The sequence below is a fragment of the Ambystoma mexicanum genome, chromosome 1q (genome assembly GCF_040938575.1).
Source record: "Ambystoma mexicanum isolate Mex_15411 chromosome 1q, UKY_AmexF1_1, whole genome shotgun sequence".
NCBI lineage: Eukaryota > Metazoa > Chordata > Amphibia > Caudata > Ambystomatidae > Ambystoma > Ambystoma mexicanum.
The window spans coordinates 1,429,894,914-1,429,967,002 of record NC_090922.1 but is presented as its reverse complement, the minus strand read 5'-3'; positions in this window follow the sequence as shown (position 1 = coordinate 1,429,967,002).

The following is a 72,089-nucleotide window of genomic DNA, read 5'->3' as shown; positions in this document are numbered from 1 at the left end:
CAAGTGCTCGATGCCCTCCTGAAGCACGCAGACGACTACATCTCTCTACCACGCTCGGAGCAGGAAATTACGAACACAAAAGTGGGATTCCATGCACTTGCCGGCATACCGGGTTGCATTGGTGCCATCGACTGCACCCATGTGGAATTGGTCGTCCCACATGCCATGGAGGCCCAGTACCGCAACCGGAAACAATTTCATTCTCTGAATGTACAAATGGTGTGTGACTCCAACAGGATCATTACACATTGTTGTGCCCGATTCCCTGGATCAACCCATGATTCTATGATCTTGAGGAACTCTACAATACCACGCTACATGGAGCGACACGCAGGGAACAGATCCTGGCTACTCGGTGAGTCTCATTTCATGCATGATGATGTGGGGTATGTGATGCGGCAATGACCTGGCAGGAAGGGGGGGGGGTGCGTACGTAGCAATGGCATTCCACATGATTCGTTTATCGTCCACATACAGGTGATGCCGGATATCCACTGAAGAGATGGCTCCTCACACCAGTCCGGAACCCACGGGACCAGCATGAGGAGGACTACAACCATGCCCACTCACGTACCCGTGTAGTCATAGAACAGGCATTCGGCCTACTGAAGACTCGTTTCCGGTGCCTCAGCAGGTCTGGCGGGGCACTCCTGTACCGCCATGTGAAGGTTGCGAAGATGGTGATGGCATGTGTCATGCTACACAACATGTGCGTACGTAGAAATGTGCCCATGCCCCCTGACGCAGAACTGCAAGCACCTGAAGATGGTCATGATGAGGGTGGGGATGTGGCAGCACCTCAAGGAGTCTGCGAGGCATAGGAGGGCCGTGACATTCGTCAGCATCTCATAGATGCATGCTTCTAGCACTCACGCCTGGTGGCTGATACATGGACACGGGACTCGTGGCACTGTGTGTGTATGGTACATGCACAATATGGACTGTACGCCTATAATGGCCTCGTACACAGAGATCAATGTCCACACATCTCATTGGTTGATCGTGCATTGTTTATGGCATATGTGATATCATGTTAAACACCCTATCGTCCCGCCACCCAAGTGAGCCCAACACCCCCCCTCCACCCTCCTACCTCCCCCCCGAACACCAGTGTCCAGAGATGCTCATTGTCAGTGGGCAGTCGCTATTGCAAGCCCCCTCTGCAGGTATCAGGGGCACCCCTGCCTGTGGAGCGCAGGTTCCTCCCAGATCTACGTTGGGGGCTGCCCTGGACGGAACTTGCAACGGATGATGTCTCTGCCTGCTCACGTCCATGCATGTCCCTAAGGGTTTGTGAGAGCTCAGTGAGCACACGGCGCACTGCGGCAAGTTCGGCACATACGTCTTTGGACGTCGCATGCAGTTCCCCCCTCAGGCTCTCGGTGCTTCTCTCCATTTGGACTCTCAGGCTCTTGGTGCTACTCTCCATTTGGACTCTCAGGCACTCGGTGCTACTCTCCATTTGTGCCCTTAGTGTCTCTGTACTTCTCTCCATTTCTGCCCTAAGTGTCTCAGTTGATGTTTCTATGTCTGCCTTAGTGCCCCCACATTCATCGGCATGGTCCTTGAGGAGCGTGGCCAGTTGCTGCTGTTGCACGATTAACTGGTCGAGGGACTGTTGCCTCTGCTGGGCCATGGCCATTTGCGGTGGTGTCACAGAGTGGCTGTTCGCCTCATGTTGCCCTGCCACAGGGCTTGTGGGGGATGGCCAGTCGTCGTCTTGTGGGTGCCCCTGCGTGGTATCCTCATGGTGTACGGGATGGAACAGACAGGGGGATTGGGACAGGTCATGGATGGATCTGACTTCGACATCCCCGTTTTCTGTGTCGGAGCATGCTGCCATTAATGCAGTGTCACCTATGGTGCTGCTGCCACCAGAAGCAGTGCCTACTGTGGCATCCATTGGGGGGACCTGTGGTGGTGGTGGTGTGGGCATGCTGGCTGCTGGGGTGCCTGTTGGAGTTCCCTCCTCTGTGCTGCCACTTGATTTGTGCTGCTGCCGTGTCTTGATGCGTGCAGCTGAGGTGGAGGGTCTTTGGCCGTTGGTCTTGGCCCTCTTTGCAGGTGTGCTGGTAGGGGTGTCCTGGAGCTCGTCGTTTGGATCGGACCCTGTGGTGGAGTAAAGGAGGGCGAGCGTTATTGATGGGTCTGTGGGAATTGGAATGGCAATGTATCACATGTATTGGGGTGGTACCTGAGGGTGATTTGGGTCGGGGCCTTGGAGGTGGTTTCATTTGTGTGTGGTGTGAGGGTGCAGTTGTTTGGCAGCCTGCAGTTAGGGTGTGCCTGCTGCACGTGTAGAGGGTGTTTTTAGGATTTTTAATTATTTATGTATTTGATGTGAGTTTTGAAGTGTGCTATCAGGCCTATGTATGTGGACGTTCTCCTGGACATGTGTTACTGTTGCACTATGTGGGCACGTGGTACTTCACATGATTGGACATTGTGGTTTTGGCATTGTTTTATTTGGGCCACCTACCTGATTCTTCGGATGTCTGCACTCCTTTCTCCATCCCTCCGACTCCCTCTATGCTCTCCATTCCTATGGTGGAGGCACAGATTTCTTCCCAGGGGGTCAACTTGATGGGTGATTCCGATCCTCCCCCGGTGGCTGTGGCAATGTTGCGGTTGGCAGACAGTATGCTACGGACGCGTATCCGCAGGTCGTCCCATCGCTTTCTGCATTGCTGTGGGTTGCGGGGTGCGGTCCCCACCGCACTTACCCGCTGTGCCACCAGGGCCCATATGGCCTTCTTGTTCGCAAGTGCCGTCCTGGTCATTTGCGTGGAGAAGACGGCGGCTGCATTCTCCTGGAGGGTCTCTGTGAGTACGGTGAGTTCCTCACGGGAGAAGTGGACCTGCCGCTTGCGGTCGCACGCTTTCTTCGCTACTTTTCCCATTTTTCTTGGTTTCACTAGGGTGGATGACGGTTTGGGATGTGTCTCAGGGTAGTATTTTTAATGGTTGTGTGGATTTAGTGGTTTTATAGGTGTACGGCGTGATGTTTCCCGTTCCGGGACCATGCTTTTACTTCCGTTTCCGTATATTTACGGTCACCGTACTTTCCGGTTGGCGCTCACTGCGGTGTCCGCTGAGATGGGTGGCGGTATTGCACTAGGGCGCCGTACGGCGGCGGTGTGGGCCGTTTTGGGGTCATTTCCGCCATCGCGGACTTTGCACTTCCGCCATGGCGTGGTGCTCGTGCCCGATGGGTCGGAATGAGCCGCACTTTGCTCCATCGTGCAATGGCGGAAACGCTATTTACGCTGTGGCGGTCCGGTCAGTCACTTTCCGCCAGGTTCGTAATGAGGGCCATTATAATTAACGAACAATAATCATTGCTAAAAGACTCACCATCTAAGTGGTTGATTGCAGCCGGCCTGGATCGCTACTTCCACGGGCCAGTGAAGCAACTAGGTCTGCTCCAAGCACCCCTGCTACAAGAAGCAGGACGGAGAGCTCAGCATTACAAATAAACACTTGGGTAAACGCTTGCACATTTCGTTCAGGCACAAAAGGGTCGAGGGGAATCACGACACCACCACACCATTCTCATTGCCTCTCATCTTCTCTCAGGGGCAATTTCAGCATCCAGAGCAGTTGATTCCGCAGCAGCTGGGAGAGAGAGTCGATCCAGGGGAGCCAAGTCGAGGGAGGGCTCCAACCATGCCCCAACATCCCTGCAGCGACCAGGTGAGCATAACAGAACGCAAAGCCCCTCTGAATCTCTGCCCGGTCATTATGGAAACCTCTGAAACTGACCAGTTGGCCCAATTACTGGGGGAGCTGCGGGCTGAAGTGCATGCCTCTAGGCAAGAGACCAATGCCTTGTGAAGAGCCCTTATTGTAGCCCGGGGACGGACGGATGATTTGGCAAGGCAAATGCTCCAGACACACGCAGGACAGGTTCCGTTACCTGGGATTGCTCCAACTCCTTTACCACAACCATCACCACCAGTGCAAGTGGTACTTCCAGGGGCAGTCCCACTTGCTCCACCAGAGCGTTTCACCGGCGACCAGAACAAATATGCTGTATTCATGAACCAGTGCCGTCTCCACTTTTTATGTCGACCTGGGGCCTTTCCTAACGACAGCGCAAGAGTTGCCTTTGTACTTTCATATTTGGGAGGCTGTGCAGCTGACTGGTCCGTACCATTAGTAACCCAGGATGATCCAACACTTTGTAATTTTGGGGAATTCCAACAGGAATTGGAAAAATTGTTGGCCAGACACACACCAAGGACAAGCCTTAGATAACGAATGTCTGTCAGACAAGGAAGCCACGACTTGTTGACTTACATTGCCACCTTCAACCGTCTCGTAGCACAGACTAATTGGCCTGAGGAGAAAAGGACTACACTTTTACCGAGGGCTACGTGGTGAGTTAAAAGATTTACTAGCTCAAGTGGTCAACCCGCCCAAGTGTTGCACGGAATATATTAACCTGACGGTGCAATTACACCATCGGTTACAGGACTGCCAAATGGACTGCACGAGGGCTGGAGGGAGGTCATTTTTCATGCGACCTCGGGACAATCAAACCAGAGCACATGAGCCCACTGAACCCATGCAAATTGGGGGATTACAAGCCCCTATTTCTAAGGATGAAAGGGAAAAAAGGAGACAACAACAACTTTGTTTATATTGCGGTAAAGCTGGACATTTCCTTTGAGATTGCCCTAAAAAAAAAACAAGAAGATGGTAGGTGCCACAGACAACGGCAACGAAGAAAAGGAACAGAAGTCGGAAAACTCGGACGCCTGGCAAGTGTATGGGTCCACTTGTCGAGCGGAATAAAGAAAGTTGTACAGACCTCACACCTGGTCATCCCGGTGTTATTAACCCCATCACCAACAACCATCAAAAGTACATGCTCTAGAAGCCTACATTGATAGTGGAGCGGTGGGAAATTACATCGATCAGAGTTTGGCCACACAGATAGCCCTTCCGCTTAAGCAAAAACCACAATCGGAAACTGTCACTGCCGTGTATAGCTCTCAGTTGCCTTCCGGTCCAGTAACACAACACACCGATAAAGTGACGCTGATATGTTAGGATGGTCATCGGGAAAGCATTTCTTTCGCTCTTATAGGGGCCCCCCAGTTCCAAATGATCCTAGGAATGCCATGACTTAAAACCCATAACCCAAGGATTGTCTGGCGCACAAGGAAGCTGACCTTCTCTCAAGAATGTGCAGAGAGTTGCTACCACAGGGACATGAGGAATCTACAACTCAAGGTGAAACCCATTCTAGGAATGTCTGGTTCATTACCCTCCGAATACCAAGACTTTTTGGATGTGTTCCAAAAGGAACAAGCAAACACCCTGCCTCCACACAGAACATACGACTGCCAAATCGATCTGGTCCTAGGAGCACAAATCTCTTGCAGCAGAATTTACACTCTGACTGAGCAAGAGAATCAGCATCTGAGAACATACCTAGATCAGTACCTAGCCAATGGGTTCATCCGCCCATCCAAGTCCCCAAAGCTCTCTTCTTTGTACCAAAGAAGGAAAGGGACCTCAGAACATGTATAGATTATAGGGCATTGAACCAGATTCCCGTAAAGAACAGATACCCTCTGCCACTCATTCCCGAGTTACTTGATTAAGTGAAGAATGCTTAAATCTATAAAAAAAAATTGGACCTACGAGGAGCTTACCATTTGGTAAGAGTGAAAAGGCCGATGAATGGAAGACAGCATTCCAAACCAAATACAGACTTTTTCGAGTATCAGGTTATGCCCTTTGGATTATGCAACGCACCAGCAGCATTCCAGTTCTTTATGAACAATGTACTTCATAAACTGTTAGACGGCTGTGTCATCGGATACATCGACGACTTTCTCAACTACTCAGCATCCAAGGAAGATCATATGGGCCATGTAAGGGCTGTTTTGGAAAAGCTTTGTAAGCATCGGCTGTTCGCCAAATTGGAAAACGGTTCTTTCCATGTCACAGAAGTCGAGTTCTTGGGCTTCATGCTTACCCCACGAGGGGTTCACATGGACACTCGCAAGGTGGAAGCTATTCTTGAGTGGCCAGCTCCAACATCGACCAAGGGAGTGCAGAGCATACTCGGATTTGCCCATTTCTACCGGCGGTTCATCCCGGGATTTTTTCATTCTATCACTTCTTTATTAAGAAAGAATAAAACATTTTCCTGGTCTCCCGAAGACGAAAAAGCCTTCCAGGAATTAAAATTGGCTTTTACCTCAGCACCCGTTCTTCGGCATCCTCGACCCGAACTGCCCTATGTAGTTGAACCGATGCCTCCAGCATGGCCGTGGGGGCGGTTTTATCACAAAAAGACCCAGACACGGGGCAATTACACCCCATAGCATTTTGGTCCCGTAAGTTTACTGCACCGGAGATGAACTATGCCATAACCGACAAAGAGTTACCAGCAATTAAAGGAGCTCTTAAAACCTGGAGACACTACCTTCTAGGAGCTAGACATACTGTTACAGTTATCACGGTCCACCGTAATCTGCAATATTTAAAAACTGCGAAGGCCCAATCTTCACGTCAGCTTCGCTGGGATCTTTTCTTCACAGAGTACGATTTTGTGATTACATACAAACCAGGAGTGCGTAACGGAAAAGCAGATGCTCTGTCGCGAATGGGAGAGGACAAGGATGCATTTATACCATCAGAACCAGTACCCATCATTCCTGAAGGGCGAATTCAAAACCAGATCGCAGTAACCGCCTGCTGGGAAGACTTGAAGGTCGTCCTCCAGTCTGAAATGGACAAAACAGCCCAACAAGAATGGTTAAATAAGGGGGACCAGTACTTCATCAAGGATAGTCTACCCTATTTTCAGGGGAGACTATACATTAAAGACAAAGGAACACAAAACAACACTATAGCAAATTACCACGATTCTTTACTGAAGGGACATCCCGGAATTACTAAGAAACAGGCCAAAATTAGGAAGAACTATTGGTGGCCAACCTGGAGAAAGGACGCAATCCAATTTATTGCAACCTGCGGTGTTTGCGCGCAACAAAAATCCCAAAAGTCAAGTCTTGCAGGATTATTGCGTCCATTGGCTATACCACCAGCACCATGGCATACGCTATCCATGGACTTCATTACAGATTTACCACCTGTGAGGACTTCAACACAATTTTGGTCGTGGTAGATTTATTCTCCAAGATGGCACACTTTATTCCACTAAAAGGACTTCATACTGCTGAGACTCTGGCCACTGTATTCTTAGAACAAGTAATCAAACTACATGGTTTCCCCTCGGTACTGATTTCAGATCGAGGAACGCAATTTGTCTCAGCCTTCTGGAGGAGTTGTTGTAAGATAGCGCAATCGATCTTTGCCTATCCACCAGTCACCATCCCTAAACCAATGGCCAAACTGAGAGGATCAACCAGACGCTAGAGCAGTACCTGAGATGCATGCTGCAACAGACGGAAGGATCCTGGAAAGACATTCTCTGGTTGACTGAATTTGCCTACAATAACTCTATCCATACTAGTACTGGGCAAACCCCATTCTATATCATGAATGGTCGACATCCTCAGACGTCCTCCTTTGATCCGCTTGATGAACTAGAAATGGCAGCGATCACTTTTCTACATAAAACCATTACTCAAACTCTTAAGGAAGTAACCAAGAATCTAACCAAGGCCAAGGACCAACAGAAGAAGTATGCTGACAGGCATAGAAGGGAAGCTCAGCATTACCAAATTGGCGATAAAGTATGGTTGGCATTCAGATATATACCTTTAAAAGGACCTTGGGTTTTCCGTCCAAGATATCTCAGACCTTACCCCATCAAGGCCATCATCAATCCTGCCGCAGTAAAATTAGATCTACCCACCAATATGCGAATCCACCCTGTGTTTCACGTTTTCCTCCTGAAGCCTGTGAAACCAGAGACTAGAATCAAAAAACCACCGGAGCCTGAAATTATCAAAGGGGAACCTGAGTATGAGGTTAAAGACATTCTCCGAAATAGTACGATCAAAACTGTACTACTTAATCGACTGGGAGGGTTACGGACCTCAAGAACGCACTTGGGAACCTGTTGAACTTGTCCATGCGCCTCGACTAATCAGGCGGTTCCACCGTAATAACCCTGCCAAACCAGGACCAGAGAGAAGAACGCCCATGAGAGGGGCCTTGAGGGGGAGTTCTGTCATGGCCACTGGGCAAGGACACATGTCTTCTTCACCTACAGGATCTAAATGGACCCAGTCCTGGTGCCTCTAGCACCAGGCTCATAGAAAAGTGTGCTTTGCACACTTTGTGACTAAGGCACGTGCATTAGGGCCGGGCGTGGCCATAGAGGATCATGGGGGAGCATGTGCAAGAACCTCTGGGAGTGGCAAGGTAGAGCCACAAGGTGGGTCCAAAGGGAGGGGCCGGGCCCAGCCTATTTAAGGCCAACCCGCCCACATACTGGTACTTCACATTAGTCTGCATTCTGCAGTGTAACGCTTACCACCGTCCTTACCTGTTTTTTCCCCTGTTTTTCTCCTCACCGTGCATCTTACCTGATTCCAGCCGCTCCATCGCTGAAGGTGCATTTTACCTGATTCCGGCTACTCCATCAATGAAGGCGCATCTTACCTGACTCCAGCTGCACCATCGCGGAAGGCGCACCTTACCTGTCTCCGGCTACACCATTGCTGCACGCGCCTCTCACATATCTCCTGCACTCTATAGTCTGCACCGCATCGCATCTTACCTGACTCACATCACCATCGGAGTTGGAACGCTTCTTTACCTGATCCGGACGTCCACCTAAGCGGGAACTTATCTTCCCTTCTTCATCTTCGCAGAGCCTCCATCCGGCAGCCGCGAACCGGCCTCCGAACAGCCAGCCTCCGCTCAACGCCGCCAGACTTCTCCTGCAAGAGAAAAGAGCACACAGGTTAGGAGTCATATAAATAACTAACGCTCGGCCGAGCCATTCCTAAACCTAGCGTTCTACATTAAAAGCCAACTTACCATCTAGTTCAAAGGCTTCATCCTCCTCTGGGGAATCACTGGACTCGCTCCTAACACTGCGACTCCGGGCAGCCATTTTCACACCTCTAGAGAAAAGACATTGGGCCTCATTGCGAGTATGGAGACAGCCATGCCCTTAAAAAGGGCATGGCTGCCTCCATACCGGGACGCAGTACCGGGTTCCTTCAATGAGGAATAACCGGTTCATTCTTATTTTGGAGGACCCGATAATTCCTCCTTGAAGGAACCCATCCCCATTCCCATTTGAGCCCCCATAGGGCTCAGTGGGAACGGGGAGGCAGCTAATAACAGGCTGTTAATAACGGTCCGTTATTAGCTCCCTGTTCCCCTACCTGGTCCCGCAAAGGGAACCTCGTAATAGGGCGCCCCGTAATGAAGGGTGCCGGTCCTGTACCGGCACCCTTCATTACGGGAGCGTCTGCCTTGTAATGAGGCCCATTGCAAGAATTACAAACTATAATCACAGCAAAAGACATTGCACAAATTACGAATTACAATCACGGCAAAAGACATTATAATTAGTGAACAATAATCATTGCTAAAAGACTCACTTTCTAAGTTGTTGATCGCAGCCAGCCTGGATCGCCACTTCCACGGGCCAGTGAAGCAACTAGGTCCACTTCAAGCACCCCTGCTACAAGAAGCAGGACAGAGAGCTCAGCATTACAAATAAACAGGTGAGCTTGCATGGGTAAACGCTTGCACACTTCGTTCTGGCACGAAAGGGTCGAGGGGAATCACGACACCACCACGCCATTCTCATTGCCTCTCATCTTCTCTCAGGGGCAATATCAGCATCCAGAGCAGTTGATTCCGCAGCAGCTGGGGGAGAGAGTCGATCCAGGGGAGCCAAGTCGAGGGAGGGCTTCAACCGTGCCCCAACGTCCCCGCAGAGACCAGGTGAGCGTAACACAGCGACAGTCCCCATTGTCCCAATGTCATAGGCAGCCTGCAGAAAAGGGGAGTATACGCACATGCGTATACCCAAGTACGGCGGCGGCCTGGATGAAGCTGAAACATTACTTCTTCCCTTTGCAGTGTCTTCTTTGCAGCACAGCGACATTGCATACGCGTAAAAAGTTGCACACGCTTCCACCAATCACATTGAAGAGCTCGCCATGTCAATGTATTTGTTGTTTACAACAGCCCTCTGCGTACACACAGCGGCCACAAACGTATTTGCGTAAATCCCTGTGGGTGTACAGTCCCATTTCCATAGCCTCCATCCTCAAAGTCCCCGGATGTGCCTTTCGAGCTGCGTGACGATAGCAGTGCCAACTTGACCAGCCGACCACACCGACAGTGTGCGTGTGCCCTCATTTCGGGTACAGTAGGCGTACTCTCTAACAGCAGCAAAGCATAGGGTTGACGCAATGTACGCAGTATTTTTTTGGAAGGGCAGTCTTACAAACACCTTGCTATGTCCCATTGCACATGCATGCATGTTTGCAAACAATGTACGGCTGCTTTCCGGTGAAAAATGTCCACAGCAATACGCCCAAAGGGCACAATGTAGAAGTGCTGTGCAATGTGTTTGCGCCTTTTCTGAGCAGCGGAGTATGGCACATAGGTTTGGCCTGCAAGTAATGGTGCACCACATCTGCTCACCTACAGTGCGTCTGCAACTAGTACCAGCCATATCACTGTGCCTAGGTATGCACACTAGTGGGGAAAATTATGAACCTTGGTGACACCCACACCCGCAGCAGCGATAGTTCCCATTGTCACAATGTCATTGGTTACTTCCAGAAAAAGGGAGTGGATGCACGTGCATGTACCCAAGGACGGCGACGCCCTTGTCCAAATGAAGCACAAACATTCCTTCTTCCATTTCTGGTTTATTCTTTGCAGCACGCCGTCATTGCATACTGTTGAAAAGTTCCACACGCTTCCATCAATGACATTGAACAGCTCTCCATGTAACAGTATCAGTTCTGTACATCTGTCCTCTGCGTACACAGCCTGCCCAGAAATATTATTGCGCAATCCCTGTGGCACCAGAGTCCCATTTCCATCACTGCCATCCTGCAAATCCCCGGATGTGGCTTTCGTGCTGCGTTCGAGCGTGGGGGCATAACGTGCAACCAAGGTAGGGGAGGTTTGAGCTTTACTCTTCACCGCATCTTGTAGATAGGCAAACAAAACAGCATTACCAATGGGCGACAAAAAAATGCCACCTGGTTGGAAAAATTCCCCATTTCCACAACTAATTAGGTCATTGTTGCAGAAGAACATCCCAGCAGCGACAAAAAAGTATACATACTTCTGTTGATGAGACACCTTCCTGCGTCTGGCTCCGAACACCATCCATGAGCAGTGGGCCACACTCTTCGTGGTATTATCGATGAGGACAGCACCCTGGCAGTTGGAAAAAGCCTCTTCACTATCTTTAGCAACCTCTTTAGTTGACGGAACAAGCCTAAACAAGACATGTAACCAATGTGCAAGCTGCCGTAGTGGATGGCGATAACCTCACCTCTACCGAAACGTGCCAGATTTTTGTAAAGTGCATCCATGTCAGCGAAACTGCGCTCATAGACACCATTCCACAATGCTAGCACTACTTCCAACCCATAATTGCCATCAAAGTTTCTTTCTAGGGCATACTTGTGCAGATCTAGTAGAAAGGCATCACCTATAGGCAACACAATGGATTTCACCATATCAGGCAGCCCCACTACGCTGAGAATAATGTACAGTAGTTTCAACGCCCCTTCCTCTGAACCACACCCACAGTACCTGATTGGATAACCCAAAGGTCCCATGTTCATTGGTCAACCACGTAAAAAGAGCAGATTGTGGAACGCGCGGTTCCCAAAGTACGTAAGCGCCGGCGCGTAGGGGACGAGTAACTCCGGTTTGCACCGGGTGTGCTCCGCTCTGCCATCCCTCTTTCGTCCCATTCAAGGTACTATTTTCATCTCATACTTGTTGTGCGCTAATTGTGACATCATGGTCAATATAGATAATAGTGCAAGCAGCTCACTCGTTGGGGTTACAGAGTTCACTGCCTCTAATCAGATTAATGAGGAGGTGATGCCAAAAACCAACGAGCAGAACATAAACCTTAAAGTGGGCTTGCTCAATACACGCTCACTGGTTAAACATCCACACAACATAAATGAACTAATACTGGAAAAAATCTTGACTTATGCTGTGTGACAGAAACATGGCTGAAGGACCCCATAGGTCCCACCTGCGAAACAGTGGTCCCATCTGGGTACATTATTTATAATGTCAACAGAGAGGGAGCAATGGGAGGTGGTGTTGCTATAATAGCTAAGGAAACACTAAAGTTGTTTAAAGCCTCATTTAGTTGTGACGGCTGTGAAACCATCCGTTTGAAACTGACATTCACCCCCAATAGTTGCCTCAATGTAATGGTTGCATACTGACCTCCGTCACTGAGTTCAGATTTTTCTAATGAACTATGCTCCCAATTAGTCAATCTGAAATCCACTAACACATCCTCCCTGGTGGTAGGTGATTTCAACTATTGGCGGGGGGATACAAAGGATAAGGAGTGATCTCATTGGAGAAAGCACTATATAACCTAGATTTTATGATTGTAAATGAGGTAGCCACCACTCCTCAAGGAAATCAATTGGACTGGGTTATAGTAAATAATTTGAAATACCAAAACTGCAAGACCGAGCCATGTATCTGGAGTGACCATCATTTAGTCACTTTGAATATAGAACTCAATGCGCCCTTGACTACACATAACCCGCATGTCAAGGTCACCAGCAGAAATATCAAAAATCTGACATCAGAACATATCCAGCCATACTTAAATGCAGTACTCACCTCCCTTCAGGAGCAGGACACATGTGATGTTTTGCTTCAGAAATACACTACTCACATACAAAAACTAGTAGACGAAATAGCCCCAATCAAATCTTAAGTTAGCCAGGAAAATCAACAATCAAAAGAAATGGTATAATCAGGACATAGAAACCACTAAAAAAGAAAAAAGAGCTCTTGAAAGGAAGTGGCACTCAGACAGGACCACTGAAAATAAAGAGAGATGGAAAGCAGCAAACAAGAAGTATAAAGATAAAATAAGATTAGCCAAGTCCAACTATTTTAACAAGGAAATTGAATTAGCTGATAACAAGACCAGCAAACTCTTTGAAATACTCAAGATTGTAGAGAAACTGCAAAATCCTACCCGCCTTTGTCACCATCGAAAGAAGACTGCGACACTGTGCAAAATGCGTTTTTTGCCAAAATAGCCAAAGCCAGGCAGAATATTATCAACGCCAGGAATAAACTAAAACAGGCCATTAGGATCATGAAGATGGTTAGAAATCAGGGACAGGAGAATTTCTCTTTCACCCCCATAACCGAAACCGAGCTATTGGAGGTGCTTGGTCACATGAGGCCCACGTCTTGTGCGGAAAATGTTTTACCACCCAACATCATCCTTCAAAATATAGAGCAATTTGCTCCCATTTTACTAAGAATTATTAATGCCTCATTTAAAGAGGGTTTAGTTCCTGATGAAATCAAAAAGGTTACCATTACACCTTTAGTGAAGAAAGTTGGGCTGGATCCCAAGGACCCAGGGAACTTACGGCCTAACACTAATTCTAATTTTATACTTAAAATCCTGGACAAAATAGCTACCCAGCAGCTGCAAGACCATGTAGAAACCCATGCATCCCTACACCACCAACAGTCCGGTTTTAGAGCGGCACACAGCACAGAGACGACCATGCTGGATCTCCAAAACCACATGCTAGGACTCATGGACAGGGTTAAAATTGGGATTTTGATGCTTCTTGATCTTAGTGCGGCATTTGATCTGGTCGATCATGATCTACTGGTCAAAGACTTGCGAGACATTGTGGGCTGCTCGGATATAGCACAGAAGTGGCTAGTTTCATTTCTCACTGGAGATACAATTTTTCTGATCCTACTCTAATTCTCTTTGGAGTGCCCCAGGGTGCTAGCCTTTCACCTATGCTCTTTAATCTGTATATGCGTGCACTGTGTGACATCTTGACAGAATCCGAAGTTTTCTTCACTAATTACGCTGATTACACGCAGCTAATTTTAGAGCTAGATGGATCTCATAGAGCAGACAGTGAAAAGATAAGATTTATCTACAGTAAAATAGATGATTGGATGCAAGCCAACTGGATGTGCCTCAATGATTCTAAGATGGAACTCATGTTGTTTGGATCTAGCCGCCTCCTAGACAAACTGGGGGGGGAGTACAAATCATTTCAGATCAAAGAGGCCATCATAACAGTATCCAGCCAGGTTAAAACCCTGGGTATGATGATGAACTCCTCTGTTAACTCCGAAGCCCAGGCCAACCTCTTGCGAAAGAACACAGCCTACTATTTGCCGCTCATGAGGATTAATAGACCTTTTTTGAGCTAAAACAACTGGGCCACCATTGCCAGGGCGGTGGTGTTATCTAGGTTAGACTATGGCAATGCCCTTCTCATTGGCGCTCGTGCAAAATATCTACACATCTGCCAAGTCATTCAAAATGATGCGGTAACACTAATCAAGCCCCTTATGAGAAGAGACCATATTAACACGGCTAGAAAAGCGATACACTGGTTAGGAGTCGAAGAGAGGATTAAGTTTAAATCCCTCACGCTCGTGCATAAATGCCTTTTTGGGAAAACACCCAACTATCTGAAGAAGAGTATTGTACCCTATACGCAGAAGAGACATTTGCGCTCGGCTGGAAAAAATGTGCTTGCTGTCCCCAAACACAATCTTAAATCAGCGATGGGCAGATCCTTTGCTGTGCAGGCAGTTCAGATGTGGAACTCCCTTCCTGTGATTCTGAGACTACAGGAGAATCACCTACACTTTCAAAAGCCCTTGAAGACTCACCCCTTCAAATAATCCCACTTTCTAGACCTTTTACTCCTCAAGCTGCACCACTAAGATCACTAGATAATTTGTGTTTTGTCTGTGTTAACGCGCCCTAATTGGCCCGTATTTTTACTTATTGTCATTTGTTCTTCTTCCCATATACTCTACCCTCCCCTCCCTTCACCCATGCACTTGGGCGATCTAAGTCACACCTGGCCTAGTACGTTCATTGTCTCTCTCTCCCCTCTGTTTGCCTTCCGTTGCCTCGTTGTGCTTTGCTAGACATGTGTGTATGCGCATTACGAATGCCGCAGCATACAATTGCACATCATATGATATCATACACACAATACATGCACAACAGTAGAATGCCTGCCACTTACCGTATACAGTGCAAAGTTGTTTTTTGATTTCCACACTACCCCACTTATTGCACACTTTTCACAAAATATTGGGCACAGGCAGCACACCTTGCATGTTACTAACTCCAAAGCAATACATACAATTGATGCATACACCCAGGCTGCCTGCTCCTTACATTGCTCACTTCCACCATAGCCTTCTGCACTTCTTTGTGCAAAGAAACCTTATGGTACACTGTTTGAGATCACACCTGACCCACCAACCTTATAAACAATGTCTTTCGCTCCACAGTTTCCTTTCCATGGCTCCCATCCAGAAAATGACTGGATGTGGCACGTGGAAACATAAAGTACAGCGTAAACCGCAGACTTTTCGTGGTAGGGAGGGAGGGAGGGGGTATGGGGAGTAGGGTGGTGGGGCAAATGTAAAACAGGATAAGGAGTTGGGTCTGTAGTACTGTCTCAGAAAATAAAAGGTTTTTTGGGGGGTTTGTCCTGTTTTTGTTATGTACATGCTTGCTTACAATTATTTTAGTTTTTTATCTCTTTCAATGCGTTTCTGTTCCCTTCTCCTCCTTACACTTGTACGTACTGAACGTCAACGCTTACCTTACAGTTCTACAGAATTGTATGCAATTCTGCATGCAGAGAGGCAAACAAAACAGCATTGCCAATGGAGGGCAAAGAAATTCCATTTCCTTGGACCCACTGCAAATCTTGCTCCTTAATGCTGTCATAGTCGGTGCTGAATATCCCAGCACTGCACATAAAAGCACACATGCTTTTGTTTCTAAAACACCTCCCGACCTCTATCTGTTGGCAAATTACAGCCTAATGTGCAAAACGTACAATTACCTACGTCATGTGCTTGTGAAGCATAGCACCTCACTTTGTTTGTTCCACCAAGTGTAAAATGCTCTCTGCACCCATTATGCAAAGGTCACTTTCCTCGGACAGCAACAGAGACAAATCTACATGGCTGCAGTATGGTATGCTGGCTGTCGTCAAGGCATAGGCTCTTGGCTGCAAATGCGCCTGCCAACTTTCACCCAGGCCACATCTGTACATACATCGCTCAATTACATTGCGTTGCCTGTGCATACCAGTATGTGAGTGGCTGTGTACATTGTGCATATTGCAACTTTCTGATGCTGATGACTTCCTTTCATGGCGCAATGTAGTAAAAAACTTCCTCAAGCAAGGTTCTAATAAGGGCCTACCCAGAGGAAACGCAGATGGTTACATGTGGCTCCCTATTGCGCAACAGGGGCAACAACAGGGGCAATGATGTACAGCATATGGTAATGTACGCATAGCAGCTCGCTTCTGCTGTTCCACCAAGTGCACAATGTCCTCTGCAACCATTGTGTGCTACTCACCAACTGCAAATGCATGCACATTAACAACTGCATTGCTGCATTATATGTTGGGGGCTGTGATGAAGGCCCAGGCTGTTGGGCACATGGTCTTTGGCACAACATAACAGAGCCATGCAAGCGACCGGGTATGCATGTGCCAGAAATCCCAAATGCAACATACGCACCAGCACTTCCACCCAACCACCACACCATAAAGCAGGGACGCAAGGACACGTGTTCCACTTACCGTAATGCAGAAACATACCACAGTGTTTGGGATCGCTACCCACTTCCAATCTGAAAGCTTTATAAGATGCCAACCAAACAAGACAATCTTTGCAACATTCAGCTTGCTCCCACCACTCTAGTATGTGCATAGAACCAATGTTGCATACTGCACAGCAACACTTACTAATCTGCGCAATGGACACTACGCAAGCACATACAAGAACATTCGCACCGGGACCTCTTCCATATGTACACTATTCCATTAATACACCCAGTGGACACACTGCACAGCTGGTCATTGCACCATCTCCACCCATACACCGACAACTGTTGGTTGTTCTACCATTCACCACACGCATGCAACCAACATTGTGTGCACTGCAACCAAATCGCACACAATAAGCAACAATGTGGCAACTACTATTAACCAGTGGACATACCTTTTAAAAAAATGGACATAATTGTCTGTGCTAGGGTTGCAGCCATGCACGCAAGGGGCTGCGGACTTACCTCACACAACACACCATAGTACACACCATGTTGACATTCTCATGTGTCGTGCAAGGCACTCCCCTTCTGCAAATGTGCCTGCCACCACTCATGAAAGAAAGACATCATCACTGTATCTGTCATGTCATAACTAAGGCTGCCTACAATGACCACACAAGATAGTTGCCTGTTGAGGTGTCCGCGCATTGGCGGAGCATGCACGAGTAGCGCTATCACACCACCGTCTTCTTGTACAATTATATATATCACATGAAGCTCTCCTCACTCCCGCACCCGTTCCCTCCCTTCTTCCCACCACCAGATGCCGTACACTATGTTTTTCAGATCCTTTTGGCACCGCATTGTCCTCCGATACAACATACCGCTGGCATGTAACACTTTTCACACATCCCGTCACCGCATACTGCAGTGCAATCAAAGTTTTCACGGCGCTGCGAACAGGGAAATAGGATGGCAGAGTGCAGCCACATATGACTATTTTAGTACGCACTCTGCTATATACAAAAGGCCCAGTCATGCACATAGTAGCATAAATCCTTGCCACACACACCGCGACACTGTCCTCCGATACACCATGGCAGCGTTTCCCAAAACCTTTCACGCACAGCACGCTTCCCTCCAGCCAACCACCGGCTGCTTCCACTGATCGTCGACAGCACGGAGTACCACAGGCCAATGAGACTTCGGTCCGCGGAGCGAACAGGGAAATGGGCCCACGGAGCGGACCCAGATATCACAAATTTATTGGGACATGCATTTCAGTATTTTGCAACAAAATTACCGGTCTGATTTCCACCAAACACACAAAAGCACGTGATCTGCCCCAAGCCCCAGCTCCTGCCGCAGATTTGGTGAAAATCTGTCCAGCTGTTCGGGCTGTAGCTGTGCACAAAGTTTTTCCCCATTCAGTTTAAGGAAAAAAAATAATTTGGGACCACCCTATAACTTTCCACCCCTGCACGAAACCTCACCCAACTTGACAAAAAAATTCAGAGGCAGCCATATACTTGTTTTGCAAAGTTTGGTGAGGATTCCTCCAGGGGGAGCAAAGTTATAAGCCGCTGAAAAAGTGCTTTTTCTATGAGTGTAGCAGCTTAACCATAATTACACAGCCGCTACCCCGCCGGCTGTGTAATATATATATATATGTAAAGATACATAACATTAGTCATGAAAACCATGCTGTTACCAGACCAACTCTCCAAAATGTGCACATAGTCTCCAGAAACTCAAAAAACCAAATGAACCAAGGAAGTCCAATTAATGCACCGAATTCATGTGAGGGAAAGAACCCAAAAGCACCATGCAAGATAGGTTAAGCGTATCTATACCATATATGTGAAATCAAACATACCTATTCCAATATGATGAGTAACACAACTCAGCCCAACGAATATGCATTGCCTAAAGAAAACAAACACCCTAAATAAAAAGTTTAAAATACTGTATGTAAAACTGCCAAAGGCATAAAAGAACCTGACTCACTTAGATTGTGTGTCAAAGCAGAGATTTCAAACATGGGGTTGCTGTCCCGTCCATACGGATCTAATATTTCAAAGTTGTACTCAAAAGCAAATACTACTGAAATGGGAGTCGGGATCCTGCCACTGACCCCCTAACACTAAATTTATGACAAGACGAAAAGCCAGGAAACACTGCAATCATCCCTTCTATTTCAGACGAATTCCTAACGGACCAATGATTGACAAATACGTTGAGAGGTATCCCCTCAACCAGCCATACAGACCAGGTGTGATAAAGATCTATCCATGTGTGGACGAAAAGCCACAGGCCATGGTCAGAGGGACCTATATGGGCAGCCTGGACTAGAGCACCAACAAGCCATGCTTCTGGCGTTGATAGGGACACCACGACATAGCAGCGTTAGACATGAAGCACGCATGCCATCTGCACTTCGGGACACAAACACACCCTCGAATACATGAAGAACATGAGCCTACAGTTCTATAGTTAGAGGACAGATACATATACATACTGTCATTGCTTTTATTATATATATTTATATAAATTGGCCATTAGCCAAGTGCAGTGATGCAGAAACCGCAAGGCACAACAGATCCTGAGCAATGCTTGCAGATGCTTAAACACGGATAACCCTATGGAACTGCAGGAGCAACTATGGGACCTGACAGAGCCAAGTGTGAATAACCTACGGAAAATGTGGTACAGCGTGGACAATGTAGAAACCACATTATAAGGTTTAGGAAAATTACAGAAGGCCTTAGGCCTCTGAGCAAGAGACGAGCTAAGATGATTGAGGCTGGACAGAGAGCAAGACATGTGAAACAGGACCGGCAGCCGAGGTCAAGAGATACGGATGACATTCCAATCCGCAGACGACAAAGGGACCAGCTGTCGATAAATATGAATACAACCTCATAATTCAGAGCTGCAGAGCTCAAATTTGTGGTCTCTAAACACGTGACGCGGCCGAAGCAGACAATGGACAGTGATCGGCGTTGGGAAATGAGACCCGGTCTCAGGCATACAGACACAAACTGCAACAAGTATGCAACAAGCATTGCGCCGGACAGGAGAACATTCACATAAGGCAAAGGTGGTGCACACAAGTTACAATACAGACACATAATCGTTTTCATCACATTGAGAATGTGCAAAGTGAAATGAGAATCATTTCGGATCCCAGGCCTGGGTAAGTCAGCTCCAGCCAATCTCAGTTTAGTACCCTTGGGGTGGGTAGCAGCGGGTAAGAACCAACGCTAAATCCACTACTTTGCAACAATGCAGTAAGTTGGATTTTGGGGAAGGGACAGGTCAGCCACCTGTCATGCAAGGGCCAGTCAAATAATTTCTGTAGTGTCCTGTGTAGGTGATAGAATACTCAGTACCCATCACCTGGACAAGGGCCCAGGTTGTGACGAAGTGCAGACACCATTTGAGTGTAAAACCAGCCTGCGAGCCGAGGGAGAGCAAGATATGCATGAATAATTCTCTGATCCTGTGCTGATCCCTGTTGGTTTTGTTTGTAATAAACCGCAGTTTGAACTTGCTGCTGACTGAGTCCTCCGTGTATCCTGGAGGAGGGTGTTGGGCCCTCCAGGTCCGTACACTTCCAGTATCCGATTGGCACACCTGGGAGTTCTCCCTAACAAGTTCATAGCAGAGTGGATCGTTGGCTGTGCCAGCCCGACACCAGGTCGTCTCCTCCGCCGCAAAACCTGAAAGGCTGCAGGACCCTCGCATATTTTGAGAAGACTGGAAACGCGTGCCTGTGGAAAGGTTGTCAGGAGCCAGTTGGAAATCATCCTGCCCAAAGTCAGCGAGGAGTCCAGGCAGACCAGGACAGGAAAGTGAGCACCTTCTGGGGGAGTCTTCAGCAGAGCAGCACCAGCAGACCAAGTAGTGTATGTATTGACCCAGTCTAACGGCAACAGTTGGTGTAAGAGAGGGTATTGAATATTGTGTAGTATTGTTTAGTATCATCAAGTATTGTCAAAGTATTATTTAGCAATGTCAAAGTTAGTAGGGGGAGGAGTGGAGGTAGCTATCCGTTTTCTAGGTTTAGGGCACATTCGGGTTTATAGGTAAACGGTTATGGTGAATAACCTAGACTATTGACTCGAGGGCACGGATGACAGAAGATATGTAAATAGTGATTTTCCTGTGGGTTGGGTGTTTTAGCTTGGGTCATAGATGACAGTATTCCCATAAGGGTTAACAAGGGAGCTGGCCTAGATTGCGGAAGGTGAGTCGACTGGTTAAGTCTCCTGGAGTAAGACGTTTTGCATGCTAGGCGACACAGCGGTACAGTTCTATCACAAGAGAATATTGGTATAATCTGCCTGGAGGCAGGAAGACAGTTGTGGTTTTTTTTGTGTGGTTTGGGAGTAACAGGCCATTACAGTGTGCGCACAGTATTTGATTTTTCTTAGCACTACCTTGTTTAGTAAACTGGTGCTGTCACCCATAGGTTCGCACATAGGACACAGAGAGCATGAGATGGTTAGAAGCTAGTATTGGAACATTGGGATTAGCAGACAAGTTGAACAAGTGGCGGTGCGCAGAATGAGCATGCGCATGCGCAGGATTGTGGGTGTGCTAGAGGAGGCAGTGGTTGTAAAAGTTGGGCGGAGCGCAGATTTGGAGCACATCTGATAAGTTGTGGAGCCAGAGAGGCTTGTAGAAACTGAAAAGTATTGCCATTATATTGTACCTTTCTCCCTGAACAGACTTGAGGTCAGGTAAAGGCACGAAACATGTATCAAGGGAAATGCTGGGGGAATACACCACTTCAGCACCTGTGTATGACACGCCCACCCTATAGGGAGAATATTTGTAAATTTAGCATAGAATGGTCCAAAGGTACAGAGGGAAAGTTAACTAAACCGTGGCCACCATGCAGAAGTTTCTCCAAAGAAGTGCAGCGATCACTATTGACACACATATAGGGTACCTACAAGGGGAAGAAGTTATCAAAACGCATGGTCATATTTGGATTGTGGCGCATGTTTCAGGAAGACGAGGGCGATGCAGCAAGGCGTCAGTGGGTGCTAAGCCAGCAGGAGGGGAAGGATCCAGGGACTCACCCATTCGCTCCTCCCCATGTCCCTCCAAGTGTAGCATCCGATGACACAGATGATGAGCAAGTGATGTACCCAGGTTCAGACTGGTAAAAGAAATAGGGCCAGACACCCAAAAAAAAGTGGGCCACCCTTAGCCTCAAAAAAGTGGCCCACCCCTCACCTCATGACCCTCGAACTCTGATGGCATCACCGGAAATGATGTCATTAGACACCGCCCGAAAGTGACATCCCGGGAAGTGATGAAACACGACCTTTCACCACTTGACAAAACAGGAAGTGGCATCAAAGAGCATTCTTCCTAAGTACACTACAAAAAATATGGTTATGATTTCACTAATGTGATAAACATTTCATGCAAGAATGGCTCACGATATGTATCATTAATATCTGTGTGTATAGATTCATATTGTCAAATTACTGTGAATGCAAGCAGACGAACAAGGCCAAATGATAATATGTTATTGTATAGCACTTATGCGAAAACTCTTTTTTATAGAACAAATATGCATACAATATCACCCATCCTGTGTTGGTACTCATTTATTGACCTCAGAAGGATATGATGGCCTTGCTGGGATTCGAACCTGCAACCTGCAGATAAGACACACATCGCAGCACCAAGCACTCAACCTACTGAGCTATCATATTGACTATAGGAAAACAAGCAATTATTCTGTAGTGGATACCATTAAACTGCTAACTGAGATTTAACAGACTACAGCGCCATCCACTGTGAATTAGCTTCCTGGGACACCTGCCTCTGGTGCCAGTCACCCAGCTGTTGCCTGTTAGAAGGATAGGTGTCTATCACACAACAACTGATCATAACACAAGCGTTAGCTCTGCAAAACACACATACTCCAACCGCGCATACTACTGTGAAATCTATAACCGTAAATTGCACATCTGCAGTATCATACTGGTGCGACAGTGCTCGCCGTGCTTATGCAGGTTCCTCCCTGGATAATGTCCTGCCACTCATCTAGAAAACAAATGAGAGAAACTTAGCGCAATAAAAGTTCTGACAATTCAAAAATACTCCTCACACTACCGGTTCTGATTACAAGAGAGGATGGATTTAAGATTGGGATTGCTATGGACAGTACATATGCTAGTGACACAGTCCTATCTATAGATACTCACTAGATATGTTTTTACATGGAACCTCAGGAATTCTGGTCAGGGATTGGCAGCGTCAAGGCGCTCTGGACACCGCACGGCACAACTCGAATGGATCTGATCTGCAATGGCTCTGGTCACAGCACGGCTCCACTGGATTGGATCTTTTGGTGCTGGTAATAATTCTTTTAGCAGGCAAGCAGTACAGCACAGCCCGGCTGTTTCTTTGGTTCGCCTTAGGTTTCTGGGGTGGGTTCTGGTTCTAGGAATTTAAGGCCTACCTGAAAATGGTTCAGCTATATGGAATGGGCCTTTCTGCTTTTCAAGTTCTGGAGTCTGGAGCAAGGAAGATGGATGGTTCTGCTCCAGGGTGCTCCGCCAGCAATCGGTTAGTGGGTGAATCTGTGTGTGTTTTTTTCAGTGCTCAGCTGTCTCTATTTATGCTTATGATAAAGGGGTGTGTGTGCTGGGTTATCCTAAGCGCGCCCCATTGCTAGGGATTGGTCAAGGGCTCCCCTCTTCCTTGATAGGAGGAGAAACAGTGTGTCATCTTTTATGGTGTGGGTTTATGAGGCCTAGAGTCCACCCCTTGCCTCCTGATCGCAACATCTACTTTTGGTACAATACATATTTACAAATGTGCAACCTCTATAACAATAACATATATAGATTACATATTTTGTGTAGCAGATACTCCTCCAAACCTCGTCGCTGTAAGATCTTGTGTCTGCTTTTTACAGAATTGTGCCCTTTTTGTCCGGAACACAATGTCCAATTTCGGAGAAAATTTCCACAAATGTACGCATTGAATATGGGCATAAGTGAAAAATACATTTGGTGTAATCTCACTTTTTTCCGCCATTTCTCCCTAGAACATGTCACAGAGTTCTGGCAACTTTTAGAATGTGCAGTCAATGTCTACATTAACAGTGCTGTTATTTTTGTGTTTTTAACAATTTTACACAGTAAGTTATCTGTCTTTTTAAAATGTCTCTTTGGTCCTTGTTAAGCACCAAATGGTTGTTTGTCTCCGCCTCCTTCTTCCCCCTGTAGCTCAGAAGTAATCTCCTCCCAGTTCCTCCTGGGCCCAGGCCATTTTACGACCCTTCACACTTAGCATTCCTTTGACTGGAGGAAGTCCATTGTCTTCTTCCCCTGGCAGACCAAATTCTTCCCCCACCCTATAATCATCACATAGGTGTGATTTCCTAGTGGAGAGAGAGGCCTGGCCTCTGTGGGGGAAGCTGTTATACTGGTTTGGTGGCTTTAAGTCAGGCTTAAATTCAAAAGTTATTTCTGTTGCATTTTCCTTTGCTTCAAACCAAACTTGTCATTTCAAAACTAGCAGCTAGAACACTGATTCCATATTCTAAACCATGGGATTAAACAGTTACAACAGAGGTTACTCTCAATAACAGGTCACTCAGACATTAGATTTCAGTTGTATAAGTTTACAGCTTTAATGCAAGCTTCTGACAGCTGTCATGCAGGCGGCCGAGGGTATTGCGCCCAGATTTTGACAGATTTCACAGGCAGGCAACTTTTGCTGTGGATGTTTTTTTAGGAAAAATTCAGCTTTTCAGGATATTAAAATTTCACAATGATTTCTGGAACTCAGTGAATTGTGACACCCAGCAAGTATATTGGATGTTTGAGGGTGTTTTATACCGGCATTCTGCAGTTTCAGCAACCAAAAAAAAAAGATTTAAAAGCAAGATTTTGGATTTCTTTCAGCAAAGCACTGCTTTTCCCTCTGTGCTCCATTTTCACTTGTTGTGAAGCCCAATGAAATGTTTCAGGGGTGCGCTCTCTGTTCCACCACTGACAACATGCATGGCAGATTGGGCAGCCGTCTTTTTGTGTTGAGAAAGCACGATTTCCATAGGTTTTGGCGCGCTGAAGGTTTTGCAGCCATTTTGATATTTCCGGCACCATCAGAACACAGGGATGCCACATGGCGGGAGCAAAAGTGGGTCAATACATCCCACAGGTCATAGATGACATTATCCCTGTAAGGGTTAGCAAGGGAGCTGGCCTAGATTGCGGAAGGTGAGTCGACTGGTGAAGTCTCCTGGAGTAAGACGTTTTGGGGTACAGTTCGATCACAAGAGAATATTGGTATAATCTGACTGGAAGCGGGAAGACAGTTGTGTTTTGTTTTGTGTGGTTTGGGAGTAACAGGCCATTACATTGAACACACAGTATTTGATTTTTCTTAGCACTACCTTGTTTAGTAAACTGGTGCTGTCACCCATAGGTTCGCACATAGGACACAGAGAGCATGAGATGGTTAGGAGCTAGTATTGGAACATTGGGATTGGCAGACAAGTTGAACAAGTGGCGGTGCACAGAATGAGCAAGCGCATGCGCAGGATTGTGGGTGTGCTTGAGGAGGCAGTGGTTGTAAATGTTGGGCGGAGTGAATGTTTGGAGCAGGTCTGATAAATTGTGGAGCCAGAGAGGCTCGTAGAAACTGAAAAGTATTGCCATTATATTGTACCTTCCTCCCTGAACAGACTTGAGGTCAGGTAAAGGCACAAAACATGTATCAAGGGAAATGCTGGGGGAATACACCCCTTCAGCACCTGTGTATGACACGCCCACCCTATAGGGAGAATACTTGTAAATTTAGCATAGAATGGTCCAAAGGTACAGAGGGAAAGTTAACTAAACCATGGCCACCTTGCAGAAGTTTCTCCAAAGAAGTGCAGCGATCACTATTGACACACATATAGGATACCTACAAGGGGAAGAAGTTAGCAAAACGCATGGCCATATTTGGATTGTGGCGCATGTTTCAGGAGGACGAGGGGGATGCAGCAAGGCGTCAGTGGGTGCTGAGTCAGCAGGAGGTGAAGGAGCCAGGGACTCACCCATCCGCTCCACCCCATGTCCCTCCAAGCGTAGCATCCGACGACACAGATGATGAGCAAGGAATGTACCCAGGACTGGTAAAAGAAATAGGGCCAGACACCCAAAAAAACGAGCAATTATTCTGAAGTGGATACCATTAAACTGCTGACTGAGATTTAACAGACTACAGCGCCGTCCACTGTGCATGAGCTTCCTGGGACACCTGCCTCTGCTGCCAGTCACCCAGCTGTTGCCTGTTAGAAGGATAGGTGTCTATCACACAACAACTGATCATAACACAAGCGTTAGCTCTGCGAAACACACACACCCCAATCGTGTATACTACTGTGAAATCTATAACCGTAAATTGCACATCTGCAGTATCATACTGGTGCGACAGTGCTCGCCGTGCTTATGCAGGTTCCTCCCTGGATAATGTCCTGCCACTCATCTCCTTGTCATATACCAGCCTGCGTCTGTTTCACAACTAATCTCTCACCCACTGATTTGTAACTCACATGAGCTGAAACTCATATACGTACCGTTTAGCCAGAGGCACTAACCTGGCATTTGCAAAGAAGAGGGGGCTTGTTATATCTCGCTATTTCTAAGGCAGGCCCGGAGGGATAAATAGAAGGAACTCACCCCAAAGCGGCAGCCGCCACAGCAGAAGCAGTGCTCTCAGCTGCAATGATTGAGGGGACAGTGCGCATTTCAAAGAGTGTCATCAAAACCTAATGCCTCATCGGTGGAAGTGAAAAAATGCATTTTGTCTTTGTGTATTAGCAGGGAAGAGCATCTTATATTGCATGTTTTATGCAGCCTACGCTTGACATGCAAGGTCTTCCTACTGCTTGAACTGGAATGCTGAAGTCTGGGAACTTAGATATTCTGACATTTTGGAATCTCAGCTCACCCTTCCCCCCAACCACCTTCAGTATCAGGTCCCTGTAGTTTGGTGTCCTTTCAATGACGGCCATGGAGCAAGTTTTGGCCCAAGGGTGCAGTGTGCTCTTTCCACAAGAAAGGGACTAGAGAAAGCTAGGTGCCTGATTATGGCCATATTTCTCGTTATTTCTTGTCAGGATTGCTGCTCTCATATTGGGGCTGGATCAATGCAGGTGGTAGGTACGTATGAACCTGGTGAGAATACCTTGTGCAGTGCCAGTAAACACTTCAAAAATGCTGAACATATGAAGTAATCACAACTTTTTAGTACTCCTGCTTTGCCTTCTCTTGAATGCTCAACGTGCCATTTCTTTGTGATGCAGTAACCTTACTGATAATTACGACTTTGCTAATTGTACGCTAATTTTCAAGACGTTTTACTTTGTACATTGACAGAACACTGTTCCTCTCATTTCCTTGCCCTCCATTCACGCATGTTACCCCATGACACATATAACGGGTGTATCATTTCTGGCGTACGCCCACCTCTTCACACATAAACAACAGAACAGACCACAGTGTTCTGAAGGCAGGCATCTGTCGGATTTGGGATTCTTGAAGTTACTAGACGTATAACGCCTCCACATGACTGCTCTCATTGTAGTGCTATCCATACTCTCACATGCTCATCGAACAGCGCATGCTGAATATTTAATCTGGCTATTTCGGTCCTTTAATAATTTCTGATAAATGTGTGTCGTATGAAGTAAAATCTTATTCGTGATTCCCAGGGTGCGAATTGAGATGACGTGTTATCTTTCCAGAAGGCATGCTGGAATGTAAATAGAACCTGCAGCTTTCTGGATGTTGCACATGTTCTTCTGAATTAAACATGTGTTGTGATCTGAAATGGTTGAATGAAAACCTGTATTTTGCAATCTCTAGAAATGGCAGCCTGTTACATCAGAGTAGCGCAGTTTATTATTACACATTTAAAGTTGGTGTCAGCTGCCTGATGAAGCTAACATAGAGTCAATCAAGGCAATCAGTGACTATATGATTAACCTTTACAGGCATGTTCACTACACCTACAGTCCTGCTCCAGTATAGCTGACTAATCTTCCAGCACTCGAGGAAAAGGATGGTGTGTCAGTAGAGGAAATGAAGAAGGAAAAGGGTGACAGGGGAGATGAGGAGTCGGATGGAGGATGGAGTAGCACGAATGAGGAAACAACCTTAGGCAGAAGGAGAGCGGTCAGAAAGGGAGAGAGTGAAATGTGTGAGAGACAGAGAGAAAGTGAGAGGTGCAAGAGATTGAGAAAAGTCAGTGGACAATATACAAGGTGGCACTGGCAATTGGGCCAGAAAGCGTTTGTGAGGTAAATCATACCGTACAACTTTACTCCAGCAAGCCAGCACACACCACCACCATGACCATTCTCCTCCACACGCATCACTGCCTGCTGCTGCACTGCACTCTGCTTTGCCTGGCATAGCAGCTGGTGGAGTCGACGTGGACGAACTGGTGCAGACTGCAGAGTGCACACAAGTTGTTCTTGGATCAAGAGTGGAACTGTGAGGAACATTCTGGAAATGGTGCTGGGCCTGGGCCCTGGGCTGGGCGTCATGAAATCATGGTGGCAATGGTGCCGGCAAACTGTTACATTGTAATGTTACAGAAAGTCCCGCCGGTGCCACCTGCTGCTCTATCCCCATGGCCTCCCCCCACCTGCCATACTGAATAAAGAAATTGCAAATGTTGCAATTGCCGTACACCAGGGCATGCACAGTCGGCACCAGGCTGTCCTACAGCCAGTCTCGAGTTGAGTCCCCAGCTCCAGGGAGGCTTCACGCAAGGCAACTTTTTGCAAAGTATTGCTGCCTGCTGCAGAGCAGGCCAGCCCAGGCATCTAGCCAGGTAATGGGTTCACAGGCACGGCTCACGCGGGGCCTCATGAGTGCCGCCGCTGCTGCCAGCCTGCTGTGCACATCCAGCAACAACATTTCAGAGACAATTGCAAAACATTCTTTTTTAATTTATTTTTTTCAAACCGGCCCAGGCGTGGGCAGAATCCGGCCCCCAGGGACTCACAAGATTTGGCCGATGGGCCAATCCAAGAGCAGCAGAGGGGTACTCAAATCTGACATACAAGCCACCACCATATTCAATGGAGCAGAGGATGATAGGTGCCGGGTAGCAAGCCAGCGAGCGAGAGACAAGCAGTGAGGGGCAGAAGGGCACGAGGGAGGGGCTTGGGAACATAGCCACGAACAAGTGGATAGGAGGGCAGATACCTTTGAAGCTGGAAGGGTAAACAGATGGGGAGGCATTAGGGGTGACTAAGGCCATGGAGGGTCAGAAGAGAAGCAGCAAAGCATCAGAATGGGTGGAGATAATGGATGAGGCTGGCAGAAAGGAGAGAGAATGGGAGGAGAGATTAGAACGAGAAGACAGGGAAAGGAGAAGAGAAGCTGAAGATTGAGAATAGAGAACAAAAGAGAGAGGAGGAGAAGGAGAGCATGGAAAGGGAGAGAGAGGAGAGGATCGAAAGGGACCTTAAGGAAAGGAAAAGGACAGAGTGGGAGCAGTGGGATAGAAAGCCAAGTTGGCTGAGAGGAAACAGAGGAAATTACAGTTAGACAGACCGGCAAGGTAACGAGCGCACAGGGAAGAGGACAAACAAATAATAAGGGTGGTAAAGACATGAGGAGTGATAGACAGTGGAAATAATAAGGGTGGTAAAGACATAAGGAGTGATAGACAGTGGAAACGACAGACTGGAGGAGGACAGACAGACAGAATCAGATAGCACAAGCTCAAGGGGCAGGAGCACAACAGAGAGAGATGGAGCAGGCCTAGGAGAGTGGGGAGGGGAAGTAGGTACGACTTGAGGAACATTGAGGGGCATGAAACCTAGCACAGAGTTGACATCGAGGAGACTGAGTTTTGCATATAATTTTTGTAGTAACATGGACACAGAGTCCGACAATGAAGACAAGAACAGTGGGGACGAGAGGGGGGAGCAGTTCCTACCCCAGTCAACGGGGACAGACAAGCAGGTCTCATGGGAGTTTAGGACGCACACAGAGGGAGAAGGAGGGGGCAGCTCGAATGAGCAGGTATGACTGGCAAACGACTTACACACCCTGCATGACACCACTACATATGTCAATAGACTTAGAGACCTCCCAGGACGAGGGAAAGGGGACACAGCAATGGTTTGTTCAAGGGGAAGGTTAAGAAGGAGATATGATAACAGTATTAGAATACCCATACTAGAACCGGTGGATGTGTGCGCAGGTATTGAAAGCGAAGAAGGGATAGACAGGTTAGACTGACTAGAAGAACGCATGAGGAGGAGGGGGTTCACACAAATGCCCTTGTTAGAGAGAGGAGGGGTACAACGCCAGTATAAACCATGGAAGCATGCAGACAAGGAGAATGTGAAATGTAGGCTGCCTTCGTTGAGCGCAGGGACCGGGAAGTGGATTCATGAAATGGAAAAGACGACAGTGGGAAATAGGCTAGCTGTGGGAGACGTAAAGGGACTCCTAGTGTCGATTTTAGGGGATTCAGCTGATGACGTATGGATGGAAGAGGGCGGGGTTCCTGGGGGTGACAACATAGAACACGCACACGATGGGTCGCCGTTTGCAAACTGCAGAGCAGCCATATGGCAAGCACTAAGGACATAATCCCCAAACACATCAGACATTGGGGCGTTTTTGTCCTGGAAAATAAGGGAAGATGAAGACCCTGTCCAGTACATTCAGGAGATTCAAGAGCTTTGGCGCCATGAAACTTGAGAGCCATGGGGCAAAACAGTAGCAATATTCTATCACATACTAGTACAGGGGTTACCAGAGCCTGTCCAGAAAAGCCTAAGACAGTTGATAGGAATGGAAGAAAAGGGGTGGCTAGAAATACAACTCAGGATAGTTCAACATTGTAGGTTATGGCAGGAGAAGATAAAAAAAGGCGGAGGACAGGAAGATAGACAAAGCGAAATTGGTGCAGAAAAATCTATCAGTACGCAATGAAAGGGGCGGTATTAACCAGCCCCACCCCACAGCGACAGCCGCTGCAGCAGCAGCAACAACCCACAGCAGTTCACACCGCCAATGGGGGTGGGGTAATTAGGCAGGGTGGCACACAGCAAGGATTCCGAGGAAGGGGGGACAACAGAGAGGACACAGGGTCAGTGCATTCAAACCAAGGGGCCTTTCCAGGTGTGTTTCGGGGATATGGGCAGCAGATGCAGCAAGATTTTTCAGGGGGTTGGACATGTGGGCAATTAGGATATATTTGAAGAGTGTGCAGGAGCAGGGGAATGCAGCTGAATTGGGGAGCGAAGGGCCACCAACCCTATCAGGGGGACCAGGACGATTACTATACACAGGACCAACAACAGCAAGGACAAATGCAGTGCACACATCAACAGGTGCAACAAGCACAAGTACAAGCACCACCAGCACAAATGCAGGTAGCACCACAGATACAAACACCGGTACCACAATATTTGCAAGCACCAACGATTCGAGGGAACACACAGCAATTGGCACATATACAGATTAATGATGCAGCAGCACACGTGGACTCCATGGCGACGGTTCCCATCAGGTAACTGTGAGGAGTTACCATGGGTGGGAACAACCCCTTTACAGGGAATGGGATGTCCTTATACCCTCAATAGGACAGTCCACAGATGAACGTGATGTGTCCCACCCTGTCGATCACACCTAGCCCTGTGGAGGAACCTGACATAGGGGTGCCAATAGGTGACAAAACGTTTTCCTTTCTTGTTGACACAGGGGCGACTAGGTCCTGCATAAGGGAAGGGTCATTTACATTGTCAGATGATGCCATAAACCCTCAAGGAAAGGAAGTGGTTCCTTTCACAGACATCATTTCACTATCTATAGGAGATCATGCCTTTACCCTACTCTCGACAAACACCTGTAAATATACTGGGACGAGACATTATGAGCAGACTGAACATGATGATTGCATTCACAGACCAGGAATACACATGCTCAATGTAAAACGGATTGTTCAAGATTATTGTGGATGTACGGTACAGAGGGGGGTGCCAGTGGATGCAGAAATGTTCTAGTATGGGACTGACATTGCAATTGCATGGCTTCCAGGAATTGCAGGGAATGTGTGGCGGGTTCCAGGCGAATACTTATTCAGGCTTGTGTTATCATTTGAGGAGGAAGAGGGAACCATAGTGCCAATAGAAATAGAGGCAGTGTTCGCGAGATAGGAATGGATAGTAGTGCATGCGAAGGATGAGTGTGACATTCTGGCTAAGGATACACTACAGGGAAGTACCACAGAGGATGGCAATGGTGCTGGAGGCGCCACCCCCTTTCTGGGAGTAGGACATGGCCAAGGTACCCAGCACCCTATGGACAACAAGTCCCTATGATGTGGGTCACATAAAGACCATAGGGGGAGTAAAGATCAAGCTGAAGCCAGAAGCAATTTTACCAAGAGTGAAACAGTACCCCTAACTAAGGAGGTAGATGAAGGCATTTATGAGACATTCACAGCAGTAATTGAGAGAAGCATTCTTATACCATCAGAGTCCCCATGCAACACTGCGGTGTACCCTGTGAGGAAGGCAAAGGGGGAATCATGGCATTTCATACAGGATTTAAGGCCTCCAACCATATTGTAGAATCAGAATATCCTGTAGTTGCAAAACCAGCGACAATTTTGTGCAGTGTTCTGGCGGAAGCTGCCTGCTTCACGGTCATTGGCTTGAAGAATGCATTCTTCTCAGTACCACTACACCCAAACTCACAAGACTTGACCAGCTTTATGTATAGAAACCAGAAGTGGAAACATACAAGACTTCCTCAGAGGTACTGCAAGTCACCATCTATCTTTAACAGAGTGATACAGATGGACTTGAGAAATATACAGAAAGAGAGCACAGTTTTGCAGTACGTAGATGACATTTGACATAAGATCAGTGTAGGCAGGACTCAGTACACATGCTGACTGGGTTAGCTGACAAGAGATACAAGGTGGACAAGGACAAGTTAGAGTGCTGTCAGAAGGAGGTGCTATACATTGGACAGACAATATCCCAAAATGGCTGACAGATCAACCCAGAGAGTGTCACACTCAAGACCCAATCCTACCTGTTCGTCCTGCGGTGGTTTCTTCTTTCTGGGTTTCTCCGATTTCCGGACTGTCCTTGACTTGAACAGGTACGGTCGGTGATCCTCAATATCCAGCGTGAAGCATAGTAGGAGACGGAGGAAGCGTTCAGAATACCAGGAAACATGAAATGACAACGTCCAGTAGAAAGACGCGGAACCAGGAAGGGAGAAGCTGCTCACAGGCTACACACGGTCATGGGCGTAGAGCAAGGTAAGAAACCAGGAAGGAAGAGAGGGCGGTCAGAAAGGTGAGAACCGCGCAAAGTCCAGGGATGAAGGGAAAAGGGTTCAAGGAATCAGCGATACGAGGAAGAATCACTAGGCACACTAGCTACCGGAGCGATGAGACGCAGAGAGCCGCGGGGGCGTGCCCTTTTTGTAAGATCCATTGTTCCAGCATAAACGCTGGAGCGTAACATGATCGTTGCGGCGGCCATGTTGAAAGGAACACTGCCCCTGTGGGACGATGCATCATGGACCAGGAGGTCCAGAAGGGGACAAGTGGCGATTCATGTCAAAGAGAGCAGAGACTATACGCAAAACAAATAAGCCCACGACAGTGAGGGAAATGCAACAGTTCTTAGGGTTATGCAACTACTGAAGAGCATGGGTCTTCGTCTATAGCACATACACGAGGCCGCTACTGGGTGCTATGAAGGAGGCACAGAAAGGGAACAAAAGACTAACATAGAGCACACAAATGACTCAGGCGTTTGACATGCTGAAAGAGAAAATAAGCAAGGCACCAGTGCTAGGGATCCCAGAGTACAAAAAGGAAGTGTTCTTGTTCTCACACACTGATGGTATAGGGTGTCCAGTCATATTTTCGAATACAATATTTTCGAAAGTCAAAATGTCGAAAATATTTATTCGAAAATAAAAATGTCGAATTACAAAAATGTCGATTTTTTTTTTATTTTTTTTCGAATTAATGTTTAAATAAATAATTAATTAATAATAGTTTATTAAACATAATTGTTTTAAATAATTAAAGGTATATCCATGGTGGGTGGGGGGGATGGGAAGGAGGGGGGGGGTTGGGGTAGGGGTTTGGGATGGGGTTTTTTAATAATTAATTATTTAATTAATGTTTTATTAAATATATATTTTTTAAAATTAAAGGTATATCCATGGGGGGTGTTGGGAGGGGATGGGGAGGAGGGGGGGAGTTGGGGTAGGGGTTTGGGATGGGGGGGTTGGGGGGGACCCCCCATAAAAAACGTTAGTATTTGTGACATTTTACATAGTTATTTTAACATTGGTTTTTCGATTTTTTTTCGACATTTTATTTTCAAATTAATGACTTTTTCTATTATATGTATGTGTTTTCGACATTTTTGAATTCGACATTTTTGTTTCGACATTTTTGTAATTCGAAATTATGTTTTCGATATTATGACTATAAACCATGGTATAGTGATGAAGGTAGTACTGACACAAAAGACGAGCATGGGACACAAGCCAATATCCTACTACAGTGGGAAACTCGATGCATTAATGAGAGGACACTATCAGTATGAACAAACTTTGGCAGCTGCCACGTTTGCAGTGGAGAAGTCAGCAGCAATAACCATGGGGTGCGCTGCCACTCTTTATATGGAGCACGTCCTCTTTGCGATATTGCTGAAGCCAAAGAGTACACTGACAACACAATGAGCATCAGGGTACGAGGTGATACTATCGAATGTAGCACTGGATATAGTGAGATGCAGACTTGTCAACCCAACAATATTCCTAGCAGACGTCCTACAGATAGGAGACTATGCACACAACTGCACAGCAAACATAGAGATGTTGAGTGACACTTGCAAGGTAGAGGAGGATGAACTTGAGGGGGGAGACATGCTCAACATTGATGGGTCTTCAACAATTGACCAAACAGATGGGGCCAGGCATACCGGAACTGCGGTAGTAAGACTGAAGGAAGATGGGACAAGTGAGGTAGTAGCCAGTGCACAACTACAATCCTATTACTCAGCACAAGCAGCAGAATTAGTGGCCCTAATACTAGCACTGGAACAGAGCAGAGAGAATGAGGTGACAGTGTACTTTGACTCTGCCTATGTGACATCCACAGTACACTCAGGACTGTCACGATGGCTCAGTAGAGGATTCAGGAGGGCAGACAAGACACCAGTACAGCATGCCCTTCTATTGGGCAGATTGATCGAAGTGATTACTTATCCAGCACGGATAGCAATTGTGAAGTGCCAAGCACACACTAAAGGGAAGATCCCACCTCAAGGGGAAACAAGGCAGCAGATATTGACGCAAAGTGTGCTGCATATTCGGGGGAGCTATGAGAACTAGAGGGAGTTCCCAGCAACCGTGAGCCATATATTCTCAGAGAGGCTCATGATTTGTAGAGGCAGCAGAGGCACTAGTCTTGCTGTGAATTGGCATGTTTCACGTGGTTTGATCATTCCCTCTACAGTTACATCCCTGTGACTGGGACCATAATTGATTGCGAAGGAGTCGCTCAGTGTTGGCAATCCCCCAATGTTCTTCACGGGCTATATCTATGAATGCCTTCCATTGGCTGTTGGGGACGATGAGCTCCTCTGTATATGACTAGCTCTGGGTGTATGGCCGCAAGGCATTTTAGACCTTTAGATCTTTAATGTTCACTCCTGGCAGCTGTCGTTCTTGTATTGCAAATTCCTTCAATTTGTCATCTCGCTTGAGTGCTATAGCCATTTGGATTGTTTAATCATTGCAACAGAGTTGACAGCAGTGCATTAGCTGGCATGTGCTTGAAGTAGGCATCCGCCTTCATTGGTAGCGACATTGGTATGATGTGGGAATGGCTGATGAGAAATATAGTCAGCCAGTCTGAGATCCTTACAGAGTCTGTGGGTTATTTGGCAGTCTCATTTCCAAACTTTCAATGTAGGCAGGCATTCCCATTCTGAGATTTCCAAATACTGAGAGGGGAGCTGAGTGGTCAGTCACCAGGGTGAAGCATTTCCCTATAAAAAAGTGGTGAGAAAGTTTGCACGTCCACACTGCTGCTTGTTTGTCTTGTTCAGGCTGGTAGTATGCCGTGCCTGTGCTGGATAATGTTCTTCTGGCAAGGGTAATGATTGCTTTAGAGGGAGGTGAGGCATTGTTGTATTGGGTGAGGATAGCTCCTAGGACAAAAGGACTGGTGTCTACTGTCTCCTCTGTGTTCCGCGAGGGGGTGAAGTTTGCCAGGTGGCAGGCATATGTGTCCATAAAAGCTCAGATGGCGCTTGTTGATCTCACACTTCTCTGTGTTTAATGTGAGGTGGGCAGAGAAGGGGGCGTGACGGGTATATCACAGCTGGCGGTCATTTTCTTTCTGCATGCATCCAAAGAAGAGAATGATGCCACTCTAGTTGAATATATTTTTGAAAGTCAGTAGGATGCACCAGATGGCTCCTGGAAGATTTCCGCAGCCAATGATATGCTTAAGTTAAGGCTTTTGTGGCAGAATAAGCCATGGTGCATCAAAAGTTTGCAATGGGTCAAGATGTCAGATGCATCTGGAGATTGTGGTACCTTGGATTGAAGTCAAGTTTAATTAACATAATGACGTTATCAATGCAGATGATCATATCCTCTATTTTGGGGGGATAGGAGTCTTTCTTTTCCATTTGCTGCATCAGAGATGATGATAGCCTCCTCACTTGGGGACCACCAGCACAGGGGTGACCGAAGGGATAGGACCAGTTACTTCTTCAATGATGTACGCTTGAAGTAACCGGTCAACTTGTTTAGATACCTTCTGTTGCATGGGAAATCCCTCTGGCACTGTTGGGCATGTCAGATGTTGGTATTGATGTGAACACAAATAGTTGGACCTTTTAACTTGCCAAGGCCCTCGAATAGGTGTAGGAGCATGTGGCAGAGGGAGTCCTTGGTTACCAGGTTGGACGGCCCTGCAGTGTTCGAGGTTGGTTGTCCCCTATTATGTGGCATGCTCTTTCGATAAGGCCAAACTTCTGTGTTGTTTGGAAGCAGGGCAGACAGCATCCAGAGCAGAGCTCCACAAGAAACCAATGACAGATGGCACTCTGGTGTTGTAATGTAAGGTTAAGCCAAATTGGCCAATGTATGGCAACCGGCTGGAGGGGCACCATACACAAATGCAGGCTGTGGAAGGTAGGGGCCCTTTGGATGTTGCAGACATTTTATTCAATAATGATGTTGATGGCGCCCCTGTTATTATTATTATGACCTAGCTTCGAGACGCAAATGCACGCTTTACAATCATAGGGAGAACCGCATGGTGAGGGGAGCCAAGAAACAAGGGAGTGGGGAGTTAACAACAGGGGAGGGGCTAGGTGGGCAATGTGTCAGCAAGGGATCTACAAGCAATCGGGAGTAAACAGTGGAAATCAGGTCACCCAGTCCCAGGTAGGGTGTGGACTGGAGCATGTGTGGACCTAGGTGTTAGGGAGAAGCAATTCCTTGAAGAGAAGGGTATTTAGCTCCTTCCTGAACTATAGAAGCAAGACAGCGGGTCTGATGTTGACAGGGAGGAGGTTCCAGAGTCTTTGAGCATAGGCTGAGAAGGCTTGTCTTCTGGTTCTTTCCTTCCTGCACTGGCATTGTTCAAGTCTACATATGTCCTTACTTCTGGTGGATCGTAGGTCTCCAGAGATGTTGACTTGCTCAGTGAGATCGCTTGGGTACTTCAGGGTGACAGCCTGGTAGATGATACACCTGGATTTGAAAATGATACTGGCTTGCATCAGGAGTCAGCGCAATTCGATGAGGGTTGGGTGATATGGTTGAATTTATGCAGTCCTTTGATGAGTTGTGCTGCTGCATGCATGATACATCTCAGAGGTGCCAGGGTAGTTGACGGAAGGCCTCCCAAATGGGTATTGGCACCATCCAGGTGGGAGAGGACCAAAGCTTGGACAGCAGATCCGAAGCCAGATTCTGTGATCAAGGGCTTGATGTTCTGCAGGAGAGAAGGTTGGTACCAAGCTGTTTCTGTCTTCCTAGCTATGTGCTGTTTAAAGGAGAGGTGCCTATCAATATCAAACCAAAGAGACTTGACACAGGTGGCAGCTGGGGTGTGCATTCCTCGAGCTGCTTAGCTGTCACGTTTTGGCCAGGTGTGATTGGAAAGAACTGAAAGATCCTGTAGTGAATAATACAGTCCGAATTGTGACCAACACTTCCAGAAGGTCAGACATCTCTGATCTCAGAAGGAACCTGCATTGGTTGCCGATCCGGGAATGGATTGCTTTCAAAGCAGGCTCCCTGGTTCACTGCTGCCTTTTTAGCTCTGCCCCGGAATATCTCAATTTGCTGGTCCCTCCATACCAACCCACCAGATCCCTTTGCTCCTGCAGCTTAGGGTTGATACAGGGCCCCACGATAAAACGCATGAATGGTCTCGGTAGATCTTTTCCAGCCAAAGCAGCCAGTCTCTGGAACACCCTGCCCCTTGCCCTCAGACTTGACCCTGATCTGAAATCCTTTAGAAAAGCCCTAAAAACCTTCTTTTTCAACTGATTAGTCCCCATCCGACAACAAATTTTTTAGTACTCCCCGTCCCATCATAATTGTCATGTCGATTGTGTCGATTGTGTCGATTGTGTCTGTGTCTGCGCCCCGATGGCTGCAGGCTGTCGGCGCATTATAAATACACAACAAAAAATAATCAGGTGCATCTAGAGTCATGCATCATAGAGTAAGTTCGGAGGTTAATAATCTCTGTGGTGATAAAGGCTTACCTTCTCTGCACTGTTACAGGGTCTGGGTCCTCACCGTGTCAAGGGGGGGTGGAACCATTTTCAACCTGGGGCAGGAAGCTCGCTAAGACAAATGCCAGAGTGAGTCCAGCCCCAGGTATGGGAAGTGGCAGTTGGGGGGATAGCAGTCACATAAATACCCCCATGTGCCTTGGATGTTATCAATGGTGCCACTCTTTGTCAGGTAATGCCACCCGCTACTCCTTCTGGCCCATGTTCTTTTTTAAAAAATGTCAGCACTGCAACTTGTAGAATACGCCTGTGCGCAACCAAGAAGTCCTGGAACAAAATCAAACAAAGGGGACCTAAGATACAGTAGTACCCTCCACCACATCCCAACAATGGCCAGCTCCGTAGAAAAGCATATAACTCACCTCGCCACCAGAAAAACACGCTTCCAGACCCCCAGCATGCCAGATAAACAGCAGGGAAACCATCAAATACTACTCTGAGAGGTCAGAAATGTGAAGTGGACAACTTTGTGAAGGTTTCTCAACAAATGCCATTTTATTATTATTGTATGGTTGGATGAATGCTTCACTGTCTCTACCTTGACGAGGATTTCCATGCCTAAAATAAACTAAAGGAAACGCTCTAACCAAGGATATCTATTCCTCACACTTATACACACAAAATCTAAACAAGGAAATACATAGCAATTCCAAACAAACAATAATAATTGAATTTCTAATGTCACCACAGTCTCTCTTTGTAACCTGGGCAAATTCCCATTTCCCAGGTTGTCAACTTGTCATCAGAAAGTTCCAACTCAGTAAATAGAAGGTTCTTTCCCTTCCTTGAACAAGCTCTCAGTTAAACAATAGCAATAATAATTGTCTTTGTCAGGATGCTTTGTCGCAACTATCTTTAGAGTCACAAACAACATAAATTGTCTTTGTCAGGACCCCTTTTTAGCACTTCTTGAACCTCCACCTGGTTTACTCCCATACCAGCCCTACTCCTTTAAAGGTTTGCCATCCAGGAATACTCCCCTGCCAGGACAGCATTGTACAACAAGTGCTTTTGTGGTTAAAGTCAACTGTCAAGAGTTTCACTACAAATTCATAAGGGTCAACAAATTGCAGCTTCAAAACATCCAACAATTCTTCAAGCAAAAAAGATGTATATTGATGCTATTTGAAACTCTTGAGAAAATAATGCTCCTCTCCTTCTGCACCTCTTTTCCCAGAAGGGCAACCTTTTTACCACTCTTGTTTCCCCACTACCCAAGACACCAGAGACTGATAAGGATAGGGTCTTTTACTTCTCCTACCTTGGCTTGGCCAATCTGAGTTATTACCCGTTTTCACCATATGTTGTACAAAATATGGGTAACAAGTTTCACTGTTTATGAATGTTCCAATAGCCCCTTTCTGTTGTTGGCAATATGTGCTAGATGGTAATTGCCTTGGTTTTAGGTGTCTTGGCTTGGGCAGTGCTTGTATGTGTTCACTCTTAACAATGTCACCCTCTTAGTTTGCTGGGGTTTCCAAAAACTCACACTTTTAAGATTATAGTCTTCTTGCTTTCTTACAATCAAGTTTGGCTGCTTTTCATTAATTCAATATTCAAAATGACCCTGAAAGATATTTCCACTCGCACAAGAGTGCTGTTTCTGCTGCTTTTTAGTAGTTTGGGATGTAGAAATGCTTTCCGAACTACTTTTAATCAAACGCAAGTGTTTCTCACTCGCCGAATGTCGGCCTTGCATATGGGAGCTCTGGGGTCACTATCAAGCTGTCAACTCACTGGGAAAGTAAGACGTGCACCTCCCTTCCTCTCGCCGCTTGAAGGACTTCTGTTCTTGTGGCTCCTCATGACATGGCAGACTTCATTCTTTTGTCTGCCGCCACCTGCACTTGGAGCTCCCGTCTCTCCCGAGGCTCTCCGATGCATGCCAGCCACCAGAGACAACCTCGAGGCACTCAGGTGCACGCCAGCAACCTGAGACGGCCTCTGGGAAAGGAAAGCTTCCCTCACCTTTGCTTCCCGCTGCACAGCCTCTGCAGATTAGGCCTCACGAGGCATGTACCCTCTCAGGACCGGCAGCTTCTCTCTGCCACACAATGGTCCCGGGGTCTTCTCTCTGCTCCAGATTCTCCCTGGGCTGCCTGCATGAACCACGTTGCTTCTGCTGCTCTCCTCTCCTCCAACTTCTCCAATGGCCTGTACATCAAGGGGCCTTTTAAGCCTCTGTCTCCCACAGGTGTGGGTCATTTGCATTAATGATCTGACCACTCATGCAACTTTGTACCTTTTTGGTCTTCTTCCTCGTCCCAGTACTTAGGGGATTATGGGACTTCCCTTGTGACAATGTAAGGGTTTTGAATTTGATTTTTACTTCTTAACCCAAATTTGTCTTTTACAACATTCTTTAAAGGAATATCATGAGAGCTAGTCATTAAACCTAGTTCAAAAGGGAAAGGCAATTCTTGTACGTCGTTATCATCCATAGATTCCCTTTCACTGTACCTTTGGGTGTAATGGAGGTCTTTAGCTTTACACGTCTCTGGGATTTAGAAAAGGCTATTATTTCTTTTAAGTCCTAGGAGCTAATGAGTGTTTTTACCCTTGTTTACATGTGTGTTTTGCAACACAGGGAGATGGTTTTTACAACTAGCCGCTACACACTTTGGCATTACACAGGCATCTTCCTTAAAGGAAGACAAATACTGTGTCTCGTCCCACAGAGTGCTCTCATTCCCCTGAGCTTTTTCTCCTCCCAAGTGATCCACCCGCAGAACACCACCCACAAGGTCAGGCCCAGAAAGCGTCTGCCTTTACCTGGATCCCTGGGAGGAGACTTTAGGCAGGGAATTAGTGAGGAGTCCTTAGGATTAATCACACTACCAACAAAATCGTGCCGGAAAAATAAAAGGCGCTTAGCAGGTTTTTTAAAGCATCTCACCTTTGTAACACAGCCCCCCTGGGGAAAGGACAGGCACCAATTAGTGCATAGAGTCAGGTTAGCGCTGCAGCCAAAGGCAGGGGTAGGGCAACACAAATCCACCAGCATCACAGTATAAAAGGAGCCAGAAGGAGCAGTAGAGTGTGGGTTATTCTGGTGAGGTCAGAGGAGGTGAAGATGGACCAAGAGACCAGACCGACAGAGAAGCAGAGTGCTGGAGAGTTGGTTGCAGGATTTAAGCAGAGTGCAGTTGAGGCATTTGTGAGATAGAGTGGTCTGAGTTCTGTGTACTGTAGTGTAGTGTAGGAAAAGAGGGAGGGGAATGTATAGAAGGTGAGTGAGAGAGAAAGAAAGAGATATCGATGGATGGTAGTAGCTAGAGGGAGTGGGCGTTAGGAGAAAGTAAGGATAGTGCAGGGGTGTAGGAGTGGGATGAAAAGAGAATGGTGCAGGAGAGAAGCGGTAATGGGTGAGAATAGTGAGACTGAGTTTAGTGCAAGGGTGAGCAGGGCACCATATCCATGTGTACAGGAAAGTAAATTAGCAGTAGTGAGGAAAGGGGAGAGTAGTAGAAGTGAGGAGAAAGTAGTAGTGTGGAGAAGGGAGAGAAGTAATCACGCAGAGAGAGTAGTGGATTGGCAAAGGGAATAGTAGTGTAGGTGAAAGGAGTAGTAGTATGGAGGAGGGGAATTGGAGGGAGTAGTAAGATCAGAGACAAAGTAGTAACATCAGAGGGTGGAGGTAGGTGGTGAAGGAGAGCGAGACACCTGAGAGACAGAGTAGAGAGACATCAAAGAGACAGAGGAGCGAGAAGTAAGAAAGAGAAAAGGTGGGTGAATTTGGACACAGGGGATTAGGGAAATGAGGAGAGTAGAAAAGAGATAGAGTGGGTCTTGAGGGTCACAAAGCACATCCATACACCACCCTATAAAACTAACATCATTGACAATGTACGGCCACTGGAGTGATTCCCTGATGAAGATTACATATATACAGTGTTTGCCTGTAGGCCCTCACAGTAAGTCAGACAAGTTATTAGACACAAGGAGTTACCATTCGCTGGAGGCGAACCTGGGCCAGGGATGCCTGGGTTAGGGAGGAGGTGCAAAATGAGACAAGAGAGAAGGATGGCCTTAGCAAACCTCACCACCACTTTCCAGCACGGTCCTCTCCACTGAACAGGCCCACCTGAACAACTGAAACAACTGCCTGTCCTAATACTTGATACCCTGAAATTGATGATAACAGTGGATACACCCTACGCTCTTTGATGTTCATAATAAAAACTCTTGAATCTTCCTGCAAGTTATTAAGGTAATCTTTGACAGAACACCATTTAGAAGTGGTTTTGTCACCCTCATTTGGTGCATCTCTGGCCAATGGGAGGGCATGGAACATTATATGGCAAGCAGAAACTGGACCTCTAACATTAGATGTGTCGCCAGATGTCTAGGAGGTGGTTTCTCTTGTCTATGAAGCATGTAGGGCTTAGTGGTCACTTCAATAGCGGCTGCTTGCAAGTCAACATGTTTGTAGATTCTCTCAAGGATGATGATTCCACCCAGGGGTAGGAGTTTTTCCGAAAGATTTTTGCAGAATTTTGAGTGTGTGTACCATTCCATAATGCATACCGTGGCGGATCATAAGAAGGACGCAGACACTCTTTGGACATGTTCAAGGGTTTCTATTAAAGAATAAGAATAAGGCTTATCTCTCCCTATTGCTATGGCGGTGTTCTCTACCTAAGAAAAATAAGTAGGGTGCTCATCAGTCGTGGGTGAATGTCCTAAATAAACTGTCCACCGTCCAACACTAAGTTAACTGACCCTAACAGTATAGTGATAACCAAGGTCAGGAGAATTACTCCCTTATCCTGAATTGTACTTCTTGAACCACTCTTTGGGTCTCATTATGAGATGGGCGGTAATCCGGAGCCAATTCCCTCTCTGTGAAATGACCATTGCTGCCGTGGTGTCAGGCGGAATTACTGCCATATAACAACTTGGTGCGAGTGCACACTCACTATTGGCAGTTCACGATGATAATTCCGCCTGTATTCAGTGGAATTACTGTTACCGTTGTACATTCGGTGGTAATTCCACCGGCAGAAATAGCATCATCACTGGAACGGTAAGCACAGCGGCAGCAATTTTGAAAAACTCAATTCGATCTGAATCCTCACTTTCTGTAGCCATCCAGACCCACAGGACAGGGAAATAATGTACAGGAAAAATCAAAGTGGATGAGGAAACAAATGTTCAGTGAGGCTGAGCAACAGGTCCTCACCAATGAGGTGGTGGCCCATGCTGATGAGCTATCTGGCTCCCGGCACCGCAAAACATGTGTTCAATATAAATGAGCTATCTGGTTGGGCATCAGCTAGAAGGTCACATCTGTGGGCACAGTCCAACGAGAAGGTGAGGACTGCAAGAAGTGGTGGAATGACCTGGATGTCAGGGTCCAGAGCCTCCTGTCCAAAAACCAGCAGGAGTCATCGCCACAGGAGGCGGCCCCAAGTACCCCCTTGTCCTGACTCTGTGGGAGGAGAAGGCCAGCTCCATCCTCCACATGGAGGGGATTGAGGGAGTTGGGAGTGCTGAGGGCGGAGCCAGCAGCCAAGTTGGTTCTGATGAGTTTGCATGTCTCCCCTTCCCCTGACAATGCACTGGCCAAATGACTATCCCAAACATCTGTCCCTTAGCATAGATGGGCCAAGGCTTCCTTTCATAATTGAAAGTCACCAGCTCACATGCTGGAGCAGGGTGTCAATCATTGCAACAGAGCACCGTTGCCATACCAGCATGGGCCAGCCTTCGGAAAGCTACCCTATGCTGGTATAGCAGCAGTGCTCAGTTTATATCATCAACTCCCCGGTCGAACACGGGAGCTGGGTGCATTCCATTGCAATACAGCACTGCAGCTACACCAGCATGGGTCTGCAAGGCTGCCCCATGCTGTTGTGGTACAGCAACCACAAATGTTGGCTACCACCACCTTCCCCCTGCGCCCCCTCCTTCCCTCCCTTTGGACGGGTGTGGCACCAAAAATCTTTTTTCCTCGGGCACTGCTGGGCTAATCACAGCACTGTATGCAGGGGTGGTTGTGCAACTGTGCACATACCCATGCTCAGCAGTATGAATGTGCATGGGGGCACATGCAACTATGCGCAACTCCCATGTGTGCCGAGAAAGGCCAAGTGCCAAAGTCGACCCCAGCGCAACCGTATGTGTATGTCACCATGGAAGCACAAGGGGCAAAGAGCACAGGCCAATGGGGTGTACTTCCTCAGCAGACACTACCCCCACCTTGCTGTGGCCATATGTGTTGGCCTGCAATCAACCATAACCTTCAGACCACATATGTAGGATGTCCCTCCACCATGTAGCATGTATGACTAGCAAGGCCACGTACAAGTGTGCATTATGACTAACAGCATGTCATTGTTCACCCAACAGGTACACAGGGGACTGAGAAGGAGGAGGTGATGGAGGAGGAGGAGGATGAAAACACATCTACATCCCATTGCCGGGCCTCCAGGGCAATACCAACATCCACCACCTCTGCACCACCCACCGATGGGAAGGGAAGGAGAAAGGGCAGGATTGTGACACCAGGGCCCAGCAATGCCACACACGCCAGAACCAGCACAGCACCCAATGACAACGATGAAGACATAGCTGCAGGTACTCTATCACTGGTGCCTGCAACCCCCCCAACCTCCCAGTCACTGTAGTCATGACAGGTGAGCCAGCACACAGACAGCACGGCGCATGCACTCACCCAACTGGCCCATGAAACCCCCTTGACACCTAAGCGGGACACCCAGCCACATGGACAGCATGGTCAGGAGTCAGAGGGTGACACAGATGGCAGGTTGCATGGCTCACCCTGCTTCAGCACCAGCCCTCCCCATAGCCCTCAACTCATACCCCGTGCATCACAGGATACCATGCGGAGGAGGCTGGACACTATAGAGCTGCGCAAGGTGCACTTGGAATCACTTGTGGACTCTCAAGTCCAACACCTTGAGTCCATCCATGACTGTGTTCAGGGCACCTCACAGAGGATGGTGATGGTCATGGACTGGGAGAGAGGACAGGCATATGTATCTTGTACCCTGATTGTGCTCAGGCAGAGAACAGAGAACATCTTGGCCTTTGCTGAGGATCTGCAGGCCAGCATTCTCTTGACACTCCACATATCCGGGGGCCTGAGTCAGGACAATCCACCTCCATCGCCCCCACTGAGTGATCTTTGTCCAGCACCCCAAGCCACCGCTCTGTGCGCAATCTGACTTCAAAGGTGCTGGAGTAGACCAGTAAGGGCCAGAGACCACGCAAGAGTCTGTTCATGTGCATATAGGCATAAGGGTGATGGAGTGAGGGTGTGTTGGGGATGGTGTTGTGGAGAGGGGGGAAGTGGGGATGAGGATGTGTTTGCAATGGTGTTGTGGGGCGGGGATAGATGAGTGGCAGGGTGTGTTGGGGATAGTGTTGTGAGGAGGGAGGATGTGGGGGAGGGTGTGTTATGGTTGGTGTTGTGAGGGAAGGGAAGGCTGGTTGCACATTTACAGATTAAATAATAGTTCACTTGAAGCAATGCTCGGACATTCTTCATTGTGCACATGTGTTTAATTCATGACCTGACTATATTTACAGCGGTACACAGCATGTGGATATCAATGTGCAAAAAAAAAAGAAATGTTTACATCAGGTGTTACTGAACCAGATGGCCTTCCCGCCACTGCATGGCAGCGCATCACCCACAGGTAGTGAGTCCTCTTCTGGTGGTGGCATGTTGACATCAGGGGGTAGGAGGACATTCCGCCTGAGGCATTTATTGTGCAGCATGGCACAGGCAAGAACAATGTTCCTTGCCCTCCAGGCCAGTGTAGGCACCAGAAATGAGCCTTCAACATGCCAACAGTTCGCTCTATGCACAGCCTGGTTCCTACGTGTGCCTCAATGTCATTAGCCATGGTAGCTGGGGATATCCAGAGACACCTGCAGGGTGTCAGTCACAGAGCATTTCAGATGTGCTGCCTTTTACTATGGCATGTTGATAGACACTCTGTGCATGCAGTTTATGAGTATTGTCGCAACGGTGGTCAGTCAAAAGGCCGAAAACATAATATCGAATGACAAAAATCTCGAAACAAAAATCTCGAAAAAAAATATCGATTTATGTATTTATTTATATGTGTTTTTGGGGTCAGGTAAGTAAAAAAAAGTGTTAAAATAAAAAAATAAAAAAGGGGGGGTTGGGGGGGAACCCCCCCATTTAAAAAAAAAAAGTCATTAAAAAAAATTCGATATTTTTTTTTTCGGCCTTTTTTTTCGAGATTTGTTTTTCTCGAGATTTTGGAATTCGGTATTATCACTATAAACCTGTCGCAACACATGTCTTACAATCACTGAAGTTGCATGTGGAGTCATTTACTATTTGCTTCGTCGTGCAACACCATGCACACAACTCACGGCCAGCACTTGTCACTTTCAGTGACTGTGATTGTTATGGCAGGATGCAATGGCGTCTGTGTTGGGCCTGTGCGTTGCCATCGTGCATGTGACCTGATGGTTGGTTATTCGTACTTCTGCAAGTTGGTGTCTGTGTTTATTCCATCATGGCTTCATATACATGGTTATCTGGGTACACAAGTGTTTCAAGGCGCGACGCGGCAAGGGATGGGGAACAGAGGGAAGACAGAGACAGCAATCCTACTAGGCCAAGTGTCATACAGATCGCGCAAGTGCATGGGAAGGGGGGGATAGAGGAAAATTGCGGAGTGGGAAGGGGGTGGGGACAGTGCAGTACATGGGGGAATAGAATAAATAAAAACAATAAGAGAAGAAGGGGCAGCTGGTGTCAAGTGCAAGGGTAAGTGCACACATCAGGTGTCAAGTGCTGGTGGGGGGCTGTAGGGTTTCAGAAAACAGTCCCCACGTGCTGGAGGTGCCAGGGAGGCAATGCAGGTGTGTAACTGGTGGGGGGGTGGACCTAGGCCCGAGATCAGAGGCGTGGCCAGGTAACCAGTACGGTTTCAGCCAGGAATTCAGCAGGGGAGAGGAGGAGAGAAAGCAGAAGCAAAGAAGAAGGTTTTGAGGTGCATCCGGAACCAAATATGGTTCTCCTCAAGTTTCAGGGAGGCAGGGAGGCTGTTCCAGAGGGAGGCCCCAGCCGAAGAAAGAGATCTACCACCAACTTGTTGCTTGGAGAAGTGACTGATCCTGAGGGAGTAGGAGGCGGATGAGCGAAGAGCTTGAGAAGGAACATATTTAGGAAGAGAGAATTGAAGGTATTGAGGCCCCAGGCCTCACAAGGTCTTGTGAACAATGCAGAGGGTGTTGAACTTAATCCTCACAGCACTGGGGCCCAGTGCAGAGATTTCAGTCCTGGAGCGATACGATCCCTGGGTTTGAGGCCAAGGACAAGTCTTGCAGTCCTGTTCTGGATGAGTTGCAGGGGGCGGAGAGTAGAATCAGGCAGATTTAGTAAGAGGCTGTTGCAATAGTCAACCCTAGAGAGAACCAGAGCTCTGGAGACAGTGAGCTTCTGGGGGAAGGAGAGGAAAGGAAGAATACCTCGGAGGAGGTGCAGCTGGTAGTGTGACTTCTTCCTTTGGTGCTCTGTTGCATTCCTTTGGTACAGTGTTGAACTTTGTTGTTCCATGAATAGGGATGTATAATGTTGAATTGTAGTTCCTGTAGTAACGTGTGTGTGTTGCTAGCCTATTGGAGCAATATGCATTGACGACTTACTAAAGCATTGTCCATCATGGGCTTGTAGACTGTCATTTGTGCAGTTTGATGACAAGTACCGCATGTACAGAGCCTTGAGAGGGCATGCGTTAATCAGTCGAAGCAATGCCCCCTCCCACCTTCACATAGCATTTCAGTAGTACTGGAAGGTTACTTTGTGTGATGGCACTTGTACTCACCCAATATCCACGTCTGTTGTCCTCTGTGCCTCTCCATGTATGCAGGCAGTGTGCTGTTCCGCAGGATCATGGCATCATGAGTGGAATCAGGGAAGTAGGCACAGAAGTGTGTGATGAAGAGGTCAGGTTCACAGGTAACCTGGACATTGAGGGAGAGATATTGATTCCAGTTTCGGTGTACCTGTTCACATGCCTGGGGGGCCAGCAACGCCACCTGGGTGCAGTCCACAGCAGCAATTACATTGAGCATGTGGGCTACTGCATAAAAACGTGCCTTCATGGCATTCTCCTGTTCCAGGGTGGTGGGCACGGAAATGTGGCAGGAGACATTGCGCCAGATGGCTTCCAGCACCTGCACGAGCATGTTGGAAAATGTGGTCTGGGGCATGCTGTGTAGCATGCCCACAGTGTGCTGGAAGGGGCAAGTTGACAGGAATTGCAGGACAGACACGAGCTTCAGCAGTGGGGGTAAGCTGTTCTTATGTTGATCCAGATCTATGTGAAAATATTGGATCCATCACTGCGCAGCTGAAAATTAATATTTATTTTCTTTGAACGGATTTCTCTGCATATCCCACAGCCCCATACGCTCCCACATTTGTTATTCACTTAACCCATCCCCCCAAATATATATGCAGTGAAATTGGGCTGTTCAGAATCAGTACATTCTGCTTTGCAGTGATGGTCTGTAATATTTTATAGCAATACCAGTTGATCGTGCTCTCTATATCATCCTGGATCAGGGTGAGCTACTCAACTATGGTCTCTCTGTTCAGCCGGTACAGGGTGATTAGCTGCATGTCTGTCAAGGTCCAGGATGGGGGCATAACCATGGGTATTGGCGCTCCCGTACATGGTGTGTTCTCATCCTCCTCCTTTCTGCTCCCTGTGCCTTGTACTGCTCTTCCAGCCTCTGCAGCTCAATGTGGAGGAGCAGCAGCTGCATGTCCAGATCCACAAGAGCTCGTGGCAACATGGTGTTGGAAAGTTTGTTTGAGGAAGGTGTGTGTCTAATGTACCCTTCTTGAGTGGATTGGGTGTACCTGTGGCTTAATCTATGGCACCTGTATGTATTTCCCTCCACCTTTCACTGTGTTTTTGGTGGAATTAATGTCCATTTTCTGTTGTATTTCGGTTGTATTTCTACTTGTTTTCGACCTGGGCGGTGATACCCTTGGCGGAATAACCACCTGGGTTTATTCAGTCATGTGTCTGCGCTAATTCCACTGAGGCTAATTCCGCCTGTGGAATTACTGTTGACTCATAATTCAGCAGTACGGTAAGAGTGGCGGTGGTTCTGTTACTGCCGCTTTTAGTCTATACCGCCATATTCATAATAACCCCCTTTATGTTCCTGGTTCCAATGTAAGGCTAATGGATATTGTCACAATCCATGCCCCTGACCCCCTCAGGTATAAAAGCCCCATGGCAGCAGTGGGGCTAAAGCCCTTCACACTGGCCCCAAGGGCCTTGAAACTCCATCAGAGACATAAATGGAGTCAGTCCTGGCACCTTTGGCGCCAGGCTCATTATCAGGAATAAAGCAGTACCAGTTTTGGACCTTAATCCAACATGAGGCCTATTACACAACTCAGTTCTTTAGAACCAAGCCATGCGGTCTAGTGTTTTGGGTGTGGCTGGGCCTGGAACTACCTGGACTGGAATTACTTTACCTGGGCTATTTAAACCACACCCAAACAGCAGAACACGCTTTGCATTATTCTGCACTCCTGCAGCGTAACGCTCACCCTGTCCTGCTCCTGCTCATCTGCTTCTCCGTCGGCCCGATCCTGAAGCCCTAGATCCAGATTCCATTAATAACCTGGAAGAACAAGAACAGCATTAGCGAGCAAGAACACTTACCTGTGAAGTAACCGGTCTTGAATCCATTTTTCGCTCGCTTCGCTTACCTCGCCCATCTCCGGGTTTCACTGCAACCTGCAAGGGAGAAGGAACAAAGTCAGCATTAACCATGCACTTACCTGGGCAAGCAGCGATTCGATCGCTCATCACTCCGGAACATCACCGCAACCTGTACAAAGAGAAGAGAACAAAGGTTAGCAATTAACACCAATAAACAGCGCAGCACTCCACTCATCAATAACTCACTGTGCTCTTCGCCATCGGCGCGGCAACTCCGAGATCACAACCATCCCTGTGAAAACAAAAAGAGACATTCTTAGGTAACAGCGTAGTGGGGCAAGACGCTGAGAAGATAGAGAAAACAGAGGGAAAGAAAGAGACAGAATAAAGACGGAAAAGACATTATAACTCACCTGGAAGACAGCAAGCAGAGTTGGAGTCATAGCCGGTCTGGACCCGACATAAGGGCACGTGGACCAGTGAAGCAGCTAGGTCCATGGAACGCCTGCACCAACCACGCGCCCCTGCACAGAGACGCAGGACGGAGAGTTCCACGCACAAAAACCTAAGGTAAGCAATAACCCCAAGGGAGGGGATTTGGACCTGAGGGAGGTGGGAGTCCACCCATCACAGAACCAATATATTAACCCTCCATTCTCCTGTTATAGGCTCTACCCAATGTCTGGCACATTACCAAGCAGAGAGGGGTCCGGGATAGTGCTTAGACCTCCATCCAGTATCGTGTGGCGCCCCCGTGGATACCAGGTGAGCGTAACAGATATCTAATTTCTTGTTTCGTAATTGCTCTTAACTGTTCATACATTCTCAGTTTCCGTGGTCTTCTCATGCTGCCAATGTATATTTTTCCACAAATACATGTTATGCCATAGATTATAAAACAACTCTTAAATTTAATACATATCAAATGAATTCTCGTTAATATCTTTAAAAATCATTCCACTATCTGTAAATTTACAGTAATTACAAGTTCCACATTTACAGAACCCTCTTTTCTGAACATTAAGCCATTCACTCAAATCTTGTGATTTGTCATTATTTGCCCAAATAATGGGTGCTATCACGTTGCCAATCGGTTTTGCCTAACTTGACACAAAGTATGTTTTCTATGAACTGAAACAATTATTTGTGAAGCATCAACTTTTGGCAGTGTTTATTTAGAATTTTGTATACCTGATAAAAGAGACATTGCTTTTTCATTGTTGCCATTAATAAATCATCTCTCTTACGCCTGTGTGCTGTAGATTCAGCATGTTGAATAGCTATATTACTGTAGCCTGTGTCTACAAATCAGTTTTTCAGCATTTGACATTGATTACGGAAAAATGCTTTCCTATAGCAATTTGTACAGGCTCGCAAAAATTCACCATGTGGTACCTTTTTAATAATACCTTTCTTATAACAACTGTCTGCGTGAAGTGTTGTGTTAGTGTAAATGTCATTGTCTCCATTTTATTGCCACTAATACTTACTTCTAAATCTAGGAATTATGTTTTATCTTTGTTATATGTTGAGGTGATTCGTATATCACATCCATTCTCATTTAAGAATGACACTAAATGGTGAAGTTCCATTTCTGTCCCTCCCCAAATTAGAAGAATGTCATCTAAATATATTGACAACATTTGATTGCACAATTCTTTTTGTTACAGATATATGTCTCTTCCAGGAATCCCATAAAAAGATTTGCCACTGACAGGGAGCATTTCAAACCAATGGCTACCCCTTTCTGTTGTAGATTGATTTTATCATTAAACATAAAAGAAATGTTGTTCAGTATTAGGGTTGTTAGATCTAACATCTGTAAGGGTGCAGTAGTTAGACCCTGAAACAAAGGGGTCATAGTGGTTGGCATAAACCTTTATTATATTACGATAATGAAAAGAAAAGCTAACTCTAAGAGGTGAAGAGGAAGTGTCAGGTGTCATCCACACTCCAGCCACCCCCTTCGTAGTACCCAGTACTTTTACGCCAAAGTATGTGACGTATGAAAAACAAATAAACCAGCAAAGTGCAGTGGTAGGGCTCTGCCCAGTGCCTATTAGAGTAACAGCACCCATTGAAGTACCGACACCTAAGAAAACATGCACACTAAGGTACCCATTGAGAAAACCATATCTACAGTCAAGACAAAATGACGGTTGTCAGAATGGAATACCCGAAGAAGCCAAGAAGATAATAAAGGAAGACGAATGGTGACGTCAGAAGACATCGGACGGACACACACATAGATGATATAAAACCAGAGAATGCTGATGGAAAACTAAGTCAAAAAGACGATACTAAGGATGTAAATGACATCTTGAACCCAAGATGAAGAAACTTATGTCACATACACAATGAAGATATTCAGTTAGTTTAAACGTGTACAGATGCAAGAAACCGCAAGAAGCAAAGAAATCGTGAAGCTTGCATATGCTTAGTAGTGAAGTAGATTGCGGCAAGCGCCAACATGTACATATATATACCTCAAAAGCACTTTCTACATGAGTATAATTCCACTACGCACATGAGCAGAATTGAACACAGGTTACTAAAGGTCTCAAGAGGTGAGTGTTGCAGCAAACAAATCGAGAATTAAGACAGAGTGAAACTCAGCTGAAAGTAAACCATGCCAAGAAGCCAAGGTCGTATTTGGTTGGGATAGGCTGACAGTGTATACAATTAAAGAGAAAAGAAAAGAGTATCCTGTTCAGAAAGGTCAAGATAAGCTACAGATGGTAGAAGACTGGCAGAATTAAATCAAATACACGAAAATACACGAAGAAGAGGTCGATTTCACGGTGTCCTAGTCACGTGCCATGGCAGGTTGGAAGAATGAGACTTTCACATCTACGCATGGATCTCCGCCATACCCGTACTCCCTAAAAGTTCTCAGTCCAAGCAGCAGACTCGAGGAAAAAACTACAAGGCAGTAATTGACACATGACCACTGAAGTGATGATTGATTGTAAAATAAAATAATTGGAGGGAAGCTGTGGTGCAGACGAGCTCCCTGCACCTCGCTGATTGTTCTGCGTGAGTGGAAAAGTATGAGTGGGGTTGATGCCGACCCAATCATAGTGGACCGAGTACGAGTAATCTAGGGTCCTATAGAGAGTAGAGCCAATAGGACATCGTACTTTTAGTGACGTTCATAGTGGCCATTTTGAAGGGAGGGCTTAGTTACCCCACCTGACATTGATTGTCCAATCCCCTCTCCCTGTTCCCACATACAGATATAGTACCTATGATAAAGTTACCTTTCTATACCCATTCACGTTGCATGTTAGGTTTTTTAGAATGCACGTCAATGATGATGAGTTTTTGCTATAAATACTCCCCGTTTTATGTACTTGTTCTTAAATGGACTCCCTTTGCCCAACTGTTGAGTTGTCATAGTTATTTGATGCATGAGTATGAGTCTGCATCCCCATCTATCTCGAGAGTACTGCTACTCATTTTAAAGGGTTGTTTGGAGGTCCCAAGTCAGAGGGCTGACTGGAGACCATCCAGTTCAGAGGGGTTTCCCTGCCTCTACCAAAATAACAAATGCTAGCGTCACGATGCCGAAAGTAAAAAGTCTCAATGTCCAAAGTCAGAATCCTAACTCTGTCCCTCACACTCTAACTTAAAACTAAATGAAAAGGAGGTCTTCCTGGCCCAGTGGAATGACCTTCTTCCCCCGTACAAAAAGACTGTTTGGGATGTATTAGTTCCTTTAAATGGTGGGGGAATGGCTCCCTTCCCCAGCCTTCCTTAGGCTTCTAGTGCAGTTCGCAACCGCTTGGGAATGTCTACATTCCGCAGCCTTCTTCAGCCTTTTAGCATAGTTCAACTTCTTCTCTGTCTCTAGGGTCTGCGTCCTTTGGATTAACAAGCCTGGTTCTTTTCTCACCAGGCTCTATGACAAAGAAGAGGAGTTTGGATATGTCTTCAAACTGCGGTGGGTGCCTGACCCTGGTCGGCAGAATGGCTTCATTTGACCAAGTAACATGATGAAGAAGAGTGGCTTGGATGTTCCTACAAGCTGTAGTGTGTCCCTGGCCCTGATTGGCAGAACTGGTTTCCTCCTAACTCAGATCTCCTAGTTTCAAACACTGTCTTGGTTCACTCGCCTGCCAAATACTGTCTTCACATGTATCATTCTCACAGTTTTCTCTATGATCTCTTGACTTCGCACACAGACTTGGTTTACTCCCCTACCGAGTACTGTCTTCAGATATATTCCTCTCACAGTTCTCTTGGTGGTGTCTCTTATGTGACAGTCCTGGATCACCTTCTCTCCAAGTACTGACACGAAGAAGATTATGACTTCTTATCACTTCATATGTCTTTTTCTCAGAAGAACCTGTTTTCCCTTGTTACCATGTCTTAGTAATCTGTCCCTTGTGATTGTGAAGGGGCTGTCATCCTTCCCCCACTTTTCATTCATTATGCTTTTTAGGGTTCCATTCATCCTATGGGGACGCCCAACCACAGGCTCAGCCACCCAATTACCACCAGGTTCTTGGCTTAAGCCCTCTGGTTGGTTGCGGGCTTCCCCGTGTTATTTCCTGCTTCACTGGTCCTCTGGTGTTCCTGACGGCTTGCCGCAGTGGCACCATGGCTCCAGACCCGCTTCACTGTCTCACTCTTCTCCCTCTTCACCGGACAGCGTGTTCCTGTTGGGCTGTGCTGCTTGATTTTGATTTGTTTAGCAGTAGCAGAGGAGATCACCCCTTCGGCGTCTCCGTGCCTGAGTCCCCTTTTGCCATCCTTCTCTGCGAGCACCAGTCCCTATCGTGGTTCCTCTCCGGAGCGTCTGCCAATCGGGTAAGTCTGTTGTCAGTTTTTATTCTCCCAACCAGTAAGCTCTGTGACTGAAGACTAGACCATTCAGACAGATTCCTCTGAGTGATCCGTGCGGCACCGCGCCCCTGTCCTCCCTATTCTGCCTCTTCTCAGTCCTTCCTACTTCTTCCATACTACAGAAGTGTATAGGATAGGAGGCTAGGGGTGAGGGGAGTGGTGGTGAAGGAGAGGTGGGGGTACAAGGTGGATACCGTGTTCTCCCACTATAGTTGTCACTGCTCCCATAGGGGCTTTCCCCTGCCATGAGATCCACCCGCTGAGTACCACCCATCAGGGGATTATCCGGTAGCGGTCTCACCTCCCTGGCCTCATGGGAAGGGGCTGTCCCTAAGGAAGCAGTGACAACATCCTGGGATTCGTCATACATCATAGATGTTTTGTTATAAAAGTATTCAATTGCTTCTAACGCAGATTCATGTACTTATGGTTTTGCCATACACATACAAGCCCCAAGTGGGGAAGACAGGACCACATTGATCGGAGAAAGAAGGCAAACCTCCAGGAAGGAGGGGTAATATAGGAGCGGATCGGGAAGCAGGAAGTGTGGGCTGTTCAGGTGAGCACAGAGGTGGATGACCAAAGACCATCAGGAGGAAGGAAGGAGCTGTGTAATGGTGAGGCAGTTTTGGGAGCAGGTTAGTGCATTGGCTAAAGAGTGAAAGTGGTACTTGGTTATGAGTTTATGTGTGAGTGTGGCGAGTGTGGTAGAAAGGTTAGTGTGAAGAGTGTTTGTGGAGTGGATGACACTGAGTAAAAGAAGGGTATTTGAGTAGTGGTTTGTTGGGAGGAGTAGTAGGTTGTTGAGAGGAGCAGTGATTTGGTGGAAGGAGGAGTGATTTGTGTGAGGAGTAGTGTTTGGAGAGTGGGCTAGTAGCAGTTGGAGGTAGGAGTAGTAGTAGTTGGAAGGAGGAGTGGTAGTAGTTGGAGAGAGGAGCAGTAGTAGTTGGAGAGAGGAGTGGCTAGTAGTAGGAGAGAAGGGGAGTGGTAGTAGTGTGGAGGAGGGAGAAGTAACATCAAATGGTAGAGGCAAGACCAAAGAGGAGTGAAAACATCAAAGGGACAGGAGACTGGAGGGAGGAGTGAAGCAGAATGGATAAGAGGAAATAGTAGAACATGGAGAGGGGGAGAGTGGCCATGTTATTTGGAGTCTGAATCAAACAGGGTACATGTATGGCACCATCACAAATGCAGGTAAATCACTAACCACTGAATAGAATAGGGGTGGCTAGGTAGTCACTGGAGGAGCCTTAGGTAGAGAAGACAGTTTTGCCTTTCGGTCTTCACCACCAGCCTAATACAGACTTTGAACAGTGGGGGTCAACCTTTGATATCTGCTAAACCGGCGTGAGGCACGTCTGGGTTAGGCTGAAGGGTCTAAATAAGATGAGAGGAAGTGAGGGACATCCCTAGGGCTCAGAGAGACATCAATAACTGATTCCTAACAGCACTTACGTTCTTTCGCCACTGTCAACCATCAAGAACTGCACACCACCGTAACCGGCGTATGCGCCTTTCTCATCCTCCTCCCGCTCCACCCTCATTTCAGGAACCCGTCAAACGGGCCTCTTCATACGGTACTCACCGTGGCAGGGGTGCTGTTCCCACACAAAGGGGACGTCACCGGCAGATATGGCTGTTCCCGCATTGGTGGTTACCATGGCATGGGGGTGTCGAGAGTCACCTGCAGGGTGTCAGTCACAGAGCATTGCAGATGTGCTACCTTTTACTATGGCATGTTGATAGTGCATGCATTTTACGAGTATTGTCGCAACACATGTCTTACAATCACTGAAGTTGCATGTGGAGTAAATTAATATTTGGTTTGTCGTGCAGCACAATGCACACAACTCACGGCCAGCACTTGTCACGTTCAGTGACTATGATTGTTATGGCAGGATACAATGGTGACTGTGTTTGGCCTGTGCTTTGCCATTTGTGCATGTGACCTGATGGTTGGTTATTCGTACTTCTGCAAGTTGTTGTCTGTGTCTATTCCTTTATGGCTTCATATACATGGTAATCTGAGTACATGGCATTACTACTGACAGTGTTGCATTCCTTTGGTGCAGTGTTGAACTTTGTCGTTCCATGAATAGGGATGTATAATGCTGAATTATAGTTCTTGTAGTGTGTGTGTTGCTAGCTTGTTGGGGCAATATGCATTGACGACTTATTACTGCATTGTCCATCATAGGGGTTGTAGGCTGTCATGTGTGCGGTGAGATGACAGGTACTGCATGTACAGGGCCTTGACAGGGCATGCCTTAATTAGCCATAGCAATGCCCTCTCCCACTTTTACATAGCATTTCAGTAGTGCTTGAAGGTTACTTTGTGTGATAGAACTTGTACTCACCCAATATCCACGTCCGCTGCCCTCTGTGCCACTCCTTGTATACAGGCAATGTGCTGTTCCACCGGATCATGGCATTATGAGTGGAACCAGGGAAGCCGGCACAGCAGTGTGGGATGCAGAGGTCAGGATCACAGGTGACCCGGACATTGAGGGAGAGATACTGATTCCAGTTGCGGTATACCTGGGGGGGCAACAACGCCACCTGGGTGCAGTTCACAGCAGAAATTACATTGGGCATGTGGGCTACTGCATAAAAGTGTGCTTCATGGCATTCTCCTGTTCCAGGGTGGTGGGCAGTGAAATGTGGTGGGAGACATGACGCCAGATGACTTCCAGCACCTGCACGAGCACGTTGGAAAATGTGGAATGGGGCATGCCATGCAGCATGCCCATGATGTGCTGGAAGGTGCCAGTTGCCAGGAATTGCAGGACAGGCACAAGCTTCAGCAGTGGGGGTAATGCTGTGTTTTGTTGATCCGGATCTATGTGAAAATATTGAATCCATTACTGCGCAGCTGAAAATGCAGATTTATTTCCTTTGAACCCATTTCTCTGCATACACCGCAGCCCCCATACCATTCCACATTTGTTATTCACTTAACCCATCCCCCCACATATGCAGTGAAATGGGGCTGTTAAAAATCGGTATTTTTGGAATTACTGTCCATTTTCTGTAGTATTTCGGTTGTATTTCTACTTGTAATACGGTGGAAATACCGTTTTCGACCTGGGCAGTGATACTGTCAGCAGAATAACCACCTGGGTTTATTCAGTCATGTGTCTGCGATCATTCCACTGGGGCTAATTCTGTCTGTTGAATTACCGTTGACTCATAATTCAGTGGTACGGTACCACACTTAAAGAAACCTCTTTTCTGAACATTAAGCCATTCACTCAAATCTTGTCATTTTTCATTATTTGCCCAAAAACTTGGTGCTTCCATGTTGCAAATCGTTTTTGCCGAGCTGGACATAATTCTGAGTAAGTTACCTATGAGTCGAAACAATTATTTGTCAATCATCAACGTTTGTCAGTGTTTATTTAGAATTTTCTATGCCTGATGAAACAGACATTTTTCCTCCAATTGCTTTTTCATTTTTGATATTTATAAATCGTCTCTAGTACGCCTGTGGGCTGTAGATTCAGCGTGTTGAATATCTATATCACTGTAGCCTCTGTCTACAAATCAGTTTTTCAGCATTTGACATTGATCACGGAAACATTCTTTCCTACTGCAATTTGTACAGGCACGCAAAAAATCAGCAAGTGGTACATTTTTAATAATTCTTTTCTTATGTCTGCATGAAGTGTTGTGTTAGCCTCCGCAGGTTTCCTAATGTCATTCTTTCAATTTTATTGTCAATAATACTTACTTCTAAATCTAGGAATTATATTTTATCTTTGTTATATGTTGAGGTAAATCGTATACCACATCCATTCTCATTTAAGAATGACACTAAATGTGGAAGTTCCATTTCCGTCCCTCCCCAAATTAGAAGAATGGCAACAATATAGTGACACCATTTGATCATACAATTATTTTTGTTATAGATGTATGTCTCTTCCAGGAACCCCATAAAAAGATTTGCCACTGACAGGGAGCATTTCGGACCAATGGCTACCCCTTTCAGTTGTTGATATATTTGATTATTAAACATAAAAAAGCATGTTTTTCAGTATTAGGTTTGTTAGGTCTAACATCTGTAAGGGTGCAGTAGTAATACACTGAAACTGAAAGATCATGGTGGATGGCATAAACATTTATTATATTACAAAAAAGAAAAGAAAAGCCTATCTTACCCTAACTCTAAGAGGGGTTCCCTGCCTCTACCAAAATACCTAATGCTACCGTCAGAATGCTGAAAGTAAAAAGTCTCAATGTCCAATGTCAGAATCCTACCTCTGTTCCTCACACTCTAACTTAAAACTAAATGAAAAGGAGGTCTTCCTGGCCCAGAGGTATGACCCTCTTTCCCTGTACTAAAAAACAGTTTGGGGTGTATTAGTTCCTTTAAATGTCAGGGGGAATGCCTCCCTTACCCAGCCTTTAGCCATCTAGTGCAGTTCACAACCACTGGGGAATGTCTCCCTTCTGCATCCTTCTTCAGGCTTTTAGCACATTTCAACTTCTTCTCTGTCTCTGGGGTCCCCGTCCCTTGGATTAGCAAGCCTGGTTCTTTTTCCAGTAGTGTGCAGGAGGGAAAAATAGTGTAGAGGGGGATTAGTGGCGGTGAGGAGGGAGAATTAACATCAAATAGTAGGGGCAAGACCAAAGAGGAGTGAACACATCAAAGGGACAGGAGACTGGAGGGAGGAGTGAAGCAGAATGGATAAGAGGAAAGAGTAGAAATGGAGAGGGTGAGAGTGGCCATGTTAGAAGGAGTCTAAATCAAACAGGGTACTTGTATCGCACTGTAGAGGAGGTCCCAGATACGGCCTGCACTCCAGCCCCCCATTTTGAGGTATCAGGAACATACTCGCCAAGATATGTGACGTATGAGGAACAAATAAACCAACAGAGAGCAGCACTAGGACTCTGCCCAGTGCCCATCAGAAGAGCAATACCTGTTGAAGTGCCTATAACCAGACAATCATGGGCAGCACGGTACCCGCTGAGACAACCGTACAAACAGCTGACACAAAATGAAGATTACCTACAGACTGTCCCCGAAGAGACCCAAACAGCCTTAATGAAAGGCGAATGGTGACGACATAAGGGCCCGGACAAACTCACAGATGAACAAAACGACAACCAAAAGATGACACGCAAGGACGAACAGCTATGAATACAGATGTAATGGACTTAGAAGAAGAGGTGATGTCGAAATATGAAGAACCGTAGCTGTAAACGGAATGGAAGTATTCAACCAGCTAACGCATGTAAATAGGCTTGAAACGCAAGAAGCTAAGGAAACGGTACTGCTTGCAATGCTTAGTAGAAGAATAGAGCGGCAAGCGCCAACTATATGTCTACCTCAAAGAAGCACATAATATAAGTGCGACTCCATTTTACATAAAGCAGAATTATGCCCAGGCTAGTAGGGATCAAACAGGCCGAGATTCATATTCCAGCTAAAGCCAGAAGGAAAGAGCGGAATCGAAACTCAGTAAGAAGCAGCTCATACCTGGGAATTCGAGGTCAACTCCAGGAAGGGAGGAGAGCGGCAACTTCGAAGAAACAAACCTTAAGAGCATAGCAGCCAGCCAGTGAAGGTCGAGATAAGGAGGCCCCAGGCAGGTGGCAAGGCTTAAGGAAGAATCAAATACACGAAAAGAAGGAAAATGAAGCAGATTCACAGTGAACTAACACGTGACCAGCCAGGTGCGAAGAGGTACCAACGTCTGATGTCACCCAGAACCTGAGGATGCCATAACTTTTCCTGATAAGAAGCTACAGTTCCAAGGCCATCCTCAGCCAACTAATTGACACATAGCCCTAAGGTACTGATTGATAGAAGCGAGGCAGGGTGAATCTTGGGGCACACCGCATCTGGGTGTCCATTCTGCATGCTGCTAATTAAAGTGGAAATTTATGACTAGATATGACTACCCAATCACAATGGACCAAATAATCTAGGGTCGTATAGCTAGAGGAACCAATGAGACGTCGTACTTGTAGTGACGTCTATCACGAATGATGTAGAGGGATGGACGCAGACGCCCACCCGATAAGAGTTATCCAATCTTGACACTCTGTTACCATATACAGATATAGCACCTATACTTAAGTTACCTTTCCCGACCAATAGAATTGCATGACAAACTTTGAGTGTTACACGTAAATGATGACAAATTTTGCCTATATGAATTGCTGTCTGAATGAAGAAGTTGGGAGTTGAAGCGAGTTGAAGCGAGACGGGCGATCACATCACTGTTGATTTCCATTGTTTCCCCGTTTTTTGTACTTGTCATTAAACGGACTTCCCTTTGCCAAACTACTGAGTTGTCCTTATTGATTTGTGTTGGAGTAAGAGAATCCTACACCCCATCCTCCTCAAGGTGCAGCTATCTCATCTTAAAAGTATTTGAGGGCGAGTACATGGGCCCGTCAGAGGTCGCTCCGCCCTCCTGTACAGGACCATCACAAATCCAGGTAAATCACTAACCACTGAATAGAATAGCGGTGGCTAGGAGGTCACTGAAGGAGCCTTAGGTAGAGAAGACAGTTTTGCCTTTAGGTCTTCACCACCAGGCCAATACAGACTTTAGACAGTAGGTGTCAACCTTCAATATGTACGAACCCAGGGTGAGGCACATCTGGGTTAGGGTGAAGGGTCTAAATAAGATGAGATGAAGTGAAGGACATCCCAAGGGCCCAGAAAGACATCAATAACATCCATTGAAGCATCTTGGTGACTCAGAGTGATTCTTGTGTATCTGTGGCACACATAAACACGGAACAAGGACTGTGGCCCTCCCAACTGCCATCTTTCCCCTCTAGGGTAGGGCTGGTTCTGGCATCCACCCTTGTATTCTCCCACCCCAGGATGAGAGAGTCACCATCCCCTCTTGACAGGTTCAGAAAACTGACCCAGTCACAATGTTTAGAATTAAGTGCATTGGAAGCTGGATCCACTGGGACCCAGAGGTTAGCCCCAATTGCCACTTTTGGAACCCTGGGTGGGAGAACACTCTATGGCGATGGCGCATGACATCATCCCCAACAGACACAAAGAGGCAGTTAGACTGGGTGGGGGGGGTTGATGGCAAAGACACCATAGACACTTCAGTTTAAATTAGACACTCTGTTATTAGTTGAATGTGAAATGCATACATATGTTGTTAAGTGCGCAATTGATTGAAGGCACTAGTTGTGACTAACACTCAGCAGGAACACTTCACAGTCTTGTGAATGTGTGTCAGTCATTGAGTTCGCCAGGTTCCCTTTTTCGAGAAGCACTTATAACGTAAGTTCCTATTATGGAGTTAATGTATCAACAGCGCTATCCACTTAACAATCACTATAATATCGTCTTTTAGCAAAAGGTGCACTAAAACAGTTGCGGTTCTTGGTTCTTTAAAAGGAAATTCAGATTAATTATACTTTGTGCATACAAGCCTCACTTGAGGGTATATTTTTTATAAACGTTCTCAAACTTGCTCTGTGGATTTTAATTTGAGAAATATGTGCTTCATCGAATCAGCGTGAAACAGAATAATACATTTCACAAACTTTTCATGCCTTTTTGGGCTACAGTCGATGATACAGCATCCGGTGTGTCCTCAACCATGTTTACCAAGTGATTGGCATTTGGTGGTATGGCAATGAGGAAATACTAAGTATGCTACCACTCCACTCCTGAAGCCAGTTTATTGCATGTTCCCTTAGGTCCTATAACTGGTGTCCAACTCCTCAACCAACTTTCACCCATCAAATTATGTCCAATGAACAGCTGCATATTTGTTTATTAGTCATATATTTTGTGGTTTGGTGGGCGAATATGTTAAAATCATGATTTTAATCCCATATGTTTCATAAATAAGATCCTCAGAATGGCTGCCATATCCCCCACATCCAGCCTAGTTGCTTTCAGATGCAAGCACAAATGGTTGCTTTGGAATTGTTCCTTTTATTGGTCAGTTCTGACCTCGAACTCTCTGAAGTTGTTGGTAGCATGGAAGCTTCAGAGCCATATATGGACAAGATTAGTGATAAGGAATTCCAACTCAACTTTTCTTCTGATATACTTACTGTGGCGGCAAAGGGAGTACAGCAATCTCTGACTGGTACTCACTAAGGTGGACGGAATGTGACTTTTATGGGGGGTGGGGGAGCATGTACCAGCAGGAGAACAGTGGAGAATATTTCCAGCCATACCCTGTGGCTTGGATCCATCTTAAGGACCTCCAGCTACCTTGTTGCCGACATATATCTCTACTGAGAGCAGGAGGGGATTTGGAAAAGTGTACAGACACGCTATCACTTTAGTTCCCTGGGTGCACATGGGGGTGATTACCCCACAGTATGCCCCCCTCTGTTTGAAAAATGCATCATTATACAGACTTGTGCAACTAGGGGGTCTCGTGACCAATTCACATAGTATAACCATCCATTTTGATTCTGTGGTTATGAGAACTAAGCAGGGATGCCCACCTGCCATGTCAAGGACTACATGGACACTGTATACAGGGGGCTCCCCAAAAGCCCCTCCATGAACCCCAGGTCGCCATGATTGCTGGGGAGATGCAATGCAGCCATTACATTCTATGTTAGCAACGAGACTGCGGTCAGGGAGATGTACACCTCCAGTGCCTGCCACCACGGAGGAGTTAAAAACCAGACTGACACGGACCCTGTGTTCTCCTCACCTTGTTCCAAGGATCTGATCTTTCTGTGTCTCCTCTGGTGTCCACCCTAGGGGCATGTACTGCCGAACTCTAGCTCTCTGTCCACTTGCCCAATTTGCAGACCTGACCTTTCTCTTCCAGTAGGCGTGGGATCGCCCACTCACACTAGGATCTGAAAGGAGACACATGGATTGTTGCATCAAGTCAGATTCTTTCTTTAAAAAAAAACAAAAATACAACAGGGCTCAATAGTGTGAAATCCTAGCAATGTTCTACACTCCTCATTCACTTTAATTATACCAGGCACTCCGCTAACCTCACTAACTTTCTAACCTACTGACCTCCTACAGGCTCTGCAACAAAGGCCTAGCTGCTCCCATGCACCAGTAAGCTGACTGTGCCCCTACAAACCACTCAACAAATTGAATGCCCACGACTCCAAACCCAAGACATTATAACACTTGTGCTCTTACACTATGACTGGGCTTGCTCATTGTCCTCCAGCAAGCATGCACTACATTCTAAGACCAGGAGATATTTATCCCTATCTATCCGCAAACTTATACACAAGACTCCAAACCCAAGTCCTAATAGAACTTATGTTCTTTCGCCACTGTCAAGCATCAAGCTACTGCAAACCACCGTAATAGGCGAGTGCGCCTTTTTCGGCCTCTGCCCGCTCCACCCTCATTTCAGGAACCCATCAAACGGGCATCTTCATAAGGTACTCACTGTGGCAGGGGTGCTGTTGCCACACAAAGGGGATGTCGCCAGCAGATACGGCTGCTCCTGCATTTGCGGTTACCATGGCATTTGGGAGAGAGACAAGGAACGTTTACGGCCAGTCACGTGACACGCCAGAAGTCACGTGAATGGTTACCCTGACAATGGGGATAAATGAACGCTCGGCGTAGTGTTCACTGCTTCTCAGCTGTGTTCCCTGGCCAGTGTTAAGTGGTCCTGGTTGCTGCATTTCTACGTTGTTTGGATTTCTGGATTCTGACCTTGGCCGCGCTGCTTAGACTTCTCTTTGGATTGCCCTAATTCTGCTTATGGTGTTTTCTCCTTTTGGATTGCTCATGTTACCTGACCTTGGATTTGGCTTTTTGGACTGCCTTGGACTTCTTCTACTGTACCTTGAACTGGCTTGCTTGTGGTTTTTGACTGCAACATCTTGGACATATCATAGCAGGTGCTGGACCGTACCTACAAAGCACACTGCACCGCAGTATTTGCCTCCTGTACATTGGGAGTCCTATACCTTCTCATATTACAAGACCCTGTCTCCAGCATCTCATCTTGACCATTGAATTGCCCTTAAGCAGTATTGTTTTCCTTTGCAGATCCATGGGGACCCAGTGCTGTTGTTCCAGACACCTGTGGCCCCAATAATCGGTTGGTGAGTGATACTTTTACCTCCCTGACTGGTGCTTGGGGACAGAGGTACTCTAGTCCAGGTGATAGCTCACGTCTTGACAGACTGAGAAGCCATTTTGTACCGCTTGGACTATGAAGACAGCCACAGGAGATCCGGTAGCCGCTCTTGTACAGGCTATCACAGTGTTACGGGCGGACATGTCCGCCGCCACCACTGCCATACACCAATGCTTAGATGCCATTCAGAGTGAGCGCCATGCCCTTCCTTCAGACCCAGAGTTCGGGGATCCACCTGTCCAGCACACTCCATCAGGCAATATTCAGCCCCAAAATCCTGTTTACATCCCGACCCCATTCCCCTTGGCGGCCCCAGAGAAATTCCATGGCAACCTGCGTAAGTTCCGGACTTTTCTTAATCAATGCAAACTACACTTCTTGTGCCGGCCCCAGGCGTTCCCCAACTTCACCACTAAGGCTGCCTTCACTCTCTCCCATTTGAGCAGCATAGCAGCCGCATGGGCCAATCCACTATTGGAAAGCAACAGCCCCGTTCTATATGATTTCGACCAACTAGTAGCAGAAATGACCCGCGTCTTTGACACGCGTTATAAAGCACAAACCCGAGATCTTGAGTTGCTGGACCTAGTCCAAGACAAGGCCAGTCTGATTAAGTACATCACCAGATTTAATCAATTGTCGGTTGAGACTGCCTGGCCTGAGCATAAAAAGGCAGTGGTCTTTTACAGAGTCCATAGTGACCCCATGAAGGACACCTCAGCCTTTGTTCCCACTTTATCCATTCAGTATCCGGAATTGGTGGATTTAGCCCTCCAAGTGGACGCTTATAGAGGGGAACGGAAGTTCGAAATTGTTAAACCACCTTGTCTTTCCTTTTCAATAGGTGCTTCGTCCAGTGATTCCTCAGGGGAGCCCATGCATATAGGAAGCGTGCATGGCCCTATTTCTCCCACCGAGCGGGAACGGCGCCGCCTGTTCAATGCTTGTTTTTACTGTGGGCAGAACGGTCATTGTCTAAAGGAATGCCCTAAGAGGCCTGAGAGACCCACAGGTTTTCAGAAGGCTCATCGCTAGAAATGGGGGCACAGATGAGCCCTGTCTTGACGCCCTCAGCTCCTATGCGCACCACTGGTTACACGGCTTGTATGATTGTCCAGGCCCTCATCTTGTCTTCTCACGACACCAGGCACACCGTCCAATTAGTGATCAACTCCGGTGCCACAGGCAATTACATCGATATTGTCCTTGCCACTTTGCTAAACTTACGGCTGCAAAACAAAAGCAAACCAGAACCAGTGCAGGTCGTTGACGGCGCACTTCTAATATCAGGACCCATCAAACAACAAACCTTGCCTCTCACACTTATAATCCAAGACAACCATAATGAAGAGGTCTCGCTCGCCCTGATCACGACCCCCCAGTTTGGTATTGTCCTGGGCATCCCTTGGCTCAGGGTACACAATCCTTTGATTGATTGAATACATGTTCACGTTTTCTTGGAATGCATTTTTTGCCAGGAACACTGTTTAGGGAACGTTCCCCGCTCCCTTTATCAGGCTCATGTTGCCATTGCCCATCTGACACCGGCTGTTCAACAAGATGTCTTACTGACATCCCCTAGCCACATGGTGGGTGCATTCATGTCTTTAAATACATGCCGATAAAGGTAGCGCTAAAAGTCTCCCACCTCATCGGCCGTACAACTGCCCAATTGATCTGGTCCCGGGGGCGGAGATACCATGTGGTTGGATATATGCACTGTCAACTTCTGGGGACCAGGCCCTAAAGGAATACATAACACTGTCCCTCCTTCTAAGTCACATCAGGCCCTCCCAGTATCCTGCTGCAAGCCCCATCTTCTTTGTTCCCAAGAGGGAAGGAGATCTCCGCCCATGTGTGGATTATAGACGCCTCAATCAAATCACAGTGAAAAACCGATACCCCATTCCACTCATCACTGACTTACTAGAACAACTGGGTCAAGCCACTATTTTCACAAAGATAGATCTCAGGGGGCATACAACCTGGTCTGTATCAGAAGGGGCGATGGGTGTAAGACAGCGTTTTGCACTCGACACAGTCTCTACAAATACACTGTGATGCCGTTTGGGTTGTGCAATGCCCCGCCACCTTTCAGCGTTTTATGAATGACCTGTTTCATGACATCATTGATACCTGTGTCATTCTCTATCTTGAGGACATCTTGATTTTTTCTCCCTCATATCAAACTCATGTGCAACATGTTAGGGAGGTCTCACCCGTCTTAAGGCCAATTCTCTCTATGCAAAGCCAGTGAAGGGTCTTTTCAACACAACAGAAATCGAATTCCTGGGTTTTCACATGACGCCTAAGAGTCTTTCCATGAATTCCTCCAAAGTCCAGACCATCCTTGACTGGCCCATTCCCACCACCATCAAGATGCTTCAGTCCTGCCTAGGCTTTGCAAATTTCTTTAGGAGATTCATCTCTGGTTTCTCTGCTGTTGTTTTCCCCCTGACGCAGCTCACCAGCCCAAAGAACCCATACGTCTGGACCACACAACATCAGGAAGCATTCGACACACTTAAGGTGGCATTTACCATGGCCCCCATTTTGCAACACCCCAACACAGACCTGTCATTTGTGGTGGAGGCTGAGGCCTTGCCCTATGCATTGGGTGAAGTCCTGTCCCAATCATGCCATACTACCGGGCTGCTTCATCCAGTTGCTTACCATTCCTGCAATTCACCCCTACAGAGATACACTACACAGTCACTGAAAAGGAATTATTGGCGGTGAAAGATGCTTTCCAGGTCTGGAGGCACCATTTGCTTGGGGCTAAATGGCCTATAACGGTCTTTTTGGATCACCATAACATCTAGGACCTGTCTACCATGAGGTTTTGACCTGGCGGCCGTAGCGGCACCCATGAGCAGAGCATGTCAGATGCATCGGCACCATTCTGAATGGTGTTGGTGCATCCGACTTCCCCATTCCCATTGAGCCCTATGGGGCTGCAATGGGAATGGGGAGCATTCCATTCCGGCGCCCGCAAATGGGCAATTACCGGGTCCGGCAGGGCCGTAAGGGCCCGGTAATTGCCCATTCATGGGCACCAGAAAAGATTTCAAGTTTGGCGGCAGCCTGCCGGTTTTACCGGCAAGGCTACCGCCAAACTTGTAATGAGGCCCAATGTGTAGGAACGTCAGCCTCAAAATGAGAAGTGTTCAAACAAAAGTTCAGAGCTTCTTCCAGCTCTTGGTTGGAAAATGGTATTCCGTTCACCAGGATTCAAGACAGTTCACTTGACTAAAAAGGGGGGTTCCCTTCCACAAGCTTTCAAGTCTCTCAATGTTCCGAAACAACACAATTCCTTGGGATACTTCCCAGCTTCTCAGGCTTCAGTGTCTTTCACCAATTTGACCAATATCACAAAGTTCAGTTCTTTAAGTTCAAAATACACTAGCTTTCCTTGACTTTTGATCACAAACGTATGGATGAGTTAAGTGGCTTTTCCTTTACGTGTGTGTACTCGGTCTAGGTGCAGTTGTCAGACCACAAGGTACACCTATTACAGGTCACGCAATCAATGTACCTTATTTCCTCCTTTTCCACAGTTACACTGCCACTGCTTCAGCTTTACAACAGTGGTATTGGACTTAAGCTCTTGCAGCTTTCTCAATATTTGGTTTGCCTCTATTCACTTGTTAGATTATCAAATCTTTTCAGAGCTTTTGCCACTGCTTAATCTTTCAAATTGCACAGTTGCTCTTATTCTCATTGTTCTCTTCAGTTTACACAATTCACAGTTCCTTTATATCAGGGAATATCACCCTCTGCTTTCAATTCAATTGGTATTCAATTACAATTGCTTGCTTTCAGTTCAGTATTCAAAAATAGATTCATTTTCTTCCAGTATGTGACACTAAATAAAACAACCTCAAATTCCCAGTTTACTCTCCTTCTGGGAATGTGCACCCTGTTCACGGACTTATTCACAATTTCAAAATACACTCATTTCCTGGCCCTTCCTTAGCCTTGTCAGCTTCATTTTATTTACAATTCGGTATTGACAAAATCCTTTCAATCATTTCTTTCAGCCTTCAGGTTAGCGTAGTTATCAATCATCTGTATTTTAAGCTGGACCGACATTCTGATTGCCTCACTCGCGAGCGATACAACCCACAGAAACCACACAGTTCACACCATATTTATGGACCCCCAAACCTTTTGCTTTTGGAACAGCCTCATCTCCCGACGTTTGCCAGTGGAGCACAGCCTTCCGCTGCACTCCACTGGGTTTTGCTCATCGTTATGCAGAAACTACCATGTCCTTCAGGCCGTCAGTACTGAGAAACTTTGTTTCTCTTAGCCTTATGAATTTGTTGCCACTTTTGGCAACTGTATTGCATTGCATAAAGTACATTACTGTATTGTGTAATGGGATCCTTGCATCTTGGGGCCCTGGTTATCCACTAAGGATTTTTTGGTAACTGGAAAATGTGCCCAGGAGAAGACACGTGGCAGAAGCAGCTTTTTCATGTATTTGTATGAACTTTTACTGAGGCATACCACGCTTACTACATTAGGCTCATGACTGTGGCTAGTGTCCATCAAGGCCATGCCATGAGGTCTTTTGTCTTCTCCTTTGGGCATTTTGTCCGTTGGCCTTCCTCCTGGTCTTTGTGTCCCTGGTGGTCCTTATTTGGGCATGCATTCACCCGCGAAAGCCACCGCTTTTCGTGTGCTAATGCATGTCACGTGTGTAGGTACTCAGGAAGCGGGCTGGGAATGTCTGGTCCCAATCCATGACACTGGTGCTTGGATGTCTGGTGTGCGCGAGGTTGTGCATGAGTGGGGCAGATCTCCTCATTGGCCAGCTGGGTACGAGCACTCATAGGAGTTGTGGATATGAAAAGGGGTCCTGAATGCAGATCCACAGATCAGTAACAGGTCCGAATTGACTTGTACCCAGAGCCAACTATCCAGAAGAGCCGAGCACACCCAAGGACAATCCGGAACCATAAAAAGGTTGGCATTCTGAGCCCGCTGTTGTCCAGGTAGAGTCCTGCTTTGCACTTGATCTCTGGTGACCTGTTAGGATGCTTCAACCCCATGGAGTGGTGGGATCAATCACTCTCAATGTATCCTAGTAGTCCTGCAAAAGAGCCTTCTTTGAAGTGTCCCTGGGCCCTCCAGTGAACTGACCAGCTCAAACCTTGGCAGCTCTGCAAGCCCGTTGTCTTTGCAGTGCCGGTGCCCTTTGAAGCAAAAACCAAGGGTCGGATGACCCTCTGCAGACATGCCAAGTTTGGGTCCAGAGTGAGCTAAGGGCAGTGAGAAATCAAACCACTTACCGGTGGCCCCTAGTTCATCCACTGTATTTTTGCACCAAAGGAACCCTTGTGGTCCTTGCCTTGGCTTGGGTAGCCTCCGCTTCCAAAAGCCCTCTCCACAGCAGATCCTCCCCTGACTCTCAGAACATGTTTTCTACACTTCAGAATCATTTCTCTAACTTTTCCACCCCCTTGAATATTGTACTTAGTGTATTTACGCATGACCTAGTGCTTTTATGTGCACATCTAATATTGACTACAAGGCTCCAATCTTCCTAGGGCTTGTCAATGGGATAAAGTTTCCCTGCCCTTTTCCCTTATAGTATTTGGCGGGATTCCGCACTTAACCGATTTAACCAAAGTGACTGTACCTATATTTTACATAGTGTGTGTTTTAGTGGTGATATTACTGTGTTTTTGAATATTCACTTGTGTTTATTCTTGGGTCTAATAAATTGTATATTTTTGTATAGTACTGTCCAATGGTAATTCTTGGTGTTTAATGGTGTTTGCTCATCAAAGATCTCGAAGACCCACTCCTCCTGTGACTTAGCATAGACTGCTCACCAAGCTACCATGGATTGGTCTGGCTATCTTCCCAGAAGTGTTTCCTGTTTCACTAACAAGGGTGGTCTCCTCAACATCTGTTCACCAGAGCCGAGTTTAGCAATCGATTCTAACACCTTGACACATGGGAGATGTATCGATTGGGGAAAGAAGTGAGAATGCCCTCAGATTCCTCACATACCCTTACCCTATGTAGGGTGGATTTGGATTGTGGATTTGGATGTTTCACAGGGGAGTCGAGACAGGAAGTCGACATTTCCTTGATCCCGACCTTTCTGGTGTTCCACTTTTAAATAGTAGGGTTGCAGATCGAGAAACGACTGCATAATTTGTGACTTGGATTCTTTCCTTTGGCTAATCCATACCAGGGGTGAATGGTCAGTGACTAGCCTAAACTTCCGCCCTAACATATAATACTTTAAATATATGATAGCCCATTTTATGGCAAGGGCTTGCAGCTCAAAAACAGAATAATTTTTCACTTGGGGAAATAGTTTCTACTTATGTAGTTTCTAGTTATGTAGAGTATTGGCTGTTCCAGGCCGTCATGGTTTTGGGAATGTATAGCTCATAATCCCGGTAGAGAGGCATCTGTCTGGAGGATGAAATCTTTCGAAAAGTCAGCTACTTTGAGGATGGGGCTTTGAACGAGGGTCCCTTTCATGATTGTGTAACACTTCTGATCTTCTTCATTCCACCTGATCTTTTGGGGTTCTGCATTTTTCAGTTTGTCAGTGAGTCTAACTGTTTTACTTGATAAATTGGGGTGTATTTACGGTAATAGCCGATTAGTCTTAAGAAAGCCCTGAGTTGTTTTTTAATTCTGGGTGTAGGAGTGTCTAGGACAGCTTCAACCTTTTCTTGTTGTGGCTGTGCCATGGCAATCTCCACGAAAAAACCTGAGTACTTTACAGCGGGCTGAGACAATTTACATTTCTTGGGATTAGATGTTAACCCTGCGGCTCTTAAGACTCTCACGACTGTATA